The following is a 57805-nucleotide window of genomic DNA, read 5'->3' on the forward strand; positions in this document are numbered from 1 at the left end:
TACAGTTGTACACAGGTTATAAGAAAGGTTTCACCACACTTAAGCTGAAGGACAAAATAAGTGTTTTCAGTTGACATGTAATGAACAGGAATTGCTTGTTAATATGTTTGAGTTTTCTTTGCATTATTAAAAATGTGCAAGTGTCTGGTGACTTGTGCTTCCCCCTTTATATGAGTCTCAGAAATAAGGTCAGATTCACAGCCCTAAAAATGTGCAGGCTAATCTCCTTCTATACAGTAGTCCTGTGTGAGTTTTCATCTTTTTTTTCCCATGTAAATCTATCCATTATTCACGTATTTACACATCATACGCAGTGGGCCATGAGGATGCATGCTATGACATTTAAAAAGAAACACGTGACCTAAAAAACACATTAAATAATTTAACTTTGAGCGCTTTTTTCAGAGTAGTTGCAAGCAGAGTAATGAGACTGTGTATGTTTAAGTGAGCGTACAGATTTAACAGCCCAAATAACAAAGGGAACGGAAGTCTACTCAGTTTGTCTTTGAAAGTAACGTCCCTCTCCCCCGAATCACTGACAGCATTGTCCCTGACTCCCCTCCCACCCCGAAACATTACACTGCAGGGCTTCAGTTCTGGGTGGTGGAGACAGAGACGGCACAATCCAAGTGCCAAAGTGACGCTCCTCCAACAGTGACAGTCACTGCTAGTCACAGACATCATTGATCACACACAGAAAAAAACTTCTTTTATTTTACCTTCAGTCAAGCTCAGGAAATAAATAAGGTACTGCAGTCTAGTCTAGGAATGGCTCAGCAACACCACAAAACCCCCCTTTTCTTAAGTATTTCCTTCCTTTAAATAAAGTATATTTTTAATATTTTGGTTTGTCTATGGCCAGATTTGTTTTTCTGCCCAGAGGCAGATACACAGATTGGTAAGAGCAGCAGAAGAATCCCTCGTTGTTGCACTATGAACAGCCAGCCCTAACTGCGCAGCGAACGGACTCTGCCCTCTCCTTTCGGCGCTGAGAGAGACGGCCCTGGCGCGCGCTCAGATGCACCCAAACGCGCAGCTAAAGAGGGGCCTCGGCCACAGTGCTTCTCCACGCTAACGCTGCCCCGGGGTAATCCACCTCTTCCCCGGCTGGGCGCGCTCTCTTTGTCCTTTTTTCTCAGTGGCGTGCGTAACCCGGCTGGAGCGGGCCTCGCGTTCAGCAGGCGATGCTCAAACCTATTTGCTCGCCTCTGTTCCTCTGCCTTTTGTCACAGTGACGCTCTTATCTGGTCTGCTCACACAGGGCTAAACAGGTATCCAGGTGTCTGCTCTTGAGCCTGGTCCGAGTCCGACACAGCCCTGCCAGCACTGCTGCAGATGGTATATGCTGTACACTCCACTCGTTAACCTGCAGCAGGGGCTCCCACAAGCACACTATGCACTGGGACAGCAAGAACCAGAGAGCAAGGGACAAACAGAATGTACTGTATAACAGTAAACAACGTTTCAATAAGAACACCACCTACAGATCGAATGCAAAGAGTCTTCTTGGAGTGCTGTGGGCGTGCACGCCGCTGTGAGCACCGCCTACCCAGTGATAAATCAATAGGAGGCCTGCAAATGCAGGCAGGGCGTGGTTTTCAGCCAGTAAGCCAGTTCAGGGCCAGTCCTGGCGGGCTTCCTGAATCCTCGCAGCCCCCCCCTGCTGGTTCAGAGCCACTCCTTAAGATACAGTCCAGGGGCGTGGCTCAGATCACTGTGCAGGTACGCATACATGTTACTTTTGACACGCATCTTTGATCTGTGTACGAACACACATACACCCCACCCCCTGCCCCTGTCAATCAACCCACCCCCCACCCCCACAATCCCATGCCCTGATTACCCATAACCCTCCCCTCCCAACCCCTATCAGCAGTGGTCGATTCTTGACAAACTTCATCAGGTAATATTACAGTACAGACGTGAACAGCATCGCTAGTCCTAGACTCCAGTGAAATGCTACGTAGTTTTGCCGTGTCTTCAGTAGTCAGCTGCGAGAGGGTGGTGGGAAGGGGGGGGGGTGGGGGGCGGCGGTGGTGGCGTGTGTGTGCCGTTTGCAGTCTACTCCCACACCAGGGGAGATGGGGGCATTTCAGAGGGCTGGGCCACGGTGGAGCTGTGGGGGAGGCAGGAACAGAGCACTGAGTTAATGCACTTAATCCTCTATCGCCTGCAGCTCTTGTTTTGCCGGAGTAGATCAGTAGATCTCACAAATAGGGATTTTTTTTTAAGTATTCACATGGTAACAACAACAACACAAATCAATGATAAAACAACATGCTGTTCCACTATGGAAAACCCGCCATCGGAATGGACTTCCTACACCCCACGACCCACTTCCCCCGCTAATCCAGGGGACTCCCATGCACGCATGCAGCAGAAGGGCCTGATCTGAGGCCAGTTGGCACAGTGGGGTGAGCTGTGGGGACAAGGCTAGGGCTGTGCCTGATACTGCACCTGATAAAGCTCTTGAATGCGGCAGACTGGGGGTTGATGCAGAGCGGCACCCGGTTCCCCTTCTGCTGCTCCAGGATGAACTGGTGAATGATCTCTGTGGAGCAGGAACACCAACAGGAAGTGGTCACTCGCACCATGGGTCACTCTGTCCCTCTCTCTAAGGCTTGCTACCAACAGTACTAGCATTTTTCTCATGTTCTGAGTTGCATCAGGTTCTCTGTGCATTTGATGGGCCAATCTAAATTGGTGTTTCACTCTGCATTACTGGAAATACATTAAGCTGTATAGAAAGTAACACAGTTTCTGAGGGATAAGACAGCAGCTTATTCTGTGTCTGCTGAGGTGTTCCACAGGGAATGACGGCCTAGGGTCTCCCCTTCTTGTCTCACCCGACAACTCACTACCTGTGTCCACACGAAGGACCTAGGAGTCACTGGTAATGGCCCACCCAGCCTCCAGTGCATTCTGGGAAGGTGCGCCCGAGCAGTAGTGCACCGCAAAGGGCTTTTAAGCTGATGAACAGTTGACTACCTGGGAGCTGGCTAATCCCCCAGTGGAAATAACGCGCAGGGAGGAGGAAGGAGTCCAGGTTTATTTTCGGCCGCCTCCAGAGAGCAAAGCCTGACTTAAGCCCACAGTGTCTCTAATGCCTGCTGACAGATCGGGCCACTGTGGGTCTGGGGCCCAACTGTTGAAAACTAATTAATTACAGGGCTTATCAGGGGATTTAATTAACGCACAGCGATCTACACATTGTTAGTGTGACCGCTCCATTTCATAATGATTTGTTCCAGGAACAGACAGGGGTGCTGGTCCAGTGTAGCCCCCAGCGAACCAACGTCCATTTTCAGGGATGCTGGCAGATTTCTCCACAGTCCTGACCCCTCTGGCACAACTGCACAGCCTTGAGCACACTTCCTATTCACGCAGCCAGGCATTTGTCATTTCTGAGGGCTGGAAACACGCTTTGTTTACTTCCAACGAGGGGAAAAACTGACAAAGCGACTGACCTTTCACTTGGCGCACGGATGTCAGGTTCTTCTCGAAGCCGTCGTCGAACTTGGAGCTGGTGACGGGCTCGAAGTCGCTGGTGTAGACGCGGCCCGACGAGGTGGTGTAGCAGCACTTGCACATGCATGTGTGGTACCGCAGCCGCCCCTCGTCCAGGTAGGGGTGGGCCAGGGCGTCCTTGGCCGAAATCCTCTTCGACTGCACAGACAGACAACAGTCAAACATAAGGGAACAAGAACATTGTAACTGTGCACAGCAGACTATGGGCTGTGCCCATTTTTCTGTTTTAGGAAATAAATATCCCCTGATTTAAACAGGCCATCAGAGTGAAAAACACAAGCAACCCCTCTTCTGCTTCTGCTCTGCTACCTCCCCTGTTCTGAGTTTGTGTCTGAGTTTCATCATCACCACCACTCTCTTATCCACACAGAAATATGCACTTTCCAATAGAAACCACTAGAGGGAGCTTGGTCAGACCCTGCTGCTATTCACACATAACCTGCTTCTGAGTTTCACATGAATCCTATAGGTCCGTGTTAGCCTTCTTATAGATGAGTCTGTATTTCTACACGTGAGAAATCTATAGATTTAAGCAGCCACACAGACGTAGCTGCAATAAATCACCACCATCAATTGCAGCCTATTAGTCAAGCAGGGAAATTGCTACAGGTTTTTATAGACAGTTTTCTCCTTGGAGGGTCTGTGCGTTTATTCTGTTCAGCTCTGATGACGTGATACCCATTGTAGCAGGAGACAGGCATCATAAATCTTCACACAGTTTATCGTCTTGAGCCATTTCTTACCGTGAACAATATAACCCTTGCCTCTGTGCGGTCCCTTTCTACAGCTATGGGAGGGGACAGGGTTTAGGTGGGTACTCGGAGGCACCACGCTTCCATGGTGGGTGCAGATAACAGGGAGTGTCTTACGTTTCCCAAACTGAAGTCTGCCTGCGGTATTTCTTTTATGATAACCACAATTGTCGCAACGTGTGACCACACCAGAATGGAGTCTTTCGGGCTCCGCGGTGTGGGTGGGGTAAGAGGGTTGTGATAGACATCAAGCTAAGCTGGGCAACGCCGCATGGTGGCAGGGTGCGAAAAACATCATTAACTGCTGTGGCATAAAAACAATGAAATCCCCCACTGATGAGGATGGAGCATCACACCGCTGTCAGCAGAGCGGACTGACGGCGCTGCTGGTAACCGTGGGACCCGCCGCCGCTCGGTGGGGTGGGACGCGATGGGAAGCTGCGCATGCGCAGTCAGACAGCACTGGCTCCCCAACCCACCCCCCCCCCAAACACACACATACCCCCCTCCTCCCCCCCCCCCCCCAAACCCCACCGTGCCACTCACCGGGTCGAACACGAGCATTCTGCACAGGAGGTGAACGGCCTCGTGGGTGGCCTGGCTGGACAGGGTGTACAGGACAGGAAGCGATGGCTGCGGAGACAGGAAGTGACATACACGGTAAAATCTGCAGAAGCAGACTGTGTTTACATCTCACCTCTCTAACAGTCGGTCAAGCCTGCTTTCCTTCCACCTCCGTCTACATTCGATGGCACACGATACGGCTGATTATGGTGATACAAGCTGGCAACATTTCATAACCAGCACTGCGGAGCTTTTCAAAGGAAGCAACACCCAACTTCACCTGTATGTTGAGTTTACATAAAATGCCTCCCTTTACAGTACACCGTGTGATTTTGCACCATCTGAATTCTTACACTCGTCTAAGGAGGATGTGGTGTTGAGGCAGAGTGTACGAGGCTATTTTTACCCTCTCTAATTACACCGCCACCTCCCCCACTTCTACCGCTGTGATTGAAAAGCCCACCAGAAATCATTTGTTTCCCTTGATTAGGTCCTTGTGAGTGCACAGTTGCAGGCCCTATCTGCTGAATCACTCGTCAGATGACATGCTGCCTTCAGACAAGTTTTCTTTTTCCTGTTGTTTGAAGGCAGAAGAGTGGGGGAGTTCTGTGTCGGTATTCTGTGGCTGGAGGTGTTAGGAGAGCTACTGCATCTCAGCACTCAGTACTAAGTTCCAGTATTCTGTGGGTGAAGGTACTGAGAAAAGGAATGTGTCAGTACTCCGTGGTTGGAGGAGTTGGTTAGGGGTTGGAGAGGGAGCGCTTTTCGGCATTCCATGGCTGGAGGTACTGGAAAGGCAGTGACTCTCACTGTGGAACGGCTGATGAGGTGGCTACTGCAGCGTGTGTTTTTCTACGGTCTGGAGGGACCGACCGACCCTGCTGAGGACACCCAGTCACCGGGTTAAGAAAACCAGCAAAATCAACACGACGCTCCAGAAGACAGACTTGCTGGGAAGCGCTCCGAGCAGGAGGAGCCAGGAAAGCACTGATCTGTGTCTTTTCGTGACCACACATTAGCCCGTCTGTAGGGGTGTCAGTGGTCTCTCTCCAGAGCCCAGGTGGGCAGCTCCTCTCGTCTCCCGTCACCGGAGCACGGCGTGTTGACGGACAGCCCAGCTCCTGGTCAGAGGACTGCGGTCACTTCCTGCCTCTGAGCCTCTGTGCTCTGTGGCGCCGTCTCTCCAAGCCAGAGTGCATTACCTCACCCACACGTGCACAGCCTGGCCCTGCCCAGGGCTGCCCTCACAAAGGGCAGGCTTGTCCCTGGCTGCTCTGTGTCGGCCTGGCCATGAGGGTCTCAAGGGGAAGGGGTCTGCGAGCGGACGCAGCTTTCCTATGGGTGAACCCCCCGGACAGGGGGAGACCTGTGCTTCACTTTTTGATTTACGTCCTGTGTTTTACGGTCGATCCTCACTGCTGTTAAATTGGTCTCTGAGAAACATTACACACCACGGTGCTCACAGGAGGAAGTGAATCTTTAAATTTGTCAGCATATAAAATTCATAGAAGGGTTATTCATATCCCTGCGTGTACCAAAGCGTTTGAACCCCTGGCTGTTGCAGGCAAACAGACCTTGGATAACAATCCTGTATTATGCAGCAAACAATTGGTCATTTTGATGGTATCTGAACAACCCACACACACACACACACACACACACACAGATCTACTTAGACTATTGATCATTCTCCAGCTATATTCACAGAACACATGGCATCAATTCAATGCCTCATTCAAAAAAATGAGTCAAAAAAATTACCTTTTTAGAACGTAAAGCAAACAAAATTTGCACCTGACCTTGGAACTAGATAGCTGAGAACTACTGCTACTATGCAGAAACAGCCAGAAATCGAAAACATGAAAACATGGTCACATGACTAAAGGCTCTTCAAGATAGCTGGTGAAGAACCATCCCCTTTGTGGCGGCCACAGATTGCAAGGCACTCTGAAGCAGGAAAAAACAAGAATGTGGAACAGAGACTGTACATCAGATAGCGGCAGTTTTTCAGGGAAAATCTGAGTGCTCCCAACTATTCTGTCCAAAGCCAAGAACTGAAGACTGGTGGATGCCTCAGTTTGTCCTTAAACGTCTGCATCCACTTTCAGGGGAAGATAACAGCAGCACTTAACAAGGAGCCTCTTACGCTGTTTACAGCCTCCTACAGCTTAGCACTTCTTCACCTACGCACTGCAGGGCCACTCAGTGCAGGAGCCCAGGAATACAGCGGGACCCACTTCCTGTCCCTATCCATGCAGGAGAAGCAAGCGAGGTATTAGATTATGGCACGTTTGACCTTAAAATGGCTCCCATATGTAAAAACCTGTCTTTTTGTGCTAGGGGGGAGATTTTACCATGGAAGCATTGAAGATGAGTAGTCGCACAGGAACAGCTGTGGTGAAATATCACAGTAATTCAGACTTGCGAAACATAAACATTATTACAAATTGCTGCAGTGTGTGTGTGTGTGTGTATGTGTGTGTGTGTGTGTGTGTGGAGGGGTGAGCATAAGAGGAAGAAGACAAATGTAAGGGCGTGTGCCATTTCCTTAGGACAAAGGCGTTGGGGTGGGGAGAAGCCAACAGACAGTGACTTTGCGGATAAAGTCCAGCTGTTGCCTCCCTTCGGCCTGTGCAGTGTGACTGACCTCCCGTCCATTTCGTCCCGGCTGTGCCTTACTGTGTGCGTGATCGTGCATATCCCCTCTAAGCACTGACACAGCGCATTGCGTCACGGAGGCTTTCATAAGTGCCCGAGGTTACGCCACGCCCGCACACCTCCAGAGCTCGCCTCCCCGGCATCACACCGGCAGCCAGGCGGTTGAGAGGGGCGGGCGGGGGCAAGCGGCATCGCCTCTCAAAAAGATGGGCCGCCTGCCGGTTCTCAGAGCCCCCGCCCTTCCAGCCGACGCCTCGGTTAGGCAGCTCTCTTTACGAGGCAAATGTCTTGTATGATAAATAATGAATGAGCTCCTTCATGCGTGTGGCTGTTTGAAAGTTGCCATGGTTTCCAAAGAGGCAGATTGACCAAATAAAAGCCAAGGTGTGAGAGATAAAGGCCCACCTGTCTGCAGGTAGTGAATAGATGCATCTGTACAAGTGGTCAGGTCCACATTTACAGTCCTGGTAGCAGGGGACCATATCTCTATAGCCCCCCTCCACGTCTTCATTTTAATGATAAACACATGCTGAAAACGTTGCTCTTCAAAAGAACACATTTTGAAACCTTTAAACACAACAGTGGGAGTATAAATGGATTTATGGATTAGCTGGCTGATGCCAGGTCACCATTGTCTCTTGTCATCTAAATCAGCAGGTGTGTCTGGTGAACTGAACCAGCCTTCTGTGTTAAACAGAACAGTGCACGAATTATTGTGCGTTCCCATTTTGAAGATGTGGTGTCAAAGTATATTAATGCGCATATAATGCATCATATTTTAGGCCACCATTGTGTGTGTGTGTGTGTGTGTGTGTGTGTGTGTGTGTGGTCACAGCAGTCTTCTTGATTGCATCATGGTTAAGTCTGCAACTCAGCTGCACACAACGAGTGCAGTAATTTAAGACTTTGGGTGCTGATAACCCATAGACTAGCGGTTTAACTTACGAGACTGTCAGAAAATGTTTTGGTTATGAGATGCACATTCTCAGGCTATTTCAGATTCTTTCAATACCACACAGTTACAGTACGTTGCAGTCATGGGACTGTAACAGTTCTCTTCTCTGATCAGATCGTTAGTTTGTTGTAGTTCTGGGACTGTTTCAGTTCAGTTCCAGCACTGTGGCACTTCCTTCCGTGAGGGACCGGCCTGGGCGAGATTCTGTGGCGTGAACGTGCCAGACCCTCAGACACGGCAGCACGAGTCCCCACCTCTCTCTGATTCCCTCTCTGACAACAGCAGGCAACCCATCCAGGGGATTCAGAGAGCTGCAGATCATTACCGAGGCAGGGAGGCCAGCTCTCCCAGGCTGCTGCTAAGTGCCTTGCTGAATTAATGGAGGTAACAATGTCCCCAGCGGGAGCTGAAGAACCCTCTTTAAAGTCGGGACATCTTTAAGATTTCCTTTCTCATCTGCGCTCCTTGTCTTTATTCCCCTCCTGCCTCCCCCCTTCCTCTTCTCGCGGCCTGATCTCGGGAGACCCGAGCCGCCTCGCCTGGGCCTTCCACTCTCCCCTCTCCAGCTCCCATTGTTTAAAGAAGGCCTGGCTGGGCTCTTCAGATCCAAGCACCTCCTCGCTAGAGTCTCCTGCGACCCCCATCCCCCAATCCCCATCTCCCCCTCTCTCTTTCTCTCTTATCTCACAGCACTCTTCACCTCAGCCAGAGAAGGAGAGGAAAAAACAGAAGAGACAGAGAGAGAGAGGGAGAAAGCGAGGGAGAGAGAGAGGAGCAGACAGGCACGGTCTGGGCAGCTGTGGGCTCTTATTATCACTCTTTCATCTCAGTGCCTGTGCCCCCCCACCTCCCTCCTCCCCTCCCCCTTCCTGCCCTGCAGCCTCCCTGGCACTCTCACAGACCCGGGGACGCCATGATGGATCACGACAAAAACACAAATTTACATTTTCCTGATCCCTATCTGTTCCTCTGGCATTCCAGACTTTGCTGGGGACACAAATACAGCCAGGAGAAATATGCGGCATGCGGTGCCGATCCAGAGCGAGATTAACCTGCTCGCCTCTCAGAGCGGGCACGCGGTGAGTCACGCTCTGGCCCCCGAGCCGGGTAATTCACAAAATACGCTCCTGGGTGAAGTGGCACGTGTCCAGCCCAGTCATGAAAAGTGGTGCGGTTTGAGGTACTCCCCAGACATGGAATGGAGCTGGATCCCCACAGTGCATTGTAGCTGCATATGTATCCTGCACTCCGCTAACCAACGGAGAAGTCCCACAATGCCATGCGGCGCTGAGTTGCTTGAGCTGCTTCACCTACGCCCTCTCCTTCACAGGCTACTTTGAAATGTTCCCTTCTCTGAGGGCTCCCAAAGAGAGCGTGATAGGGATGGCTACCTACCGCGGCAGGGAAGGGGTACCCAATCTCAGAAGATGGGGGAGAAGCACCGTGGCGAGCTACCACTGACCACTCTCACCCTGCGGGCTACCAGCCCCAATCAACGAGGGGCGTGAACATGAACCACAGCGCTGGCTCTGCAGGAGGTGCTTGACCTTGTAGCTCCGTTATCCACCACAGACCACCCAGCGAGCCCTCCTCGGGGCGTGACACGGGCGTAGCAGGCAAATGTCACAGCGTGTTTCCTCTGACGCCGCCACGGCCTGAAAGTGCAAGCCTCCACACCCCTCCGGTGAGCAGCCCCCCCACAGCCGCCAGCTCAAAGGCTGCTGCGGAGGCTTCACTCTCACGTGACCGCCCACATTTGCAATGGACACTAATCTTGCATGAACATAATCTGGCATTTGTTGCATAATCCTTAGATTATAAATGGGAAACAATGAGCAGCGGCTCTGTGGAGCATTACACAGGTCCAATAATAGGACTGCCTACGCAGACGAACTAATTAGGATCTTTATTGAGCCAGGACGGGAAGCGTCTCGCCCTGTGACCCTGACTGGGCTACGGCACAGGGAACAATGGAAGACACCTGAAGCTTAACGTAATTACACACCGTGCCCTTCTACAGAACGCCGATAGCCAACGGTCAAAACAAGCAGAAGTTTCCCGAAAGTAAAGTCTGAAACAATAATACAAGAAAAATGGGCGGGTCCAATTTAAGGGCAAATTTAATCGGGCACTTCCATACTGACACCATGTACTGCCCAGATCTGTACAGACACTGCCCGTTTTCACAGAAGGACGGCCAACTCACCAACAGCACCTCTCTCCTTTTTAGGGACACTGCCCGTCTTATCAAAAGTACTTCCCAGTTTAGAGACACCTCGCCCTTTATCAAAGCACAACCTGGTTTAGAGGCACCACTTATCTTACAAAAATCAATGTCCAGCTCCTTAGAGACACAGCCTGGCTTTCCAGAAGTACCACCCAGGTCCTTAGAGATACACCCTGCTTAATAAAACCATTTCTCAGGTCTTGAGAGAACCGACTAACTGAAAGAATCTCCATTCAGGTACGGGCCAATTTACTACAATCACCCTCAGACTCCTAACGCACGGCACACAGCTCTTTAGAGGTACACCCCTGTAACAGAGCCACAAGTAGACCATTGGCAGCTGTGGCACTCTGCGACCCGCGGTCCTTCACAGTGCTCACCTGTTTATGGGGTCCCCTGAGGATATGGGCCCTGGCTCCTTCACACGCTGTCCTCATGGCCTCCAGAGAAGGGGTTCCCAGCAGGTCCGTGATCAGATCCAGCTGTGAGACAGAGGCAGAGACACAGAGCTCAGCAATGCAAAGGCCTACCCTGCCCCGAGGACACACTTCCCACAACTCATTTCCTTCAACCAATCAGACTGCAAGAGAATGCTGTCTCTTGCCACAGCCTTTCTCTGGAAATTATTTATTGCAGAACACTTCGCAGCGTGCTAACAAAGACATTATATATAAATATTACATATCTTATACAACAATCTGTAAGTGCTAGGTTTGGTTCACGTATGAGATACAGAGGACTTGGTACAGTACACACAACAATGTTGTCCACTAAGACAATCCCAGGATTCACCCATTCTGTTGCCAATATACAAAAAGAAAAAAATGCTTAAAAACATGAAACAATTCTAATTTATGCTTTAGCATTCACTGTATAGACATTTACAGCACTGATCTTAAAGGCATTGTTAAAGCATGCTAAGGGAGAGTCTTAGCTGTGGACAAAAAAAGCATTGTGGTTAATGCTGAATTTTGGCAGGAGAGAAATAAGCACCTTTGCATTTTGGCTCTCCGAGGATTTTGGGTAGGGGGGGGGGAGGGGGGTGCGTGTGGGAGGAGCTAGGCAAGGGCCTCACTCCCCGCTGCAGAGAGGATATTAATAGAACCCAGGGTTCCTTATCCCAGAAAATCCTTGCACATCAGAATCCGGAGGTTGGGGGAGCAGCGGTGAAAGCGCATTCCAGAGGCTCCATGCATCTACATCTCCCGGGGCCAGAAGGCCCCAGAATCACTGCGTGTTGTGCAGCAGAGGAAGTTTGTATTGACTTGCGCACATGTTGCCTTGCTGAGTTACAGGCAAACATAACGCCCACTGTACGCTTTACCGAGCATGCAGGGAGACAGTGGGGAATTCCTTTTAGAGCCCAGAATACCAACAGTAGAGATATGCGCGAGGATGCCAATGCGTTCACATTCGGGGAGAAATATTTACAAAATCTTATGCCAAAATAAATGTTAGGCTGGATGCAAAATGTCAAAGCAAAACAAAAACAGAAGGTAGCACTTCTGCCCCTGGTGAAACAGCTCTGCACAAGAGAAACAAGATATGTGGATATACCATATCTGCCTTTACTTAACCTAATAAAAACTGAACCTGTATGTCTGGGATTATCATACAAGAGAAATGATTAGGAGAAAGCAGTCTTGAAAACAAAATCAGGCCCCGGGCTGGCTTTACAAAGGTAATATTGAGAGAAGAGTGGACAGGGTCTGCTCTTTAATGTTCCCTTGAAAGAGCGTTATTTAGAGGAGCTCAGCCTGTAGAGACTTGGGGGCCAGGATGTAGGATTTAGGCCAGAGATGGCTCACATTAGCCAGCAGAGGGGCAACTGAGTGACAGCGATGGGAGAGAGAAGCCTCCCGAATGGGTGCAGTTAACATGTGCTGTCAATCACTGACTCACATCAAGACATTGTTCTCCACAACAAAACATGATTACTGGTTTATATCAATGAATCACTGATAAGATCATGATAGCTCAATCTGTTTCGGCTTACTAAAACCTCCCCCCAGTACCACTGCTGGGGGGAGGGGGGGTGGTGGTTTGGGAGGTTCCGGGTGGGGGGGGAGACTCACCTGCTGGATGGGACTCTGGGCCTGAAAAAGGATGCGGCGGCCCAGGAGCTCGGCAAAGATGCAGCCCACGGACCAGATGTCGATGGCGTTGGAGTAGTGGCGGCTGCCCATCAGGATCTCCGGAGCTCTGTAATACTGGGTCACCACCTCCTGGGTCATGTGACGCGACTCGTCCAGCTCCTCCACCCGGGCCAGGCCAAAATCACAGATCTTTCACAGAAGGAGATGAGAGGTTAAAGGATGAATTAAAACCCACCTGGGGACATCACAGCAGCCTTAGACTATCCCTCCACATTTGGTCCATTACAGTCACATCAGCTGCTGTTTCCCAAGTGATGTTCAACACAACGAAAATATATGTAACAGAGGTAAATAAGCTGATGAATATTCACCAAAATCGTGGTGAATGTATTTGTTTTGAAACGTCATTACGGTGTGCATATAACATATCCAGCTATATTATATAATATTATATATTATATATAGTAATGTCATAGATTCATACTTATATGTTATATTATAAATATGTATGTTATAAATACGTGAATGGTGATTAAGTATACATATAGTGGTGATATGCAACATGCATTTGGGCTCTGCAAGGGTATTTTCTAAATCTAATATACTGTAATAGTATATTTTTGTATTTTATTTTGTACGTGATATGTAACTGTGTAGCTATTGAGATACAGATGTGTGATCTCACTCTCTTCACTTCTGCTGAATGAGAGAGGGCATACGGAGCTGAAACCGGTGACACTGACTGCGTGTACTTTTATCTTTGAACAGCCTTGTGCAGAAAGCATACAGAGTTGCAACCTGTAATGCTGGACTGCGCTAGTAAATACAGACTCACTGCAAAACCCGGCTCTTTTGTCGTTATCAACATAGCACAACGCAGAGGGTAACAGTGAAGGGACAGATGCAGTTCCACACGCTACATATATTATCATTATACAAAAATAATAAGGACTGTGTCTGTGCGACTGTGTGTCTGTGTGTGTGTGAGAGACACACATCAGGATGACTTCAGCAGCAACATCCTGTGACACAACTTGCCCTCAGACATTGAGCATACATAACTTTTCTCAACACACGCGGCACCCTTTGTCCATTCTGCTAGGCATAAAGTAGTCAAAGAGGTGTCATCTCACTGGACAGAGCGTATCTTCTAATTTCTAGTTCGTGGTCATAGGGGTTTAGGCGAGATGTCACGACTCAAGCTCTCAGCTTAATGCACATTAATTAGCACATTTCAGCATACGCTTCGGGGTTCACTTTACGTCCTATTATCCTGACAGAGCGAGAGGCAGAGAGTCTTCTTCACTGTACGCTCTGGGCCAGTGTTTGCTCGGGTCTGACTCTTTCAGACGGGGGGGTGAGAGGCACGGCTGGGTGTGCGGTGCATGGCTGATGATATTCCCTGCTGAGCTGCTCCATTCATCACTGCAATGCTATTTCATGCTATCCTTACAGAGGGGCTGTGTCCAAGCCTCCAGGAAAACTCTCTCTCTTCTGGCAAAATCGCAAAAATGAGAGGTCTGCTAACACCTGTGCAGCTGAGGTTTCTTTTCAGGCCGTTAACCATGTATGGCCTCACGGCTGCCGGACAGGAAATGAATCGGGGAAGCGGATCGATGTCGCGCAACAGTAGGCCCGTCACGCTCGCACGGCTCCCTGCAAATCCCCCAGCGCACACTCTCTCCCCAAGGAACCCCCCCAGAGCCCGCGCTGTCGCCATGTGTTATTTTGGGAGGAAAGCATCCATCATCGCAGGAATTAAAGAGCAAAGATGAGCGGCCGGTAAAGAATGCTGCGCCAAAGATGAAATAAGGACATCTAACACAGAGGGCGGGGCTTGCGTACCCAAGGCCCCCGCTCCGAGCACAGCGGAAACCGAGTATGTGAGGCAGCGAGCGCTACGGGGAAAAAAAAACTTCTCTCTCCGTTTCTGAGAAGGGGAATTAAAGCCTAAGTGAGTAAATGAATGCCAAGCGGCCCCTCTCCGCGGCCCACGAGCACGCTTGATAAATCCCGTCTCCCCTGGAACACGTTAAGACTCCAGCAGGGCTTCGCCGGGAGTAGCGCAGTGCATCTTGCCAGGGCCGGCTGCATTTAGGCCACGGAATGAAGATTAATGGTATGGGCCAAGCTCTTGGACCAATCACAGGGCAGCACGGATCCCGGGCAGACAAACAACCTGGGAGGCCACAAAGACAGGTAGAGGCCACAGAGCGCAGGTGAGCCGTCAGGTTGGGGTGATGGCGACGTTTTCAGAAGGCTGCCGCAACATTGCGCTACGGTTATGGCAATGTTGAGAGAGCGTCGTATGAGAGGCGCTCGTGGCGATAACGGTCAGTACCCTTGGCCCAAAGGACTCTGAGAAGCCAGATTTATGAAGGGGCAGTTGTGTGAATGGAACCTGCCTGGCCTACTCTCTGCATTCACTGTCTGTGACAAAAGGCCCGAAGAACCACTGGGGGCCGCACAGGAACAAATCAGGGCACTGACCTTGAGGACGCAGTTGCTGTTGACCAGGAGGTTTCCGGGTTTGATGTCTCGGTGCAGAATGCCAGCGGAGTGCAGGTACTTCAGTCCTGGAGGATTCAAATCCACAGCAGGAGATTAGGGCACTTCCTCATAGTCAGTAAGCATTAGCACCTTTCAGTGCTGGCCAGACCGGAAGGAGATGTCCTTCAGTACAAGGGCACCTCCACCTCTGCTCTCCAACTGCCGGTTCACACAGTATTAAACAGTCTTTGGAGAAAGACTCTGTTCACGAACAATACAGAAAATGGAGCTTCTAAACACAAAGTAAAACTGAAAACAAGGCTAAAATGCCTCTCCTGTGATAAGTACTGTCGGACTGTGTAAACACAATGCAAAAGATAACTATATTTGACTGTGTCTGTAATTATTTAGAAACACTTTTAACAAACATTCATCGAATTCCACCCTAGATGTGGTTTTCTAGTTGCCACACGCTGTTGCACACAGTCATATACTATCAAAGTTATATATTTTATATATATAGCTATATTTTTTCTGATAGGGGAGTATGATAGCTACACTTACAAGTCTGCTCCACTTTAGAACTCTTTGACAAACAGTATCTATGATTTTATGGTATAGAAATGTCTCCCTAGCGTGTAATTCCGAAATATAGCCATTTCTGTCAAGTCAGTTGATAAGACATCACTGCAGACACAGTATGAATCCCACATATTCCTATTCTGCAAGTTGGTACACCATCACACATATGATCATTCACACACATGGGTATTACAATGTGTCCAGACAATATCCCTGTAAACGTATATATGTGTCTTAGGCAAGACGTGGCAGTAATTCCGACAGAACACTGATGGATCATAATTTCTAAGTATTTAAATTAATGTAATTCCATTCAAACAGTCTTTACTAGCGTGAAAAGATTCCTCATGCTTTTGCAATGTAAAGCAATGAATTGAGCTGGATCATATCAAAGCTAAGTACACTGCAGCTTTAAGATGTGCTGACATAATTACACTGTGCTAAAAGTTAAAATAACTCATACATTTTAATTCTAAGAATCTATTGTGGGTATTCAAGGAAATAGTTTTGAAGACAAAATAACTGAGACTAATTAAACCTGATGATTAATTAATTAACACTGAACACACTGTGTCCAGGTGGGCCAAGGCTACCTGCCTGTGTGTCAGAGCTGGTGTGTGTCGAGTACATGCTAGTGTGAATGTAGCCATTACAACAGACTATTGTCTGTGTTAGGCTTCTTTAAGGTGTGTGGTTTCTGTTTTGCACATGTACTTGCAAATGTGTGAACACCCTGTCTATAGGGCTTGCTCTGCTGTGGGGGGGGGCAGAGGTGTTAATGGTAGGTGCTAAAAGATAACATGGCACAGTGTATATAATTACACCTCTCTCTAGTGATGTAGGATATGAGTAGAGCAGTGAGCTGACTTTATACGGTCAATTGGTGGAACGTATTGAATGAGTATGTGGCTGTGCTTTCGATGGTGGCATTGGCTCTCCTCTACATGGCAAGGGGATCCGTGTGAGGGACAGTGGTCCATGTGACCCAAGGCCCTTACCTCGCAGGATTTGGTAGAGAAAGACTTTGACATGGTCGGAGCTGAGGGGCTGCGGGGACACGATGATCTTGTGGAGGTCGCTCTGCATCAGCTCTGTCACCACATAGCTGGACAGGGGCACCAAGTCAAGGAGGTAAAACCAGGGAGAGGCAGCATGCGCAGAGGATTCAGAGAGTAGATGTGCAAAAGTCTGCGCAAACGGGGTGCAGTGGGGCGGGAGTGCGAGGGGAGGCCCTATCTGAACCCCGCTATAGCAGGCAGCTGGGATAACAACAGAGCCCCGCTCATCCCTAGTCCCAGGTCCAGGCTGCTGTATGCTCAGATAACAAGGGGTCCGTCTCACCCTTCTCTCACTGTCACATTAACTCTGTCCCCGGGAGGAGAGGAGGAGTGGGAGGGGACACAGGAAAATGCACATCTGTGGGGCATGATTGGGCCTCTCTGGATTATCCATGGAAATGATTATTTCATAGTCCTGCCACTACAGCTATCCCAGCAGGCAAAGGGGGATGGACTAACAAGACAGGGTACATCTATTGCTCATTAGAACATAATGTATACAACCAAACTGTGTAATACTCAAAGGCTAAGTGTCATGGTGAAAGGGGTTTGACTACTGAGTGAAAAATGGTTTTCCTAAAGCATGCGCTACACTTTCATGAGCATGGCCTATATACAAAGCAGTTAAAAGCCAAAGTTGGGCTTGCGACATGGCATCTGACAAAAAGCAAAATTTGGTTTCAGCTTCCACAACACATTAAGTATAATACTCAATGTCAGCTGTCACAAACCACTATAGTGGTTTATGCATGATTTATAAAATAGCACTGTCGTGCTATAAAGGTGCTGTGCAAGCTTTAAAAGGACCTTATGGAGTTAAGGTTTATATAAAGTGTGACTAAACCCATGTCAGTAACAATACAGAGGCAATTTAAAAGACACAGGCAAGAGCAGCCTTTAAAAGGGCCGCTACTGGCAGTCTTGCAGCACTCGGGAGACTGAGGAGAGATGGATATGGAGTGGGACGGGCCTCTGAGGGGCACCGCACACAATATCTGGATCAAGTTCAGAGGCTGGACCTCAGGCGTGAAGCTCGGCTCTGTGGCGATGGATGGAGTTGGAGCCTGCACAGGCTGCTCGGGTGTCAGGTACCTCTTTCGCTTTCTCTCCGCGGGCGACACCCGCACGGAAAAGCCGCTCAGCATTCAGCCTGCCTGGGCCACATAGTTTTTTTCCTCCTGTGTTCTCCTCTCAGAAATGTTGTCAGATCAGCCATTTCCCCGTGTTCTCGGAATATGCTAATGCGTGACCTTGTGCCGCGCACCTGATCCACAACACAACACCGACAGCTCGCCGGTTAAAACAGCCTTCGTCTCGCACCGTCAGCAAATGCTGGCTGCTCCCTGGGTAACCGGCTAGCGGGCTGGGCCGGGCTGAGGGGGCTGAGCAGGCCAGCTGAGGCCCGTTACTGATGATCTCGTGGCACTGCGTCACCTGCCTATCGCTGGCCAAACCCGCGTCTTCCTTCCACTGCCCAAACCCATGTCCCCCTCCACTGCTGCCCTGACCAGTACACTGGGACCACTGTGAAGAAAAGTGCAGTCATCCAGGACATAGAACATGTAGGACCAGCTGAAAGCCACCCTGGTCTCACACGGTCCATGTTGTTCAGAAAAGGGCCTCTCTGAAGCCTTTGTCCTACACTCCATCTTTAACTTCAGTTCCCAGAACACACCAGGGCAGGCCCAGCCTAAGGGTCACAGAGATAGGTCTGACTGGCAGGTGACACCACCCCAGCGCACACCAACTTCCAGCACACTGGTATCGAATGAGCAGGCAGGAACCCTGGGACGAGATGAGCCTCTGCCCCTTACCTTTAATTTTTCAAAACGCCATGAATTTGAATGCGTTTGCATAACTTATCAAAAGACCAAGGAGCTGCCATGTCAGCAAAAGCAGGTGAACCGGAGCGGATCGGCAAAATGGCGCCCGTGCTCCACTTTATCACGAGGGTGCCTTCTCCGCCCCCCGCCTCTTTTTTTAGTAATGAGCTGTCCTCATTGCTGGTATGGCGCAGAAACAGGCTCCCCAGGCGGCGAAATCCAGCGAGCCCAACTGGACACATTTCTCTCCTCAATCACCCGCCCAGATTAGAATGGACATCCACCATTCAATCTTTAGACAAAAAACACCAGGGGGTACAAATGTCTGGTGGGATACAGACACAACCTATAAAAAAGAGCTGGTATTGTTACTGTTGCCACACAGCGCGTAAGAGCGGGGGCATTTGGAGATGGTATCTTGGAAAAATACTTCACAGCTTTGCTAAGTGCTCTGCCGCGAGAGGCCCGGGAGATGCCGCACAACCCCCCTCCCCCGTCAGTGAGACTCTGTTTTTAATTAAACCCTGAGCACCCTCGTTTTACATCCTTCTCTGACATTATACACTACAGAGTGCAAATTAAGAACCTCTAAAAAATGCCTCTAATTAATCCTTCTAATTAACACACCTAAGGCTGTCTGCTGCCTCACAGATCTGCAAGGAGTCATTTCCCATATTCAGTAAACATCCAATGTTTTCAACATGTAAACATTCGGTGACCTCGAAAACGTAAAATAAAAACCCATGAATTGGAGAAATGTGCTACTTGTAAATTTGTATTTATTCGTCACAATATGTAATGTAAATTTGCACTAAGGCATGTTACAACTACCATACACCTGGATTTACACTTACCTCATGTTCATTTACAACATTAATTAAATCATACATTTATGCTGTGACACACAGTGACTCCTTCTCAGGCAGAACACTGTAATTACGCCTCACCAGCCCTACCCATATCAGACCTCCTACCTACTCCACACCTCCAGCTTCACTCAGCTAACAAACTACCGCTGCAGCAGAAAAGACCTTTACTCCAGGATTGGGGCAAAGTTCCTGAACTGACAGAACTGATTTCCAGGAATTCATTTTCCAGGAACTGGAGACAGTGCCTGTGTGTATGTTAAGGAATTAAACATTAAGTTGAGTGCAGTAAGAAGGTGAACTGAACTAACTACCAGAAAGTTTGACACTCCTTGTGTGGATCAACATCCCAAAACAAGAAGGTGCGGGAGTTACTTTCACAGATGAAGCAAGCTCGACTGACCAGAGGGGACATGGACTCCCTAGAGAGGTGTTCTAAGGGAGCAACAAGGACAGGCTGGGGAAAGGCCAGAACTGCAGCGAGCGTGGCAAGGGCCCACCCTGTGCCCGGGGTCTGGTGGCAGGTGGAAGGGGGTGCAGTGCACCGGCTACCTGTTTTAGACTCCTCTCCTCTACGTGGAAGCCGCCTGCTGCTGAAGATTAACTACAACCAATCAAAATAATGCAGCCAAATCAAACAGCCACTACCTCTGCTAAGACACAACCAAAAGTCCCCCGAGGACTCAAACACTACTGATTGCGGTGGACCCTGTAACGTCTCCTGAGGAGCTAGGTCAGGGCTTGGACAGAACCCCGGCCCAGGTCCAGCCTAGATCTGCCCACACACAGAGGGAAGAAAGTCGTGAGCAGCAGCCCATTAAGCCCATTCTTAGAAAAGAAGACACAAGGACCTCAAGTGACTCACAGAATCACGTATTGGCTCTATAAATGCAGCTGTACAGTAGTGAGTGCACCCTAAGAACACTAATGGAGAGTAGGTGGAAAGAAAAAATAAGAAAAGAGCATCGTATGTATGTGTGCGTGGATGTGTATGAGTGTATGTGTATATATATCAATCCTTACATAATCTTTATTTATATGTATGTGTACACACATAAATGCACACACACACGCACGCACACACACATAGTCAGTGAATATGAAGATAGGGTTTAAATAAGGGTTGTGGCAGAGGAGAGAAGGATGCATTAATGCTTCATCTGACAGGGGTAGTGAGATCTGTGTTCCCCATGGAGGAGAGGGGGGTTGGTTTGTGTACCTTGAAGCCCCTGGGGGTGGAGGGGCTGGAGCCGGTTGTGTGGGCTCTGTGACAGTGATCCACAGGGGGAGGGCAGAGAGGCCAGCATTCCTCTCTCCCCCTCCTGAGGAGAGACCCCTCACGGGGGGGGGGGGGGGGGGGCAAGAGGTGCACCTCCTCAGGGAGAGGCTTTCCCTGCTGATCTGTGAGGCAGAGCTCCATAACATACAGACACAAAGCTGCCTCTCAATGTGCCTGCGTCAGCTGTTCCCTCCCACACAGAGCAGAGTGCGAGGCAGGCAACCACGACCAGCACCCGTATGTGTGTGTGCACGCGCGCATGCGTGTGTGTGTGTGTATTTATATGTGCACATGAGTTTGTGTGTGTGAGTATGTGTGTATGCACCTGTGTAAAAGAGTTCATATTCATGTGTGTGAGTGTATATGTGTGCATGTGTGTGAAAGAGCTCATGTTCATGTGTGTGTATGTGTTGTTTGCATGCAGTAGGGGAAGTGTGAGTGTGTCTTCATGTATACCTGTTAAAGAAGGGTGGAATACAGTTCATGTCAATTGGAGTGTAGGCTGTGCACGTCTCTGCTCCAGAAGAAACAGCTGTTGGGATCCTTGTTTGTGTTCAGGGCAGAATTCGTGCTCTAACAGAGAGGCACAGCTCCCAGCAAGAGTAAACAGGGACTTGATGGAACACAGGGCTTAAGTTAAATGACATAATCCATTGAGTGGATCTGAAAAGGTCAGTCCCCCATCAGCTCAGTTAGTCAAAAGGACAGAGGCATGCACAGAGCCCACAGAGGGGACTCGGAGTGACGGCAAAGTGGCACTGAGCACCCAGTTCTTTCTACTTCCTGCCTGAAGCCCCCTTTCCTTTACTTTTAACCCTGCTGTTTGCAACAATGTCACTTAATGACTGACCCCAGAGATTCAATACCTCTGCTTGAGAGCGGTCCAGGCGAGCAAACACTGAGAGATAAAACAATGGAGAGAAGTGTGTGTGTGTGTGTGTGTGTGTGTGTGTGTGTGGGGAAGGGGGGTTGTCAATGATCTTTAACCTGTTTAATCCCTCCCTGCTAGACTGGCACGCACAGTACTCAACACTCACTGCTAAGCCCTGTACAGGAGAGCCAGCAGCAGACACAAAGAAACCAGAGGTAGCGAGCGCCTCAAATCAAATTCAAGGATTCCTCATAAGAGAGTTCTTCTCTTTACTGACACCGAATTGGCTTCGGCTAAAAATAAATATGCTAATGCGTCAAACTGCAAATATAGATAAATGATTTCTTTGTTTTTGAAAATTAAACCGCTCTGCAGTTTACGGGGAAGATTGCCAAGAAAAATTTTTTAAAAAGCACACTTGATATTTCGGGATCTTTAAAAAACATACCAATTAACTCAGAGTCTTAGGCAGCTTATAATGCATCTCGGAGGATTTTCAAGAGTATACACACAGGAAAATTCAATTAAAATAATTAAGCCATGCGCTAGATTAAAATACATTTTCCCCCATCGTGACACCCCGCTGTCTTTGCTGATACAGTTTCACCCCGACGGGAGGAATATGAACACACCAAATAAAAGCCGTAGCAAAGAAAAGTGGCGGCATTCTATAAATCACTCTTATCTCTTGTCACTTTGCTATTAGCTTTTTTTTCCAAAGAGATATTATTAAACAGATGATGCTGGTAAATGGAAGCTACTGTATCCTCTGCAAAAGAGACTTGCGCCGCGCGGGCCGGGCGTACCCTGGATTTTTAGCGGCGGCACTGGCGATTCCCTCGGGATCTGTGCTAACAGGACTGACCTGCAGACATGGGCATTAGGGGGCAGCTGAGCCCTGCCCAGCGTGTCTATGGCACTGCTGGAGAAGGGAGCTGGTGCTCCACAAACTATGGGGCATGACGACTATGCGTTATATGAACTGACTCTAGCTTAGGCTGTCCACTGGGACACTTGTTAGGGATCACTTGTTATGACCTCCCTCCCCTTAAGCACATTGGGGTAACACACTGCTACGTGATTTGCAGGGTCGGTGTGCTCGCTAATTGAGGTGCTGGCGGTATCTTTCAGCACCCACAGAACTATGCAACAGATGAGAGAAGGTGTTTGTAGGAGATCTGGGGCTGCTGAATATAACCAGGCCCAGGCTGACCCTGAGGCTATATACCTACACCCCATTCAATACAAGCAACAAACACAGCCTTGCCACACTGCGATAGTGCTATGAGCCTTCAGTCCACTACATGCCCCTTTAAAGACACGCATCTTTCCACAGCGTCCAGCCCCTTACTTCTGAAGGTCTGAAGGTCTGTGGAGGGCACTGCGCACGGTCTCAGGACCAGCTGACAGAGCTGTGGCATTTAGGATACATTTCCTCGAAGTAGTCGATATGAGGAGGCTGCAGGATGTCGATGGCTGATAGGACCTGCGGAGAGACAGAGGACAGGTTCAGGGCGGGCGGGGTGGGGGAGGGCCATGACAACTGTCCATCGGTCAGTATTCCCTCAGGAGAGGACGAGCGATTATCGGGAAAAGAACAGGAGGAAACACCAACAAAAATCCCCCATGTGATGCGTTGGAGAGTACGTGTAACACTGCAATGTCCCCTAATGTATTAGCGAGCGAGGTTGTACGTGGCAATGCCCAGTACAACCAGCACAGTGAACGCTCCAGCACACCCCCAGCCTTTATCACCAAAGCAATACCCTTTATGGACTATGAGAGAGAGAGCAGCTCCCTGCTTCTGTGGAAGTACTTTAACAGTGTCCAACGACCACAGCTCTGGGAGTGCTATTGCATGTTCCACAGTAATAAAAGACTCAATATAACAATATAACCCGAGTGCAGGCCTGAAGCAGGGCGTGGCGAGGCCTGTATATGATTCCAGCACAACAACTAGGGACTGTGTGCGGGGAGCTGGAGCTTCACAACTGTATAATCAGGATGTCGTGAGAGGGAAAATAATCAACAACAATCAGTCCCCGAAGACTGCAGTGACGTCAACTGATCTTCATAACAGCCTGCCATTTGGAGAACTCCCACAGGGGCAGAGCAATCATGGACGGTCTTCGGAATGACTCAAGACATGAAAAAAGGCTAACGGCCGAGGGAGGCGAGGCGTTTCGAGTGGCCCCGGCAGGAGTCAGGACGACCGCCGCGCTCGTGCTGCTGTCGGTGCCGGGGTTCCCTGCCCACGCACCTCAGGCTGTTCCCAGATCAGTGAGCGTGTGGGCCAGGCGGGCGGGGGGGGGGGGGGACCCCACGGGACGGTGAGTCACCCCGCGGGTACTCACGTTGTCGTGCTTGCAGAAGCACAGCATCTTGAGCTCGCGGAAGACCCTCTTGCAGGAGACGAGGTTCTGGAAGACGTTGGGCATCTTTTTGAGGGCGACGCGCTTCCCGTCTCGGGGGTCCGTGACCGACCTGGGGGGGGGGGGGGGGGGGGGGGGCAAAAACAGTCACATCAGCCTTACTGCAACGACGCAGAGCTCTTCACAAACATTAACCCCGCCCGCACGCTTTTGCTTATGCTTACAGGGACAACTGTGACTCAAACCTTCAAACCACTTGAACCTCTAATCCTGTTAGAAAATGACAAACAGCTCTGGAAATGACAACGTCTCACTGGGAGGTCAGGAACTCAACGAGAACATATGAACTGGCTGAAACCACATGCCGCAGGATGAATCTGCACTTGTGGGCGGCAGTGTGGAACGGCACTTAAGGAACCGCATTTGCAATGTGGAGGCTGCAGGTCTGACGCAATGCTGGGCTGCTAGCCTTCAGCACGGTGCACGGCTGCTTCAGAGAACACGCAGCTATATGAGCACGGCATGTGAAATGTAAACTCTGTCACCAAGGACCAGGGCATAGGTCAGGCCCACGAGTAACAGTAGCGCCTGGCACCCTGGCCTGCTCAATGCAGACGCTTTCCTGAAGAAAAAAACACCACAGTGATCGGAGGCGCCAAGTGGCGCAGGGAAGAGTTAAACTGGGAGGGAGTATTTTTGAAAAGAGAAGTGGGGAAATGGATGACCCATTTATTTAAGCCAGCGAGCGTGCATTGATCTGCAGTGTGATGATTAACCAGGAGACTGCTTGGCTGGGGCCACACCGGGGCGCACACACGGAGCAGGCAGGCCGCAGCATGTGATTCACCAGCTGGATCTAACACTCTCACATCGGGGAGAGGGGGAAAGAGAGGGGGTCAGAGAGGGAGAGAGAGGGGGAGAGAGGGGGGAAGAAAAGGGGGCAAAAAGGGAGAGAGGGAAAAGAGAGGGGGACAGAGGGGGAGAGAGGAAAAAGAGAGGGGGATAGAGGGGAAGAGAGGGGGGAAAGAGAGGGCAGGACAGAAAGAGAAAGGGACACATAGACAGACAGAGATAGAGGGAGGGTGAAAGGAGAGAGGAGAGAGAAAGAAAGCTAAGGAGAGACAGACAGATGGAGGGAGGGAGGGAGACAGACAGAGAGGTAGATGGGAGAGAACGAAGGAATGGAGGAGACAGAGAAAAAGGGAGGGTGAGGAGAGTGGAGAGTGGAGAAGAGTGGAGAAGAGGGGGAGAGAGAACGAGAGAGAAGGCAACAGAGATATATAGAGGAGTAGAAGCAAGATGGGCACTGTGACTCAGAGGGACTTGCAGATGGGACTCTACATGGACAGATACGCGACACCAGGACATCATCACCCTGTTCCAGCTGGAGTGCCTGGACTCCTCAGTGAGCTAACTGACAAGCAACCTGGGCCACGCCTCCTCTTCTCTCCGTGTACACAAAAACACACACTTACTGGACACTTTGTCAAACTGAAACAGACCACTAGACCAGGTTGCCAGCTGCCTCCCCCTCACTGCCAGTCAGAGACTCTGAAACAGAGCTAAATACACTAGTGCAAGTTTTATAAACGACATACAACCTTTGTAATTGAATCAAACCAGCATGAGTGACGATATTCACTCAAGTGAGTAAACAGCAGTTGTTAACTGAAACTGAAGTACGGCTCAGAACTCTAAGCCTCTCTCTGTTCATTCCCAATGTTACAAGAACGCCAGCTGTTCCATGTCTGTTAACGAAAAGCTCTTTGTTATAAAATGTCACAATTCCTTTACTTCAGGCCTGGCTTTCAAAGTATTGCACCCCTTATTTCACCATACAGTTATTAAGGTGTCAGCTCACATTATACATGTGAGCATTACAAATGTGAGCTCAGGGAAACGCATTGCACGTCTGAGCTGTCGATAGCTTGGTTTCCAAAACTCAAACCTTGAGGGTTCAGCCAATGCAATGACATCAATGGCGCCTGTTTTTATGGGCAGGGCAGGTTTAGCTCCATGACGTCACGCTTTTTAAAAAATTGATTCAGACTGAATAAAAAAGGAGGTGGAGGCAGAGTGCTGCTCCTGTGAGTTCATTATTGATGGGAACCTTTTCAACCAGGAGGGCTAATGAAGAGGCAGACTGTGCTGGGGGGGGGGGGGGGGGGGGGGTCACTGGCCTTCAGGCCCCGCCCCTGACTGTCATGCAGTGACTGCCTTGCTCCGTGCTCTGGTGTGGGGAGGCTCACACAGCGCATTCCCAATAACAGTGGTCATGCTCAGGACCTGTGGAAGGGTCAGGCGATCAGGGTCCTGGGGTCAGGTGAGTTCACTCTGGAGCATTGATCCACAGTGATCAAAGTGAGGCCAAGCACTCCCCGCGCCCTCAGGTGCTTCAGGCCTACTGCCCTTAGGTGTGCAGAGGAGTCCAGTTTTCCACTAGGAACAGTCTTCCATACTTCCCTGTACAACTGCCTAGAAAGTGTGTATGTCCTGTGAAGGCTATGTTAGTGCACTTTAATGAAGTGTCACGTCAGGAATTTCAGGTGATAGGAGAGCGAACCTGATATGGATGGAGCTACTGTGGTGTCTCAGGAGCCATGTCTTAAACATGCTGCTGCTGGTAGAGGAGAAGACAGGTGGCTGAGTAGGATATGAGAATAGGTGAAGGAGGAAGAAGCAGACCAGCGATCATAGGTGATATGCCTTCCCCCCAGATACTGACATTGCTGTAATCGCTGATGTTAGCTCAGAAGCATTCCTGCCTCGGAGGCCAGAGATACACTGATCCTTCTGAGCTCGGAGCTCTGCGCACTGTGTGAGACTGTCAGGTTCTCCCCTCCCCAGTACACAGAACGGGGAGTGAGCGTACTCCCTCCATCACTGCCAGAGACACACCAACCGGAGAGGAGACTCAATCCAACTAGGACTTGAAAGGGCCTCTCCATCACAGACCCGATGCCATGTCAAAGAGTACGTGGCCTGAATGCAATGATTCTCTGTTTGATTCGACAGTAAAGCTTTCAGGAGGGACACAGAATACACCGCACTCTGGCGAGTTGTTAGCGGTATAATTCAGGGCGTTGATCTTTCACCGTCACAAGTCACGTCCACTAAAAATCCAAACACAAGCAAGACTGGGAGCCTTCCCCAAATTCCCAATGTTCTAGCAACGTGGACTGAGAGGATTTGGCATTACTATACATTTACACTTAATGAGAGCAGGGAAACCAATTAAACAGGAGTGGGGTGGAGTTACGTGACGTAGTTCTCGCCATCGGGAAAACTGCTAAATGCAAATGGATTGTTGAGCATCAATAACTAATGCCAAACAAGCCACTGGTGAAACAAGAAAAAAAAAAACAAAATCAAAAGCACTGAATTACTGTATGAATAAGTATGATTTTCTGTATGACTTTGAGACATCTTTCTGTTTGTGTAGCGAAATGGACTTTGTGAGGACAGCGGCCAAGTGCAAACTGAAGTATAATCTTATCATATTTCAATCTTATCACAGCATACACGCACGCACACACACACACACACACACACACACACACACACACACACACACACACACACACACACACACACAATTTGCTGTGGACATGTGGGAACAGCCATTTCCTTTTTGTACACGTTTATCAGTGGGTGCAGGTGGGGTTAAGTCTAACCACAGAGGCACATCTGCAGCAAACACACAGCTAAAAACTCAAAAGCAAACCCGTGCCCTTTTGTTATTAACTATTAATGCAGTCGAAACAAAAGGTCACTGACGTGGGGACAGAGTGCTGCTGCCACTGGCCCTGTATGACACGAGGACTTTCCAAATCACGCAAACCCGCTACGGCTCCATTCAACAGCTGTCTGCTTCTTCCCGTGAAGTTCAACCGCTCACACAAGTCAGAGACCGGCGCAGGAAATGCCTTTGAGACGGCGAGCGCAATTCAAATCAGCCAGGGGGACAGCTCCGGCTGAGAACGCCAGGCAAACAAAAACAAGCCAAAAAACAAAACATCTTTCAGCGGGTGCGCGCAGCGGCGGATGGCTCGGAGGCCATCGAGGAGGCAGACCGCAGAGGCGGGAGGCAGCGTCTTTGATATATAGATGTGGGACAGCACTGTCTGTCTGCGGGATCCAATTAGCCTTTTCCCCGACTGCTTTCGTTTCCCTAATTAACTTGCACGACACTGACGCGTCACCCGCTCGCCACAATTCGCTCTGGGACGGGGGCCTACCAGCAACTCCGCGGCAGTCCCGCCGAGGAGCTGGAATGCGTGTGCGGCGTGTTTACGTGGACACAGAGAAAAAAACCAACAACAAAAAAAACATAAATCCCTTCCACCTTTCATGCCTCATCAATTACACTGCCGAAGAAAAAGCACGAGCTTATTCACGCTCACAAGAAATATAGGCTAACGCATACATTATGCAGGGGCTCCACCTATAACTCACCACTTTATTGAGGTACCTGTTCACCCCTGTCATGGAGACGCTGGGAGTTTGCTCTCATGCCAGGCTGATTGTCGGGCAATGAGTGAGAGATTAAACAGGTTTTATAATAAACCTGCCAGCTGCGCTCAATCATTTTAAAGCTCTCCGCAGATTTGGGTCAATGGCCTACTTATACTCTTACTCCATGTGTAACTGTATATAACTGCGGCAATCGAATGCGCATATGGCAGAGTAGAGAGGGGGATGATTAAAAAAAAAAAAAAAAAACGGAACGGCTGAGATTTTCGCCGACGGAGAGGCCGAGCGATGCACCGTCTCGCTTACCCACACTTTGACCCTGTCAGAAAATCTGATTATATGGATTAGCAAAACTCTGCATTGCAGTAGTCAATTTAAAGTGGAGACGTGAAAGTATCAGGGGCCCGTGAATCTGCTCTTTTTTGGGAAAGCGCAGCCAGGGAACAGATCAAATGGGCAACGCTCAGAGGAGCATCATACAAAGCCCGTATAAAGCCAGGGAACAGTGTCATCGCACAGCGCAGTAATAACATACTGTACCGAATAAAAAGGCCTCTATTAAAGAGCGGATCGTCTTGGGCAAAGGCCAGCGCTCGCTGGCGCTCTGAGAGAACACAGGCTCAGCTGGCCTGGCTCTGAGGGGCTGTTAAACTCTATCAGCACTCAGGGGGTGTGAAGAGCTCAGGTGGAGGCGGCAGCACTCGGCGCTTCGTAAAACTTCCGCGTTTCCACGGCTCTTTTTCTCCCCTCCCTCCCGGGAGTCATTTTGCACCGCGTCACCGTTACGCCAGGAAGGAGGTCGCGTGCTGTCCCGGCGGCTGTGAGCCGCAAAACGCCCCTGTGACAAAAAGCATCTGCAGCCATCGCAACAACAGGCTTAACCCTCCCCACCCTTTCTGGATCAGTGCTATGGTAAAAAACAAGCAGCTCCTCCTATCCAGCTAACAAAGAGCATTCTGGAAACCTACCTTTCACATTGATGTCAACACGACCACAATGTAGACATAACGTCCTGGGTAAGCAAGGCCCCCCCCCCCCCCCCCCTGCACTGGACGCCCCTTGTCAGTGTGGAGAGAAGTGCATTATGGGTCTTCTGAGAGTTGCTTCATAAACATTGATGGTAGCGCAGATGAGCCAATTTTCTCTGCCAGCGCACTGGTGTGCTGTTTGTTAGCCACATTGTTAGAACACAGATTTCAATAAGGAGATATGAAAGTGTAGGAGGTCCTCTGTGGCACCCTCTGTGTACTCCACTGTGCGAGGAAAAGAGCTGCATTATCAGTATGTAACACTGGCAGCTCACCGAAATTCGTGGGACTGAAATGCTGCCTTTCAGAAAAACACACATGGGATTTATAGATAATATGTAAATGAATATATACATGGATGGGAAAAAAAAATAAATGAATAACGATTTACAGTCCAGGGGACAGAATGCCTTTCCTCCGCTTGTTAAATTGCTCGCTCTGTAGGCCCGCCATGAGGTAAGTTGTAAAAGAGACAGGCCTACAATAGAGACACCGACAACAAAAAAAACCTCCACGGCGGCGCCACACTGAGACAACAGATGAGCTGGAGGCAGGAGTTCCACGGCTCAACGCAGGAATATTCTCGTAATTAGATCATTTACTCTACCGCCCTGCTTTTAACGTTACCGCTCCCGTTTTATGCGGTTGGATTTTTTTACGAGAGCAAATTGAGGCAAATCACATTTGCCGAATCTGTGGGCTCTGAGAAGAGAAACTCAAGCGGTCGCTTTTCTTTCAGTCCACCTTACTGGATGTGTCATCTCCGGAGCCAGCGTCCTCTGGGGGACGCCCGTGTGAGCCAGGACTGCAGCTGAGTGAAGTCATCGGGCCCCCGCAGAGGGGGAGGGACGCTCCGGACAGGCCAAGAGTGACAGGCTCGCACCCGTCCCTTTCCTCCGAGAAATCAAATACTCCCACACAACCAGCGCCTTGAACTAACGCCACCCCGTGCATTATTAATGAAGGGGAGAGGGCTCAACGCCATGCGGAATGTAGAAGCTCCGGCTAACGGTTAGCATTGTTACAGAGGGGATCACAGGATTTGAACAGCTTTCAATAGCTACCTGTGACTTATTTGCTACCTGTTTCTTAGTTTCTGAAGTGCACAAAGCAGAAGTGGGTGCAGTGTAACTTAACGATTGCGGGTTTGACCCCCTGGCGGGGGCACAGGTGTTGTTCCCCTGAGCAAGGGGGAACAAGCAGCTTCAATAAACACCCACCTGTACAAATTGATATGTAAAAGGAAAGCTATGCAAGTTGTCCCAGGATCAGGGCATCTGAAGAGCAAATAAAAATATAACAATGTCTGGCATTTCGGGGGCTCCTGCTAAATAAAGATGTGAATGATCACTTATGCAATGCTGGAGGAGCAGTGATGTAGAGGAAGTGTGTATGAGGACACATATCTGTTTATACACAGCAAAGTGCAGCGTATAAATGAGAGACAATAAAGTAAATAAATAAACAAATAAATGTGTGTGTGTGTGTGTGTGTGTGTGTGTGTGTGTGAGCGTATATGTGTGTTGGGAGGAGGAGGGGGGGTCTCCTGGCTCTTCAGCTGAAACACAGATGGGAAAGTGGGAGCCGTCATCTATGAACTTTTGGAAAAACATTGGGTGGGCAACAAAAAAAAATATGGCAGTTCCCGTTGAATTGTACCGACCTCAAATCAAATTTTTCCATCTCTCCCCGTAGTTTTGACGGGCAGTGTAAAAATAGCCGGCGCTGAAATATTTCCCTAGAGACCGGCTTGCCTCGCTCTCCCCTGCTGTGCTCCTGAGCGTGTCTCCGTGCCCCCCGTGCTCCGTCTGTGACTTGTAACATTTCGGGAAGGAGACGTGTGAACTCCTGGAGGAGTTAGCGGCTCCATTATACGCGGCAGTGCTGCTGCTGTGGGGAGCTGCTAAAGCCTGCGGCTCGGCGCTCTGCCTGTTATTTGAAACTCACAAATACAACGGAGTCTCACACAAAAGCAGTGCTGGTGGAGCCCACGTTCAATTCAAAAATCAAAACCGCAAATACTGTCGCTTGCTACTTGAAAAGTGGTAACTACATTCACGGCTATTTCTCAGTGGTCAAACGAACAGTATCCTTAAATTTGTAACTGTCCTTGTGGTGCGGTGTGATAATTATTCGCCCTGTTAAAGCCAGTTGTGCAGTACCTGACCAGTCAGGGCTCACCAACTCCACAGAAAACATGCTAACCCCATCTCAGACTGTGTGTCTTATGTGGGATTCTGGCGAATTCTCCCAGGAGTCTTGCACTCAGCCACATCTACTTTCACATCATGAGCCTGAAGAAATCACTTAGTTTTCACTATCAGCTCCTCCCAGCTTCTGGTTCAGGTCTTGCGCGCTCTCCTTCCTAGTCTCCTGGCTGGCTTCAGTGCTGACACCATAAAGCTCCTTCACACTGAATGGTACTGAACTGCTCCCTTGTATTTATCACACCTCCACCTCCCTACCAACCACAGCATGCGTCCCTCTCTGGTATGCATGCTGCCCTTATTGCAGTAATGGTATTCCAAATGCTGGTACCAGCATTCCTTTCTCTGTTACCACTGCCCTGACACATTTACAGAATGCCTACCAGCTCCCAAGCTCACCCCTCTCTCCTACTGTGGCCTGTCCATCCCGTAAATGTGCCCTGCTCACACGTGAATCAGAACAGCAGTCACTTGCCACCTTCCACCACATACTGAACACTCCCTTGTTACTCCCTTGATACAAGTAGCAGCTCAATTGCAGTAACTTACACTGATTCTGACACATAACTGAACTCCCTGCTGCACTCATGACAATGCACAGGAAACACCCTGCTCCCTTGGTGGTATTGAAAAAAGGAAGTGGCACTGGCATTGGCAGGATTTCAGCGGGCCACTCCCTGATGCATCTCACAACTTCTGTGCCGCTCTTAGTTGACCCTGGGACGTGACATGCGTCACCAGGGGGAGAAGTAGGCACCCCCTAAAACCCCCCAGTAAACCTTCTCAAGGAGGATTTGGGGGGGGGGGGGGGGGGGGGGAGCAACCATATGTTAGCCTAAGACTGGTAATTATGGGAGGGATTTTCTCAATCGCGCAAGCAGAGACCGCAGTGCGCCACAGCAGGGCCACTAACACTAATGCCAACACAGCACAGAGGCTGAGTGGGGTTGCTTCCACCGCGCAGGATGCAGGCTAAAACCCGCAGGAAAACTCTGTGAAAAACCGGCGCAGAGAATTTGCTGTGCGCGTCTTAAAGTGGCCGGTGTGGGGTGGCAGCCTCCGCTCGCCCATCACTTGCACGCTGTGCTCTCTGTGGGCAGCAGCGCATTCCGCTGTGGGAGGGCCGCCACGGGGCCGCGTTATCAGCGAGCCCCACAGGCCTGGAGAGAGGAAGGAGCGCTGCACCGATAACAGCCAGCGTGTGACCCCACCCTGCCGCTCAGTACCCCCCAGCAGACCCCGAGCGTCTCCGTTTACTCACTAACCAGGGTATAGCATTCACACACTCGGCCACTGTAAACAAAATGGTTCGAACCACACAACTGAATTGGAGTGGTCCTTATAAAAGAAGATATGTAGGCAAAACCATGCAAGTTCAGTTTTCAAAAGGAAAAGAAAAACTCTGTTGACATGTAAGAACTAGTTCAGGGGCCCTGTGGTCACAGTGTCTGTCCGAAATTTAGTACTACTTACTATATTCAGAACTACTACTATATTGTGGCCCATAAACTTCTGCCCAAAGCATTCATGAATGTGTATGAAGTGAGCGTAGAAGTGTGGAATATTCCAGCGTATACTGCAAAATATAGTGATGACAGTAAAAACCATAAACACAAAAAGCACGACAAAGCATGATGATAATGGGCTTTCCAGTACCCACCAAGAATCCTTGAAAAGCATAATGCGTCTGGATGGCACCTCAAGACTTACACACACAGCACAGTATTTCATGTGGCTGAGCGTAAGCATCCCTCCTGTCCCGAGTGGGTAGTTTCACAAATGCAGGATAAAGGCACTGCCTTTTCCAGCTGCATAGTAAAAAATGCTAAATATCACTTCCTTAATCTTCTCATTTTCAGACACGAATCCAGTCACGCCTGCAAGATGATTCTCCAACAAAAGGGGCCCGCTCCTTCATAAGTCACTTGTGCCAGTGACTGGCACAAAAGGCTGCTTCTTCCTGCTTTTGACAGTGGCTAGATGTGGCATGCAAGTGCTGTCCTGTCTGCAGTGGGAGCCTAAAAAAAACACCTTTAGCATCTTTAACATTTTCTCACAGGACATAGAGAGCGGCAGGCTGGTATCTGCGGGGGGAGACGACCTGGCAATTAAGGCTCCGCGGCCTCGGTCACTGCTCTCTTCCCCGGTGACTTCTAATCAATGGCTTCATCAGCCTTCTGTAACATCTCCACAGGAACGCTTTAATCAGCTCCAGCTTTCGCCATCCTCCCACGCAGCGAGGGCTGCCGCATTAACCCTGCGCGTGCCACGCACACTGTCCCATCAATATGATGGCCTGGGTGAGGGGACGCAAGGAACTGTGTTCTGCAGTCTGCAAACCCCCTCCCAAAAAAAAAAAAAAACAAAAAAAAAAACTGTGGTGCCCAACTACAGTATAAATGGGAGGGAACCGTAGAGCTAGACCGATTGGAATGGTTCAGATGGAGAGAGCATTCAGATGTATCCAGCAGCCAGATGGCTGTGTCAGATCATAACTTGCTCCATTTCAAGAGCTGAACATCAGGTGGCTACAGGTACGGCGTAGCAGTAAGGAGCAGGGCTCATAACCCTAAGGTTGGCAGTTTGATTCCCAGTTGGAACACCGCTGTCAAACCCTCGGACAAATTGCTTAACCTTAACTGCCTCAGTAAATTTCCAGCTGTATAAATGAATGCCATGTAAAAATGTAAGCAATATAAGTCACTGAATCAGAGCAAGAGTCAGCCAAGCCAATGTTCTGCTGGCAGAAGATTAAGACTGAAATGTGTTGCATGATCCTGACTGCAGGTACAAGCCAAGCAATGACATTCTGAATGCTCTGTGCTGAGCGTTTCATAAGCAATCCTCCACATTTAAAGCCAATAAATGTCCACTCCTTGCAATTCAGAGGGTTCTGCTCCCTCTTTTTAATGTTTACACTCCCTTTTGAACACATTTTTTTTAACCTGTGCTACCCACTCAAACAGAACCTTTGGACAGTTCAGGAAAGCCCATCAATGGAGCAGCCCCCTCTGTATATCTTTGTCACTGGAGCGTGGCCAGAGGAGTTTCTGTTTGGCTTCAGCGCTGTTGCCGTGTTCATGGGCTTCCCTGGACGTTCCCTCTGCAAAGAGCCTGAGACCTCGGCACGCAGCTCCGTCACACCGGGGTGAGTCACACGCTAACGTGGGCTGGTGGCTGACAGGCGGCTCCAAACAGGGAGGGACCCTGCCCCCCCCCCCCCCCCCCCCCCCCCCCCCCGGAAGAGCAGGAAAGTGTCGCTTTGTTAAATGAACCTGTCAAACGTTTAAAAAGGTCAGCAACCAGACCCCTGTTCCATTACATTCGTCTCCGCTCTGTGGACGGCAGAGACGGCGCTCGCTGGCTGAGAATTCACCCAGGCTCTCGAAACCTTTCAGAACGTGACAAGGTCCGCCACCGAAACTCGCCTCTGCAGACACCAGAAGCCTGCTTTGCATAAAGCAGGGGGGGGGGGGGTCAAACCCATTTAAATTCCACTGCAAAAAACTTCCTGTTTGTGGACACTGCAGTTCAAAACATGCAATCTTTCCCAAGAAACGATTACACTTTTGTTCCATTAAATAAAATCTTATGGCCTTATTAAGTTCTCAAGTCTACTATTTGGTCTTGAATCAAGGGGACTGTTTTCATTAAACATGTTTACCAGTTAGGCATCCAAAAATAGACCATCGTAAATGAAACTTAATGAAAATGTTCTCATGGGAACTAAACGTCTGATTAATGCACAAATCCCGACTGTAGGCCTTATTTGTGACCGTGTCCTTTTTGACTTACGTTCAAAGGTAGAGAAAAACTCTTCAGAACGAGCTTACTCACAGGGACAGTTACTATGCTATTGCAGAATGGCACCCCAGATTCTGAAACTACTTCTAAAAGGAAACACTCCTGTATTTCTCCCCTGGACTGACATGCCTCGCCCACGGTGAGCCAGTCAGTGATTAAAGAGCCGAGGAGAGGTTTCAGTGCTGACATACAGACAGTCCAGGACACGCACAGGAAGATGTTCCCACTTTCTGAGAGAAAGCACGGCTGGCCCAGCTGGTCTCCTTGACCGCCAAGGTCCTGAGCGCTTCCGCCAGGGGCAGCTGGCAAAGGGTTAACAGGCATGCCTGGCAGAGCTCTCTCCTCCACTTCAAAGGTAAGTCGGGCTCTCATCTGGGGCTGTGCATCTGCCAAATACAGACCTCTCAAAATCTGCTTTTCAGTGCTGTGAAAGCCAGGGCTGTCTGTCAGCCTTTCATGCTAAAGATACTAAAAGCCCTGGAGCACTCTGTAACTACATTACACCCCAAAAACAAAGACAAAATAATGCACTGAATAGGGCACTGATGACACCCCGTATTGTGTGAGAGAGTGAGTACGTGCAGTGCGCAGACCGAAGGGGTCAATTACCATGCTATTCACAGAACTGATTCAAGGCTAATTAAATACTGCTTACTACCCTCAAAAGATTCTCAACAACACTATAGGTAACTCCTGTGGAAAAACAACAGTTTGTCCGTATTTCAGGTTTTACCAGAGTTTCATCCAAAATGTTAGGCATTTCCAAGTAATTAAATTTTTCCAAAGTAACTGTGACAGAGCTGGCCGATGCCCTACACATAAACTAACAGAGGGAGTAAACCTTTCCAAAAAACAGTAATTTATTTTAAAAACCACACACAAACACAGGAGAACCAGTCTACAGCCCCCAGCACACAAAATGGCTTCCAGAAGTTTGAACCACCTCTGTGGCCACACACCTGTATATAACATGCCTAATTAGGACACATCTGTATATAACAAGCCTACTTAGGACAGGTGTGACCTTGGTTCACAGACAAACAAGACAATTAACAAAACGAATAAACACTTATAACCAGTTTAACAATTAAACAACTAACAGTTAACATTTAGTCTATTGGGGTGGGGTGAAGGGCTGCTCCTTCACAGTAACAAACTGTACATAACAGTATAACCCCCAAGGTCACTAGAACTGAGACCATTTTATAATACAAGGTTGTTTTAGTGAAGGTTAATTTTTCAGAGAAATATCCTTGGACTACTTACTTATCATGCCAACCCTCTCATACGACACAGCCTGCAGACGTTTTCAACAATCCTTTTAATATCTAATTAACAGTCTTCCACCAATCACATTCTGAATGAGGCCGCTAGGTGGAGATTAACTTCAAAGATTTACAATCTGACCAATAATTTTGCTCTTCCTGTCATTAATGACTGTAAATCACTTGGCAGTAAAATGGTAATTAAAGTGATTGCATCCGTTCCACGACACTGACCACGGGCCTGTCCTGCGCAAATACAGCATTTGTCTCATCAGCGACCGATCGATCCACGTTCCCAGTTAGACGGCTGTGTTACAAATTAGACGCCTCTGAGAACCAGTCATACGTCATTCCCAATCAAGGCTGCTGCTGTCTGTTCCTCTCTCTGTCCCCTGCCCAGTGCATGGTGTTCGTGAAGCAGGAGCCAACAGACAGACCGCATGAGATCATCCATCACTGCGTCTCCTTACTGGACTCAGATATAAAACAACACGGCTTGTCCATTACTCACTCCTGGCTCCTAGTCAAGAGACTGATTTGAGTCACACAGGTGACTCAAACTGGTGTGGACTGGGATTCTGACCAAAAAAAAAAAAAAAAAGGCCTGTCACGGGGAGCAGCACTCTCTCTGCAATGTCAGGAGTGTGTAGCACCCCGGGGTGTGGCTATGCCATTCCCTGAAAAGACGTTCCTTGAGTGTTTACGAATGGCATTTCACAGACTGCTGACATGCTGACTGCATGTTAAAATGCTGGCAGATGGCTTTGCCCCGAGCGCCGCGATTAAAGCCGCGGCACCGTGGCGTGGGACGAGGAGCTGTGGTGAAACGGCCAGAGGTGGCCTCTGGAACAGGAGACACAGAATACCTGCAGTCACACGTCACTGCCCTCCTAATCCACGTTTCCTAAACAGCTCCGCACGCTCATACTGATACAGAATCAGATAACCAAATGGGGACTGGGGGGAAGGGAAAGGAGAGCTCACAGAGAGAACAACCCTACAATGATACAACAACAGCCAAAACCTCATATTGGTAGTGCCAAAGTAGAATTTACAAATAGTTTTATCAAAACAATTTTATATAATTTTTACTCCATTATTATAATTCATACTCTATAGTACAATATTTCCTACAATGCATATCTGTTCTCTTTTTATAGCATCTGTGCCACCCAATGTAGTTTAAAATTGCTGCATGAAAGTTTACAATCAGGTGTTGTCTAGGATTTGAAGATCCAAGGCTCAGAAACAAAATATTATAAGTATTTCATTTCAAAGAGCGACTATCCCAGGTTCAGTGCTAACTGTGAAATCAATAGATCAAGGAAACAATATATGACAAGAGATTTATTTTTTTTCCCCTGCACAAGGGGTAATGACAGCCCACCAGCTGTCATTGTGCACAGTTATTTTTAGCAATACATTGCTGACATATACGATATGTAAGATTGATATAGGCCTCAAACAGACCTGAAAAGCTCAAACCCCCTCTGGTCCATTAAGCACAGCACACACACTCTCCAAATCAGTTTTCTGTGAATTTCACAGCTGCTGGCACCGGCGAGCACTTCCAGTGCACTCTGAGACCAACCGCACTGACAGCACACGGCCCAGGCCCCATTCATCTCCGTGACTGCTCGGCGCTGATCTGGGCAGCCGCACCACTTCTCCAACCTTTCATTTCTCTCGCTGAGAGGGTGCAAAACCTACACCCTGAGAGGCTGGGCCCATGCATTAATAAGGACCGACAGCATTCCTATTGGAGTAAGCCCTCTCTGTGGTGCTGAAGAGGAAGCTATAATGTAGAACTGAGAAAGCACTTGGGGCAGCCTCTCCTGACCTGCCTTCAGCGCAGCTATAAATACACTGGGCAGCCCTACAGATTAAAAGCAAACAATGAACAACAGGAAGTGATTGTGAACATTGGTCAGGCCGAGATCGCAGAAACGCAGGCGGCGTGCGGGAAAAGCGTGCTCCCCCCGCCCACGATGACTGCGCCTCCCCACCACAGGGCCCCAAAAACACTGAAACCAAGCCTCCTGCAACGTCGGTCTCCCATTTGAAACAAAAACACTGGGGGCTGGTTTGTCGGCAGGAACCTTGGGGGGGGATCGCGTTCCACTTAGCAGACATCCTTCATCCACAGCTATCTGCACAACTTCCATTCAACACATTAGCCTACCAATTCCAGATTTGTTCTTTCATGTGAAAAAATACAACGTTACAAAATTTCATAACGCGTCTTGAGCCCGCGTTAATCGCATTAAGTTGCGCCACAATGCTTCGGGGTGTCTTTGTTAACCCTCGGTGTTTTTTTATTGAGGATTCTTCAGAAAACAATTATTACATTTAAATATGTTCATTGCCAATCAGTACGATGTGACATGATACATCGCCAAGTTTCTAAAACGTTAACGAGAGCAGAAAAGAAAATTCGCTTTACTGGACCGCTGATTGGAAAATTAAATGGGGGTGTGATTTAGAGGTTTTGTCGTGTTTTTAGCAATTATGAACTCCGTTTGTGGTCTGGTATCAAAACAGTCTGTGTGAAATGCATCAGACCTCTGCTCACCATCCTTAATGTAAAAGGTCGACATTTCATCTGAATTATCTTTAATTTGCTTGCATTAAAGGCACCCAGAGGTCTTCATTGAGTATAAAAGTTTCACACCTGGGAAACTGTCACGCTCATCTCAAGCCAAGATGAAAATATGACCGGCACGCAACTCCATCAAACTGTTTTGCCATGCCTGGGCGAGATGCTGGGTACAACAGGTCACAGGTCACCTGAAAAAGTCACTTCCCCTAAACAAGTCTGTCCATAGCTATTTTATACAAATCTTGCAGCCTACATCAAATCTACCTTTTAAATAAATAATAAAAAAAGAAATGCCACGTTATGAACGGTAAACCATTTCTTATGCTCGCAGTGTATTCAAACGCCCCGCTTCCTGGACGTAGAAGATGATGCCTTCATATCTGAGATTTAAAAACATCCAGCCACTGCTGAAGTTCGAAGTTGTTGAATTTTAAAGGCTGAATAGAGTGCAGCTTTGCCGAAAAAAGCTTCCTCCAAGCTTTCAGCTTCGCAACAGCCAACTATAAATAATCCCACAACCACAGCCAAGCTGACATCATAATGCAGTAACGTAAAGCTCCTTAAAATATTAAAATTGGGATGAAAAAGTGGGGAAAACACGAGGAAGGTTGGAAAGGAACTAGCAAAGAAAGAAAATGCAGGAACAATACAGACGAAAATGTAAACAATGGAAGAAGAGAGAAATGTTAACACTAGGGATATTGTGGGGATGACAATTTCTAAGAAACACTCAAAAGATGCTTGGAAGTTATTCGCACATTCATACTTCGCGAAGACATGCCTTCATGCCATTATTCACTTCACCCACTCCATATAAGTTCACCAGACCTTTCACAGAAAACAGCGTACGCCTACGGGGAAAGATCTCTTTACCTTGCCAACAGCGCACTTTAACTTTTTACAGCAGGATGAGAAGGAGACTCTCACCACGCGAACACGATGTGAGCAGGTGCACTGCCTACAAGTCATGCTCACATGAACTAGAAGTTCCGAGATATAGCTTTTGATGCCCTCACTCACCAGACTACTCCGAATGCTCCGTATCCAATGGGTCTGTCGGGCTCGATATCCAGTGGTTGCTGTAAGAGGTGTGAATGTTGGTGATGGTGGTGCGCTTTGACCGCTGCGGCCTGAACTTGGGCCGGTGCCGCAGCCGCGGCGGGACCGGGGGCTTGTCCAGGAGCTGGCGAGGGAAAGTACGGTTGCTGCTGGCTCGGGTTCAGCATTACCGCCGCAGCAGCTGCCGCTGCAGCAGCAGCCGTGGAGGCGTGCTGTTGGACAGGGTGGACTGCAGCGGCCGAACCAGGGTGCAGGTGATGCTGGCCCGGATGGTGATGGTGATGCTGGAGATGGTGTGGTGGTACATGGGGCAGCTGGTGATGATGGTGTGGGTGATGTGTTGCCACCGCCGACGCGCCGCCGTTGTACGCAGCCATCATTTTTGCGGCATTGGAAGCCGTGGTACCACACAAAGCCATTCACTCAACAACAGCACCCAAATGACGGAAAAAGGGGAACTGAGCGATAGGAATAAAAATTAAATGGTACCCGTTATTAAAGATCTTAGCAGCGAAACTACACAGGCGAGTCACGAGGGAAATGGGAGCGGGGCAGTTGCGAGTCAAACGGTCATACGTCAACACCAAACCGGACACAAATAATTTTATGTTTAAATATATACATATATCAAACAAATGCTTCAGATGTCATCTTTATATTAAAGTATCCCCAATTTCCGCAGTTTCATTTCTTTTCATCTCAATGAACTGACCTACTTCATGTGATATAACTAGCTTAATTTCCTCTGCGTGGACAAAACGAAAATTTAAATGTTACTGCAAGCACACAAGCTAATGTAGATTATTGGCTGAAATATAATTAAAACAGTAAAAAATGTTAATGCGACAGGAAAACCCTCTCCCCCCCACAATAAATAAATACTCCACGGCCTTAAACCTCCCACATGTTGGAAGTGGCTATCCCCTCTCCACTCACAAACCCAGGGCAATTTCCCATTTGTGCAGTAAAAGATGTAAATCGGTAACAATCAGATATGAAACGGGGCGTTCATCTTTCAAATTTCCTCATCTTTGCTTTTCTGTGTCAAATTCATCGTCACTCTTGCCACCGCCAACTGCTGCATGCAAGCTACTTCGCAGAAGTTCCTATGGTCTCAGTTAGGCTACTTGTTTTCAGCTAAACAAGAGACAAAATGTTTCGCGCACAACAAATCAGATACAGTAGCTCGAAATGTAGCCAAACGGTGGAATTGCTTCATTTGCGTCGGGCCACCTAACCCGCATATGTAATAGTTCAGGTGATGCTATATTTGTTGATTTTGCTGATGCTGTTGTCCCTGTGACGTTTGGAGAAATCACTGCTCCTGGCTCCCGTTTAAAAATATCGCCATTCCCTCAGCACCCCATATCCAGTATTCCAAATCATTTTGATTAAAAATATCCTTTATCCTGGAGCGAGAAACAGTCTTCCAGGAGCGATCAGTCAACTTATTTTTTCCATCAGACCCGTTGTTTGTTAGCTTGCTTGTTGAGCTGTCTTCCTGCACAACGTAGACATAGAAAATAAAAAAGGAAATATAAAATGAAAATAAAACGCCAAGAACGCCTCGTTCGCAGTCACAAAACAGGCGGCCACAGTTGATTCTCCTTGGCCGGATGGTGCTGCCTGGAAAGTGACACGCGCAGGCTGAGCAAAGCTACCAGTCCGTTCCTTCTGTGATTGAAGGACTTTCAGCCAATCAGAGTACAGAAATTAATACTTCTGAGGTGATGATGTCATTCAACTAATCAGATAAAGGGGAAAGACCGTCCGTCAGATACAAAGGTAATAACTTAGGACTTGTGGTATTGTGCATGTTGTTTTCTCCTTTTCAGTATTTTCCGTTATTGACATGAAGATATCATCATTGGTGGACAAGGCGCTCTGCTGCGTGCAGTACATTAGTGAAGATCGAAAGCAAACCGCTGGCTCCTAAGGAGCGCCCCCGGTCTGAAATGATTGCCATAAAACGCTAACCAATGACTGACGTAGCTCAGTCAAGGGCTAGGGTTACGACAATGGTAGTTACTGAGCTTTGACTGTCGATATTAGAATACATTCATACGCATACATACGCAATCTTTGGGAATGTTACATGCTCCTTCAAGTCATACACCAAAAAAAAAAAAAAAAAAACTGAGACATTACAGGATTAGGCAGCAAGAAACCGAGCAGGGCAAAACCCATGGACTGTGCACTCACAAACATAAAGTTCAAGCGTCGCACATGTCATCCGCCCCACGAGGACGCCCATGAGGAGTGTGTGTACGCCCCCTAATGTTTCCTCTCTTTGCCGGCTGTCAACTGTGAGAAACAGTGAAGTAAAAATATTTATCTTTGTGTATATGAATACCACTTATTACGAGTTCTTCCATTTAACTGTTTGAAGAAAAATGTTGTAAGGTAATATAAACATTTTTTTTTTACAAAACAGTTGGAAATGTAAAAAACTTGGATTGTGAGCGAATGCTTTCGTTTAAACCAGACCGTGAATTATTGAAAAACAAATTTATTTCACTTGCTACCAAATATCTAATGCTTAAAACCTAACTGCGTTACAGCATACGCAAACTGTAATTGCTCATATAGTGCACAAATTTATCAGTTTACCAGAAAATGAATCATAATATTTAATGGACGTCATCTGGACAAGGATTAACACTACAAAATACTGTCATGTTAGTACGACTGGTAATGATAATTTTTCGAAATGATAAGGCGCAGCTGTGTATGAATACTGTGTTTTCTTCTCCTGGTCAGAGCAGCAGCATTCCTCTTGTCAGCAGTTTTGAGGTAACTTGAGCAGACTGATAGCAACTGCGAATTCCAGCCAACCGCAATCAAGTTCATCTTCAGGGTGCCATTTCTAGTGACCAGTTCGGTGTCCGCTGTTGAATCGCCTTTTTTAAAAGGGAGACCCACAAATACACACATTCATGTGGTGCTGAAAAAACATAAGGAGTCTAAATTAAATCAGAAGTTAAAACATGATGAAATATGATAGGATGAAACTCAATCGCTGGGGAAACAGGACAACAAACTACTGAACTACTGAATAGGATTAGAAATGACATTTTCAAGAATATTCAAGTGATGCAATTCAGAATACTGCTTTTGCTCAGCATTTTTAACTGAATATAAATGGTAGAAGTTTTTGATAAGTCTACACTCGGTAACCTAAACCTGCTCTACCAGTTTTTCCTTCAACTGACTCTTCTGGTTTTTCTGACAACCCCCTAATTAACGAAATGAAAGCATCCTCATTGTGCAGAATACATGTGTCAGCATGAATATGAAATACTGTAATATGCTGATTGCCACCCTCCTTCCCCAACCTTAACACCTAACAACCATACCTATATGTTGTCTTCAGTCACAGTTTAACAATGGCATAGAGACAAAAACAGATATTTGCAGGTCACTGGAGCACCAGCTTGGCTTGAACACTGACAAAACAATGCCTGGAGTTGAGGCTCAGGTGGATGATGCTGTTTGGTGGAGCCAGGTGTCATAGGCTCAGGAGACCCTTGACCTTTTCAAGCTTGACCTTTCGCCACTCTCCCGGTGCATCCATCCCCCTTATAGACCTTGGTGGAGCTTGAATGTACGGAGGAGAAAGGGATGGAGAAGGATACCAAGCGAAAAACACACAGTTCTTAAAGGTAGTGGGTGATACTTAAAATGTTAGAAATTAAGAAAGGAGCAGAGCTCAGGTTTGATCTTTTGAGAGGAAAGGTCACACCTGAACTCTGCTCATATTCCCTGTTGTTTGCAGCACTGCATGGGATTCGTACATCTATCAAGCACCAGGACCTTCCGATCAGGAGTCACTGACGCGGCTCCGTTCCCCTGCGCTCGCCTACTGAAAACGAAACACCGTGCTGCCAGCTTCCAGCTCAGCTCTGCCTCTGTCAGAGTTCTGATAATCATCAGCCTACAAAATTGCTCTGCTTGCTTAATGGTCTCCCGCAGGGCTGAAATTATATCCTACCTTTCAATGTTAAAAACTAATTGTCATCATTATGACCGACATATCCACCTAGCTAGGTCTGTTGCGTATCATGGTGATGTAATGCCACTCTTTTTTCCCCCCGTTTGAATCCATACTTTTCACTCCTCATTTTACCCTCCACCTAACAATGAAAAGAACTGAAATTTGATAACAGTCGACTGTCAGCTGGGAGAAAGGAATCCTTCTCATCTGATTACAGTTTACAAGGTTTTCAAATCCCACTTATTAGAAGTAAGATTACAGTGCAACAGTCTCTAAACATAGATCAAGCCAGGTCCATCTGCTCCTGTGTTATTTCAGATTATCACACAAGGGCTGTGGCACAGAACAACCTAACTGAAGACATACATGTGCTTGGGACTGACCCGCAGAAAGAACTGTGTTATGTTGTCTGTCACTGTAGCCCAAGAAACTAGATTCTGTTGACTTCCCTTTAGTCAAGTGTTTCTTTTACACCCATGTCTATATTGATTGCAAAGAGAGGTGACCAGACTACTGTAGAAGACAGCACTGCATGTGTCCCAAACACAATTAAATGTAATGCCCAACTAAACCCTCACGGACAGAGGAAACTTAACCAGCACAGATGGTCATATCACCTTGCATGTATATAAAAAGGCCATCAGAGAGTAGTGTTTTGTGCTTGCATTCACAGCCAGGATGTGAGAGGTATAAATGAGCTAGCCTCTCAGCAGTACATTTCCAATGAGGCTTCACCTAGGCTGTATTCCCTTACAAAAATATCTTGGAGGACAAGCCAATTTACCATAGAATCGGACCGATGCACAATAGGATTGTGTGTAAACTGCTGTATCCTATAGAGGTTTCCCTGCTGACACTCTCACACCTTAAATTGGCAGACAGGGGCAAGAAGCTCTCATAGCTCATTGGGATACCATTCATTGTGCTTTTCACCTTTAAAAAATCTTCTTTTTCATTTTTTCATCACAGCGAATGCTTGGTCACACCAGCAGGATCACAAACCCAATAAAAGGAAATCGAATTTCAACTCTATCCCTTAGACAAATCCATCCAAGGAAACTGTTTGATAGCAAATTAACAAGAGCGAATCAAAGATTCCTCCCAACGGTTTAGTTATTAAAGGTATTATGGGATGCAAGGCCATTGCTTCATGAAGAGAGCAATTAACGGGAACATTCACTGCTAGTTCCCTTCCCGTGACAGATGAACCAAACAATGCATCAAAGTATGGAGTTGAATGCATCACATAATCAGGCTATTTCAAAATCAATTATGGTGCATCGGTATGCAGACGTGGAAACACATGAACTGGTGTCTGCAGCAGCATGTGAAATGCTCTATCATCCATTCTCTGTCATCCATATTATATATAGACAAATCAGTTAACCAGTTGGATTAATTGACCTGCGAGGCCGGGTGGGGTGACTGCTCTTGCCCTTTGCTACAAATGGTGTCAGAGTGGGATGGCTTGCCGTGAGGCCATCGGAGGCGTACCCAGTGTGTGAGCCGTATGAGGGGACCCCCAGGTTAGGTTGACCCCGGTGTCCCCATAGATGGGTGAAGCACAGTGTGAGGGACCTCAGAGATGGGTAAAGGACTGGTGAGTGGGGCACCCTGGGATGGGAGAAGTACGGCAGGAGAATGCGTGAGGGACGCCTCTGTGCGTGAAGCGCATGGGTGCACTTCCCGAAGGGGAGGACAGTGTGATGGAGTGGCGTCACTACGGTTGAGTATGCGCTCTGACTGCCATACCAAAGAGCCAGGCTCTTTGGCGTCGCAAGTCGCATGGTTGGTACCCTGTAGACCCGGGTTCGAGGCCGGGTGGGGTGACTGCTCTCGCCCTTTGCTACATGACTGTTGCATAAGTCTTATACCACCTCATAGTGATTCTGAAGTGATGAGGTGATTTAACCTGCTGAATATCAGGCCTTCTTCTAACAGAATGCAGCAATGTGTTTCTACAGTGCCCTCCATAGTTATTCTTACCACTGATTAAACTGTAATTAACAATATGACTGAGAAAATGGATGGATGCATTTTTCTGCTTTAAAATGTAAAAAAAAGGTTACACCTATATTGTAATACCACTGCACAGTCATATCCGTATCATAGTAATGAATTGTGTCAGAAAACACAAGGGTCACATTTATTCAAACCTTTAGGCAATCTTTGAAAAACAACTCTACACCAACATTCTGCTTTTGGAAATTCAGCGGTAGCTTTTGGAACTAACTAGAGGCCTCTGAAGGTTTCCTGTTTCTGTAGGCTACAAATAAGACAAGATGAAACTCAGAAGAAATTCATTAGTAGGTTAAAGAGTTTACTGAAGAGTGCAGGTGAATGGTCATTGACCTCCACAAATGGTGATACATAAACATTCACAAAAAACTGAATCTTACCACTTTCCAATATAGTATCCATTATTAGGCAAGATCAGGCTACTACTATAGTGGCAACCATGCCAGGAAGACATTGCAAGCCATCACTTCATCACAGGCTGTTAGGCATGTGGTCCTGGAACCAGCCATGACTCCAAAGGGAATAGTTGGACTGACAACAAACTTGCATCTCGAGGTGAGGTTGCTAGAAGAAGCCAACCACTAGGCAAACCACAAAAAGACGCAAACTACACCTGAATGAAGCATGTGTTATGGACTTATGGTCAGATGAAATGGAATGAAAATTGAGCAGTTGGACTTATGGTCAGATGAAATGGAATGAAAATTGAGCAGTTGGGATATGTTCATTGGCTTTATGTTTGGCATTAAAAGGTGAAGCTTACATGTTGCGGGAAAAATAATACCCGATGTGAAATATGGCAGAGGTATATTATGTTTTAGGGTTGTTTTGTATCTATGGCTTCTCTAGTGTTTGTTAAAATAAAGGGAGTCATAAGCTCCAAAATGTACTGGAACAGTTTGTCCAACTACTCCTCTATGTCCATTTTCATTGACACAGAAATGTGATTTCCCCTTTAATGCTATGTCACTAGGCACCTATGAGACAAATTCCCATATGACATTTCTGTAAGGATTTTTAAGCGCAATTGCCTTTCATGAGTGGCTTCATTTTACCTGACTGCAGAGATATCCACATACAAGTACAGAGTTAAGTGCAAGGCTCTGTTGCTTGAAGCTAAATGTGCCATGATAGTCTATGAAATGATAGGACAACAGATCAAAAATCCATAGGCTTTTACATGTTATTTTCTTGCTTGGCAGGTCCTGATTTTTATGCATTGTGTATCTCTTTGAAGTCGAGAAAATGGTCCTCTGCTTGTGCAAGGGGTTAGGATAAAATTAGATTTGCATGGAGAAACCCGTACCTCATGGAGAAAAACAAAAGCAATGATGAAATGTTTTGTGTTACAAATTGACCAGTGTGCTGAATAAAATTAAAAATAATGAGGGGAAGAGATGTCCATTTTCCACAGAGAAATAGTGCAAAACCAGTCAATAAAATGCCAGAAAACAAAATCAATCACTTGACTCAACCAATAATTTAAATGACAAATCTGCTGCAGCACTCCGTAATATCACCCATGGATTTACAGAACTTCGTTTCTGGTGAGTAAAGTCGTCAGTCATTATGCTAAAGCAGACTAACTGGATCTGGCTGGCATTCTGGATTGTGGTCTGGGAGGGCATGATCTACGCTCTGCTCAACAGCTTTTCAAAGCATGCACACCCACACAGAACACCTGGAACAAAATTATTGATTTGATCGATTTCTGTCATTTGGAGCAGAATGGAAAATCTTCCCCAACCTCCTAAAAACATCAGGTTAAAAATGATTGGGGAGTGGTGTTTATAAGAAGTCAAAGACGTTTGTTTCACTGGAAAAGAAAACTAGGATTTGAATGGAAAAAGGGGGACATGAAAGACCATGTATTGCATAAGCACTTCAAAAGATGCATAGATCTGTTGTGCACGGTAAAGATAAACAACTTCACGGATGTACGCCATTTGATGCTGGTTTTATTTTTGGCAAGGTAAGACTTGTATTCGCCTGTATTGCACACAATAGCTGAAGTTTGTGAAAAAAGGACTGGGGTTACCATGGAAACTATGACATTTGAACTGTGAGGCCAGTGCTAGCAAGACAACATGTGCTTCTTAAGTCATGATGACAATGGTAGCAATTTTCCTTCATGCCTGTTTATGTATGTAACAGAAAAGGACTGAAAAGCACAATTTTTCAACAGCACATTCAATGCCACATTTATTCAAATGTCATGTCTTCATGTTTTTAATTTGCTCTCATTCAAGGAAAATTAACTGAAAAAGACCAAGGTCCTCTGTTTAACAGATCATCCATTTAACCTAACATTTCTGTTTATGTCTCAGGATGTAAAATCTTACTCACCACTTTTTTTCGGTGCTCATTTTTTGCTTTGGTGAAAAACCCTGTATGATGGTAAATTCTGAGGCCGATCTGTCTTCAGACCAACAAAGGCTGCTCTGGGCACATAGTGGATTCCCTGTTTCAGGGTACAATGATGTGTGAATGCATCGCTCTTAGGCTCAAGCTCAAGAAAAACTGCGTTGTGCATGTTTCACTAGGTTCACTAGGTTACACTAATTCTGCACACAGGAAAAGAACAACCCAATAACGCAGAAAGACACGTGCTGCTTTGTCAACATGCTCACAGATATGCTGAAACAAACAAATGCATATGCGGCTTTTGTGTATTTCGTAAGGCCAGACAGGCAAACAGACGCATGGGACAACTGTGTTGAGCATGACTCGCTGTGAGGAGCGTAGCATTTAATACACTTGCCTGAATTGCGCTCAAAGAGACAAATTCCTCTTGACACAATGAGGAGGCCGACTTTCCCAGACCTCTAAGACAGACAGGCTATTCTATTTAGAGCACCAGAGGCATTATCACGTCTGTTTTTAGATACGTGTCGTACTCAGTGCTTTTTTTTCGCACAGGGAAATGAGATGCAAAAAAGGGCCAAAAATAACAGCTATTTAATCGTTAGAAAAAAATAAGTTCTCCTCTCCCTCATCTGAAGTGATATGTCTTTTTTTAGCCGTGCCAGTCAGCTATCACTTCATGGGGGAGTTTTAATGTGAAATGAATTTGATAAAAACCGTTTGAGCTCATGAAAGAGCACAGTTAACGCCATGAATGAACCTTGGACAAACCACATGTGTAGCCCCTACTGTCATCACTCTCATCAAACACAGCCCTATGGAAAACCTGCAGAGAGCCACGCACATTTTGTGAGCCTTTCACACTTGCCAACAAATACTGGTCTGATCTGCCTTTGACCGGTTCAAAATCCAAGTGTGACAGCGGAAAGTGTGCTGTCCTAGCTGTTAAACTGCACTGACCTGGTCTGGTGCCAGGCCACCCCCTAACAGGGTTGCCCCGATGAAAAGACTCAAGGCGCACCCATTGGCAAAAGCTCTTCTCACTTCATCTTTTATCTCTGCTGGAGTCCGCCCACTATTGTAACTAATCTGCAGGCCAGCAAAGCAAAACAGACGAGCCCATTCTGGTCACCGCTGGTTCTATACCAGACGGGTATTTGCTAACCAGCTAAAGTGAGAACACCTCAGATTTGTGTTTTGCTTCAGCTCTGACACAAATGGCCCCCGGTTACTCTAAATGTAATTAGGAGCAAAGCTTGAAATTAAAATCATTGACTGCTGTCCAACACCAGCTCTTTCCTCTTTGTGTTTGCATGGTTAATGATGGCATAGCCTACAAATTTCACTTTATGGACTCAATATATAATGATGTGAATTTACTTTGTGACATTCAAAGTTAAAGATAAATTTGGGCAGCAAAAAAATAAATGTTCAAGAAGTGCATGACTTTTAAACATAGTTTAACGTGAGCACACATTTTCAAACAGCCATTGGTGAATCGAAGAGTCAAGAGAGTGCTTCGCAGAAGTGAACTCCTTCATATTCAAATTTACTGAGCAGATTATGGCAATGAATATGTTTGCATGCACTAATACCATGAAACCCATTTGATTAGCAAAGCACATGTAGTTATTTCTTTCTGGTTGGCAAAGGGATGTTTTATGGTCTGCAAGATAACGATAAAAATGCCATGCTTTATGAACTGTAAGATAATAAATATATCCCATATAGTTTCTTTTTGTCTTCTTAGATATTACAGGTACAGTTCTCTGGTTCCATATAACAAGATGAAAACAACTAACCATCAAGACTCTCCAAATAAATGTTCTGAATACGGTGAAGGATAACCTATCAACTGGACAATCGCATTTAAATTAGACAACCAGTGGTTTGCCCCCCTCGATCTTCGTAAAAAATAATAATGAGTTAGCCCTATTTTCGTTGTACCTACGACCTCATTAAAAAAAAACTATTTATCGGCGTTATTTTCCGAACAAATCATTAGGTGTTGTTTTACTATGAAAAGGCATTCTTAATTTCGGGGGCAATTTCTTCTACCGATGTACCTGCGTACGGCCAACTAAAATGAACGATTCATTAGCGCCCCCTCACGACTGAAAATTCATATCCAGTCGTTCGTTGCAAGTTAAAATCCGTGCACTTGGGGTTGTCATGCCGATTGTCATTATCCCATCTAATACTTTACTTCATTCGATACAGGGTTTATTTGTCTCACGCTCAACACAAAACTTCTATTATCCAATATCCATCATACCTCGAATTCTAATAACTAAATGTAGAATTTGAAAAATGATAACATTAGTTTTTAAAGACTCACCGGCAAACCAGCCGTTTTGATAAATCCACGTCTCAAAGTATGACGCATTGCTGTGTTTTAAGGTAACGAACTCTTAACACGTGATACAAACCGGGCCTATACTACGTGAACTTAAAATAACATGGTAATAAATTCAAAGATTGCCCTGACTGCACAGCTGGAACTGGACCTGGAAAATGGATCCCATGACCAATTTAGGAATAAAACAAATGACCTGCAGTTTGATAAATTTTTACCGCGTACCAGACGAAGGTTAGAACAGTTTTCTGCTGTATTCACACTGGCCACTCTACAGAGACCTTCATCTAACCCCACACAGTGCACCATGCCATATCAGCCATATCCCAGGGCCACAGAAAACCTTCCCCTACTCAAAGATATCAAGGATTTCTCCAGCAGTCATCCATTCTGAATTTGGAAATAGGACGAAATGGCTTCATTCTCATATGGTTGCGGTTAGATTTCAAATAGAACACTTCAATTTCTCAAATACAAAAAAGAATAAAAAAATCCCATATTTACACAGCTGCAGGCAAAGAAAGACAGAAGACAGCTGGACTAGTCACAGGAGCAGATTCATGTTTTATTGGAGACACTGGTTGCAGACATTGTAAGCCTTTTTAAAGCAAGGTGCCAAAGTAAGTTTTACAAAAATGAAAAATGGGAGAAAATTGGGTAAAACTAGATTTTGATTTAACAAATTGATATTCTTTCCAGTCACCTGTAAAGCTTGGCCTAAGTGAAAATTAATGTGTAAAACCACAGGTAGGAGGAAGAGATAAGCTTTCTATCCTTTGGACACAGTGGTATGTGTCTGCAAATACAGTGATCAAGTTTTATTATAACATAAGCGTTGGTGTCACTGAAAGGGTGAGCCTTCAGGTGGACTGGTGCCCCAAACTGCTCCAGTTAACAGAGAAACATGCGGGCTTGGTAGCTCGACCAGAATCCGCTGAGGTTTCACGCCAGCAGCGCTTTTGGCAACTGGACTTGATATGGAGCCCAGCGGGAGGAGTCCGCCCGCCCCTCAAGCCCACGTTCGATTTGAAGGAAAATTTGCATGCGCGCAGTCGAGTGCAGTTCGGCATACAGTGCGCAGAATCTCGCCGTCCACACCGTGAGGCCCGTCCTCTGAAGTCCAACAGTCTTGACCGGTTTGGTATTCAAACACAAGAAAAAAAATAAAGTAACATTCCTCATACAATCTGAAACTATTAGACCTTTTAGAAAAGAAGGGTTGGGGGGGAGCAATCATTCCTTTGATGTACTGGGTCGATGAGTGACGAGGGCTGACAAACAGTGACAAATGCTTTGGTTAGACGAAACACACATTGGCACATCGGGCAGAGGTGCTTACGTTCATGGACTAAATGTGTGACAAGCGGTAACCGACCAGCAACATGATGCCCTGCCACACTATGTATATACATTTAGTTATGTCACAGCACAGATGGGTGTTTTTTTTAGTAGGTATATGGCTACAGTGATGAGTGCGCTCCGTTGTTTTTACAGCATAATGGCGTAACCCACATAAGCTGATTCAGTTTGGTTGAGCCATCATGGAGATCGTCTTTGAAATCAGTGCACAGAGCAACAGCACACAGCAAAGGGCTGGTCCCCCTTGCTTTCACTGAAGAGTTAAGGTAGCAGTTTGTATTGGGGTAGATGCCATTACATAACACTCTGATCTCCAGCCCCTTTGACTGTTGTAAACTGTCCATTGCGAGTTCAAAAGCATGACTGAATTTGTTTTCCTTTTCCTCTCTTTGTCCATGAGCCCTAGTAGTCGGTCTTGAAAACCTTCAAAGGGGAATTTACAGAACAATGCTGATTTAAAAAAAAAAAAAAAAAAAAATCACACCAGAAACCTAAATGAAACAATGCAACTTAAACAGCTTGATTTTTAAAAAATAAATTGGAAAAACAATTTAATGAGGAAAAAAAAAAAAAAACTTAACACTTGAATTCCATTCAAAATTATAACATTGGTTTGGACTTTGAAAGACATTTTCATGCTTAAGAGAAGAAAAACTAAAAATAAGGAACATCAATTTATACGTGATGCATTTGGGAAACCATGACCCAGATAAAAACTCTCACACCTTCTCCGACATAAACGTCAAGTCATAATAAAACAAAGGGAAAAAAAGGTTAAATTCCTACTGCTATTGTCTCCTCTAGTGTCAGTAGGGAGGTACTGAATTTGTGTATGCTCATTCAATACACATCAACAGGCACTAGAGTGTTGAGTAATGCAGAGACACACAGAAATGCTCAGAGAGAGAAAAGCTCAGCTTGGCACCAGACACTGCAGTGAGCTTTACAGGTACAGCTTATCCTACACTGGCTATCCAGGGGAAAACCGCAACATGGGAGACATTTTCAAACCCCAAATAACGCAATTACATTTCCCTTATATTCACAACTTCTATGCTCCTTTTGTGTCACAGATGTCAATGTGATATTTTTCAATCTATTAGCATTAGCATCAGTTATGTTCAAAAAAAAAAAAAAACAAAAAAACAAAAAATCCAAACAGATCCACAGGAATTAGACAGCAAGAAATGAGAGACAGGCAGAGACAAGCACGCACAAAAGGGGCCAGCGGTTCCCGCTTTAGACAATCAATAACTGGATCAAGAAGCAGCACTTCCGGTGTTTGCAATTCGTTATGTTAACATGTCATGTGGTTTAGGTTCATTCTGGATTCACCCGTGTGTGCCTATATAGTCACCCTGGTGGCAGGCCAACACTAGGGTTCCCACGCAGCCCCTCTCCTGCTGGTCGAGACTGTAGACTTGCCATAACAAAGGCCTGTCCCAGCAATGGGGAGACGGCTGGCAATGGGAACCATGCACTTTTCACGATCCTGAAGCAAGGGTGTTACAAAACACTCCCTCCCTCCCTCCCTCGCTCCCAACTGTAACTGTACCCAAACATTTGAACCAAACATTTGAACTGATTCCCAGAAAAAAAACGCACAAACTTCTCACTCGGGTGAGCGATGTCCGCCTCACCAGTCCTCGATTGTAGTGTAACGACACAGTCATGAATTAAATAACAGTGGCACCTCCACCTTCCCTGGAGAAGCAGCCTTGGATGCCCTTATTAAAACCACGCGTCAAAGAGCACCCGAGACACACGTTCAAAAAGAGGGTCCGGAAACTGTTAAAGGACCTGTTCAATTAGTGTCAGATGTCTATTATTAACATGGACTATTCAAACATTACAATTTAAACAAAACAATATGATCGAAGGTGTTACACAAAAATTAATTCTCAATTGGTTCTGAGCAGTGTACTTTAAATCTATATTGTGCATCTAAAAATAAATTAAAACAACAACAAATGCTACTTAATTATAATACAAATTGTCATAACTCCAACATGAATGTACTGGATCAAGTCATTGTGTAAAAGAGAATTTTTGCCTACCAATATAGACGTGATGACTAGAGGATGGATTTAATGCTATGTACCGGTTAGCCAGTTTAATTAAAATGCAGCAATACGGACCCATAACATGAAGATGAGAAGATTAATTTCCAAGTTAATAAGCAGTGACAATTTAGGTAAAACAGTTTGAATCTGGCATTCCACTGCTTCCATGACTGCTAAAGGAATTCAGGAAGAAACAAACAGGCAAATTCACATATTCAAGCAATAATGCCAATGTCAAATACATCATCTTTGAATTGCTCGGCAGACAAGAGAAATCAAGACATGGCACGAAAATAAAATATCTTGGAAATAATTTCAAATATAAAGACAGAAAGTGAGCAGGTTATCGAGTTGATTGCTTTAAAAAAATCTCCTTTTAACACATGCACCCTTACATAGTACAACAGGATTCCTGACAACATGGGGTAATTTGCATATTGTTACTGTGAAAACTGTCAGTTGGTAAGTCAGTCAGTCTTTGTCTCTCTCTCTCTCTCTCTCTCTCTCTCACACACACACACACACACACACACACACACACGAGCCACAAACTGGAAAAAATGCTAACTGCTACCAGCCTATCATTTAAAGACCACAAAACTCAGCTGGCGCCAATGACTGGGTAAGCATCATTGTGGTAATCTTATGTCTTCAGGGTACGCAGATACAGAGCACAAAATGTAAGTTTCCTCTTCGTTCTCTCCAAACACAAATCACACACTTCCATTCAGATCAGGGCTTCTCAAGGACTGTCTGGGCTTTACGTCCCCGTGCCCAACAATAATCAAAAATAGCCCCACCAATCTGGAACAGTTTTTGGTTTGCAGGCTACATTACCATTTAGACAGGGAGATTTCACTTTACTATATGCATATATAAAACAGTCTTTGTCTAAAGGAAATAAGTGCTTTTAAACGACATTTCAGGGGGAGGTGAATGATTAAGTTGAGGAAATAATATTTCCCCTGTAATTGAGCCCCTATCCAAGTTACTTCTCCAACATCAGCCATAGAATAACATTTATTCCTCACCAAAAAAAAAAAAAAAAAAATTAATTTCACAGGACTAAGTCTGGGATAAATCTGAAATGGGCTAATGCACTTGGAGCTGATTGCTCCTGCTCGTCTGGGCAGGAAAACCAGGAACACCATGAGACCCCACCCAGAGACCATTTTCCATCGCAACTCAAGCATTTAAGCACGAAACAAAGAACTGCAACAGGCAGCTTCTCAGCTTCCACTTCGAACAAATAATTGTTTAGAACCCCCAGGTTGAAACTGCTTTGAAGGTGCTTCACTTCTTTCCTGGGAGGAGTTTGTACAAGGTAATGCAAAACTGTGCATGAACACTGTGGAAACAAAAAACGTAAATAAAACTACTTTCAGCCATCACAAAATCTTTTATCCCTAAACTGTGCAAACATAGCTGGTTGTCTATAGCGATTTTACCAATGAAAAAGCCATTAAGAATAAATAGCAAAGATATCTCGCTCTACAATATGCAACAGCACATAGCGCTGAAAAGCGCACATGGATACATGGTCGGGTATATACCCCGTATTCTTTGATTTTCTATTGTGGCCACGTGCGAGAAGCTCCTCGCACAGTATACAGTCTGAAACAAATCTGGCTGAAGACAGCACTGTCTAATATACAATTCTGCCATGGATTAAGTTTGGCTGGTAACTCATCTCCAGTCTTAACGATAAGAGTGTCACAAATCTTTGTATCGTAGGATAGAGGGCAAAGGAAAAGAAGTCCAAGTCTCACAAAAGAGAAGGTGTAACATCTCAGGAACCTGTCCCTCAACAGAGTATGCTATTGGATTTGTAAAATAATAATAATATTGCTGAGTGGTACTGTCATCTGAAGCTCATGCCAGCGTAAAGAATTCTGAGTTCAACTGGAATAGGAGAGGGGCCTGTGTGTAGGGGAGATGGTGTGCCAAAAGTGGTCTGGCCAGCGCAAGACAACTAGCCAGCAAGATGTGTGAAAAGTCAACAGCTACCTAAACAACACGGACGTCTGGTGTGCAATGTGTCCCAAACATGACATGCCTATTTAAAAAAAAAAAAACAAAACAAAAAAAAAAAAAACAAACACGTCTTGGCATCCCATATGTGAGATGAATTAAACAATGCATTGTGGGATTTTTCAAAACAACGCCATCTTTTGGAGAAGGTAGAAACATTTTTTAAAACGTCAAATATTTTAAGATCTCACAGTGGTGTCAAACTTTGGTAAATTTTCTCAATGTGGTGTTATTTAAACTGTGCGCTTATCAAATATTGAGAATTTTGTGAGACTTGGACGTGGAGAGAATGTGACCCATTTCATTTTCGCTCGCAGGCCAAGCCTTCAAGCTGCAGGTTGACCCGCAAAAGACCAGAGACAGCTGCAGCATTCATCCAGATATTGTATTTGCCCTGATCTGACTTGACTTTAGCCAGAGCTCACCGAGATGCCCTTCGTCTACAACACAGATGAAATCAAACAAGACGGTAACAAGTTCAGACAACTGAAAGCAGTGCAACATGTGCTTATCTATGGGAAGAGCCAATATACAGTGATAACTACTCAACTGTTAAATGCATTGTATTTACCTGTAAGGTTACTGTCTGTCATTAAAAATGGTTTTCCAACAAACAAAAAATGTATGAAATCCTGTACCTCCCCTGCTGATTCATCACAATGCTTCCAATTTACTGAGCAAAATGAGACTGGTTGTTACCAGGATTCCCAGCTTTACAATATTTGGCAATTAAACTTTGTATCTGTCTATTCGGTCAGGTCATGGCTTTCCTAATTCTACCTGAGTATTTTTTTTTTGTATTTTTATTTTTATCTTGAAATAAAAAAAGTTAAACAGCCCAAAGTCATTTTTAAAAGGGGTTAGTATCTCATATATATATATATATATAATTTTATATAGCAGTATTTATTTTTAAAAAGAAAGTTTACATAAAGTGCTAACAATTTCTTATCAAATCACTCATGAAGGTGGGGCTAAAAATCTAAAAAAAAAAAAAAAAATTCAGCCCCTGCTGGCATGCACAACCTAAAAGATGTAAAGGAAACCAGCAGGGAGACGGTAG

At 46.6% G+C, this 57805-nt stretch overlaps 1 protein-coding gene across 1 annotated transcript; it reads right to left on the minus strand.

Moving 5' to 3' along the window:
• Window positions 1-2020: 2020 nt before the first annotated feature.
• On the minus strand, window positions 2021-42187 carry LOC118775249 (serine/threonine-protein kinase NLK-like). The gene is made up of 11 exons (XM_036525070.1): window positions 40518-42187; window positions 24104-24233; window positions 23180-23235; window positions 16851-16957; window positions 15271-15356; window positions 12760-12969; window positions 11065-11166; window positions 4827-4913; window positions 3468-3666; window positions 2458-2551; window positions 2021-2116 (listed from the first exon to the last, which is right to left on the minus strand). The coding sequence occupies exons 1-11, from the start codon at window positions 40973-40975 to the stop codon at window positions 2062-2064; spliced, it is 1584 nt and encodes a 527-aa protein (XP_036380963.1). The 5' UTR covers window positions 40976-42187; the 3' UTR covers window positions 2021-2061.
• Window positions 42188-57805: the final 15618 nt, after the last annotated feature.

Source organism: Megalops cyprinoides, chromosome 3, assembly GCF_013368585.1.
Source record: "Megalops cyprinoides isolate fMegCyp1 chromosome 3, fMegCyp1.pri, whole genome shotgun sequence".
Taxonomy (NCBI): domain Eukaryota; kingdom Metazoa; phylum Chordata; class Actinopteri; order Elopiformes; family Megalopidae; genus Megalops; species Megalops cyprinoides.

Coding starts and splice junctions, on each gene's coding strand:
- LOC118775249 (XM_036525070.1), bottom strand. CDS start 40,975: ATGGCTTTGTGTGGTACCACGGCTTCCAATGCCGCAAAAATGATGGCT. Junction 4,914..11,064: donor TCAGGGGACCCCATAAACAG/GTGAGCACTGTG, acceptor CTGTCTCCGCAG/CCATCGCTTCCTGTCCTGTA. Junction 2,117..2,457: donor GCATTCAAGAGCTTTATCAG/GTGCAGTATCAG, acceptor CCTCCCCCACAG/CTCCACCGTGGCCCAGCCCT.